Source organism: Bidens hawaiensis, unplaced genomic scaffold (genome assembly GCF_021521415.1).
Source record: "Bidens hawaiensis isolate Kalapana, Puna unplaced genomic scaffold, B.hawaiensis_p1.1 tig00013074_1, whole genome shotgun sequence".
In the NCBI taxonomy this organism is placed as follows: Eukaryota; Viridiplantae; Streptophyta; class Magnoliopsida; order Asterales; family Asteraceae; genus Bidens; species Bidens hawaiensis.
The window spans coordinates 66,480-138,568 of record NW_027492101.1 but is presented as its reverse complement, the minus strand read 5'-3'; the positions used below and the strand labels follow the sequence as shown (position 1 = coordinate 138,568).

The 72,089-nt window shown below is 36.0% G+C and overlaps 2 protein-coding genes and 2 pseudogenes across 3 annotated transcripts; 2 read left to right on the top strand and 2 right to left on the bottom strand.

Annotated features, from left to right (window-relative positions):
- Positions 1-30,969: 30,969 nt before the first annotated feature.
- On the top strand, positions 30,970-31,884 carry LOC143543152 (uncharacterized). Its single transcript, XM_077035540.1, has 2 exons — positions 30,970-31,320; positions 31,387-31,884. Exons 1-2 carry the CDS (start codon positions 30,970-30,972, stop codon positions 31,882-31,884), a joined length of 849 nt encoding a protein of 282 aa, XP_076891655.1.
- A 6,386-nt stretch (positions 31,885-38,270) lies between these two features.
- LOC143543157 (uncharacterized protein At4g18490-like) lies at positions 38,271-45,133 on the top strand. The gene is made up of 14 exons (XM_077035545.1): positions 38,271-38,371; positions 40,273-40,330; positions 40,501-40,627; positions 40,829-41,017; positions 41,110-41,860; positions 42,070-42,221; positions 42,294-42,434; positions 42,534-42,656; positions 43,074-43,250; positions 43,331-43,508; positions 44,288-44,340; positions 44,414-44,456; positions 44,543-44,677; positions 44,768-45,133. The coding sequence occupies exons 2-14, from the start codon at positions 40,273-40,275 to the stop codon at positions 44,906-44,908; spliced, it is 2,268 nt and encodes a 755-aa protein (XP_076891660.1). The 5' UTR covers positions 38,271-38,371; the 3' UTR covers positions 44,909-45,133.
- A 94-nt stretch (positions 45,134-45,227) lies between these two features.
- Positions 45,228-51,065, bottom strand: LOC143543160 (tetrahydroanabasine acetyltransferase-like; annotated as a pseudogene). Its single transcript, XR_013137028.1, has 3 exons — positions 50,667-51,065; positions 46,605-46,984; positions 45,228-45,883 (listed from the first exon to the last, which is right to left on the bottom strand). The product of XR_013137028.1 is annotated as a tetrahydroanabasine acetyltransferase-like (transcript).
- Positions 51,066-59,952: 8,887 nt separating this feature from the next.
- The window catches only part of LOC143543156 (secoisolariciresinol dehydrogenase-like), a 13,268-nt pseudogene continuing 1,131 nt past the window's right edge, over positions 59,953-72,089 (bottom strand).

The following is a 72,089-nucleotide window of genomic DNA, read 5'->3' as shown; positions in this document are numbered from 1 at the left end:
CTAAATTGGTTTGTTACTATTGATTTTTGATTTTTTTTTTTTGCTTAACTTGCAGTGATAGTTGCATGGCATATTCAATATGTATGGTAAAAAGTCTCCGATTTGTTTTATAAGCAATATTTTGTTGTATAAAATTTTTTCTGCATATCTTTTTGGATCAAGATTATATGCTAATGGGATTATTGAGTTGCCAATACTTACGAGCTAATGAGACGGAATGGGTTACGGGCTTTAAGCTTCATTGTTTCAATGTCACGTTATCTTTTAGTTACGGGACAAAACAGGTTGCAAATTGGGAAGATGGAGGGGTGGATCAGAATACGGGCTAAAGGTAGGGGCAGTTTTGGAATAACTGTTTTGGTTAATTTTGAATCAGAGTGCGGGTCAAGTTTGCTTTCTAACATCTTTCATTTCTTATGCGGTCATGCTAGATCTCAAGTGTAATGATTTAGTTAATTAAGTTGGGTTTTAACTATTTTAAGTGACAGTTCTTTGATTATACTTTTCGATAACCTTACAATTACTTTAATTCCTCAAATATTCCTTGAGATTACCAAAGTTGCAAAGAAGTTAAATCGTTTTATGCTTTTTGTATTTTGTGACAAAGATTTTGAGTAATTACCCATTTTTTTTTAAATATGAGAATTAACCAAGCATAAATTTCAAAGTCAACCAACCTGTTTGACTTGAATGAAGCTTTGTTTCAGATTCTTGCACAAATAAACGATTCGAGGATTGTTACATCGTGTCAGGGGACGATTGTGTAGCTGTGAAGAGTGGTTGGGACGAGTACGAAATCACGTACGGGGTGCCAACCCAACAACTTGTGATCCGAGGGTCACTTGCATTTCACCAACTAGCGTGATCATCGCTTTAGGAAATCAAATGTCGGGTGGTATTCAGTGGGTTTATAAAATACATATGGATGACTGACATGTCAAGTTTTTCTAATGTATATGATAATTGTTTTGATATCTATATTATATTTTAGTTTTTAAACATATTACGAGTGAAGAGTCATTTGTTTTACAAAATACCATTCAAAACTAAAATGCGGCTGATAAGCAATACATACAAATTACCTATTACCTTTATTAAGTTTTAATACATTACACAACTTTAGGGCCTATTGCCTTCATTTAAATCTTTTATTTTTCAAATAGTTTAGAAATAAATGAAATACTTTAATGAACGTTAATCTGAAACACAAGTTGACTGATGTCTAAAGTCGGTGCATAACAAATTATGTTGCATTTTTGTTTCAACACATAATATATAATTGTGACATGAAGTAACACGCTTCTATTCACTATTACCATTAACCCGTACTCCTAAAATGTTGCTAAATTAATACATTCATCACATTCCCGTTCAATATGTTGAATAAGTTGAACGGGCCAAACAGGTCAAAATGATTTAGATAATTATTGTAACCCTATTGGTTTAGTAATTACTAATAATTCATTAATTATTCATATACCAAAGGACAAAAAGTGGTTGTGAGCCCAACCTGTTGATCCTGACCCGTTACCCAAAGGAAGAATGGCTCTTTATCACATTTTATAGAGTACGTTGATTTTGGGCCAAAAAATATGTACGTGGGTTCACTCTGGTCATTTTAAATTAATCAACGGATCAATTTGGATTTACTCAAATTAGTCCAATGAATCAGTACAATTTTGAGCATATTTAACTGTGTGAGGTGGTAGTTTACGCCAAAAGAATCCTAAAATGATATTGTGTTTTTTCATATTATATAATTTGATATATACTTTTTCTTATGCATATATGTGATTGTAGAACATGAAATCACATGCAAGCATTTGGTGAAGGTGTATTGTGTCATGTAGCTTTCTTAGGCATTTGCAGCATTTGATTAGATACATGGTGTTATGCACATAATATTTTTAAATTTCCTCATTCCTAAGGAATTAAGGAATCATGTGGATAAAGGTGAAATATTAGCATGTGCATTGACATCATTATATTATATTATAGATGTCAAATTTAGAGAGTTGGGAAAATATGATTAAAAATATTTTATTAGTGCACCAGTAATAAATATTGTAGCAGGTTTGGTATATTTGAAGTTATATTAGTTGTACTTTGATTTCATATTTATTTTGATTTTTTTAAAATTTAAATAAAGAAAATGTATGGAGCCTGGATCGAAGGTGGGAATAATTACTTCTCAACATAATGTTTCAACTCATATCATATCTATGTTACAAAAAAAAATAAAACCAAATTAATGTAGTCATCACATTCGGAAGTTGATATTCCCGTCTCAACTACTAGTTATCCATAGAAGGAACACTGTATATAAACTATCATTTAATATCCATGTAAGGAACTAATTTCTTCCCTTGGCAATACATGCAATATCCGAAACTCGTTCACGTACCGACAAACTTTCTTTCATAACGTCCATATGTCATTCTTACATTACATACAATATTCATATATTTATTCATAACCTGACAGTACGTGCAATATCCGAAGATCGTTCACGTACCGACAGGCAATCAATCGTATATATCACGTATATCATACATGGCATACACTTACCATTTAAGGTAAGTGTATTAACTGTCACATCGAGTATGCACACAGCCCCGAAAACATAACAAGGAAATTGGGCTAGAAACTCACCTGGATCCTGTTTCTTTCTCCATTTATCGTAATTCCCCTCTTTAGTTGTGTCTGCTAACTGTATATAGGGTACACATATTAATATTCGTTCTATTTGTATTTCAATAGCTACATCAGGTGTAAACGGTTGGCCTTGTTTAGATGACATTTACTTATTATATTCTCTTACAAACCCTAATGTAAGGTTTTTAATTATTTTCTTATTATTTTCTCTTTTCTAAAATATTTTATTATTATCTTAAGACTTTGATTATTTAAATATTCTTTAATTTCTGTTTCAGTCTTTTCTTTATCGGGTTCACGTTCCTCCTTAAAGACTGTCATATGTTTATAAGTATGCTCCTATTTAGACGTATGTGTGTATGTATTGGACACACAGGTTATCCCATGCTTGTGGGCCTCCACGTGAAATCTTATGTGCATATTTAAGTGAGTATTTCTTTTCACGCACACATACCCTCGTGTTCTCTACGAGATTGATTACAAGGTAATCAAATCACTTCGTAAGGCTCGGGTTTGTATTTGGGCTTGGCTAGATCTTGGGCCGTATGTATAAATAAAAATTACAAGCCCAACCTCTCTATAATTAACCATCGGGTCTTTCCTTTTCCTCCTTCTTGTTTTCCCTTACAGCCGCTACAAGAAAACGAGGCTCCTTCCAATCGGATCTCCATTGTAATCGAGGATTCATTGTAATCGATGCTGTTCTAATCGGATTTCTATTGTAATCGAGGATAAGGTGTTCGAGTTCATTGTAATCGAACTCAGGTTGTAAGCGAGTTTATTTGTAATCGATATTTCAGTGTAAGCGATTTATAAAGTGATCGAGCTCCCATTGTAATCGAGTATCCCATGTAAGCGAGTTATTAATGTAAACGAATCTGGGTGTAATCGGGTTATTTGTATGCGATTGTTATTATTGTATGCGACTCCTACTGTATTCGATTAGAACTGGTACTTGTATGTAATTGATTACAGGGTTTGTAATTGAACAGAGGTTGTATGCGAGTTACAGGTATGTGTATTGTAAGCGAGGTTCAATGTATGTGATTATGTTTATACATATTGTAATCGGGTTTGTGAAAGGCTCTATTGTAATCGAATTGGGTGTAAGCGAAGTTTGTATACATATTTATTGCAAACTGTATTCGAATTTCATAGATTGTGTGCGAGTGTATATGTGTTTGTAAGCGAGCCGTGTATTCCTCTAAGTCCTTGTATGCGATTCTTTCTATTGTATGCGATTGTTATTAGGCTCGAGTCCGAATGTGATCGATGGTGGCATAACGATGACCTGACGGTTCCCTATTGAACTGGGTTTGGGACGGGTGGGTTTAATTGGGTTTGAACTACTGTTGGGTCTTACCCACTGCTCGTATATATATTATTATTATTATTATTATTTACATACAAACCTTTAACATGAAGCCACCTTTCCCTTTAAGCGCTCTCGTGATCATTTCCGGGTAAGACTTGACTCGGGTAATCATAAAGTTTGGATCTTTTAAGCTTAAAATGTTCAAGACTAGATCTAGGGTTCATTTTAAACGAGCCGTTCATAGTACGAGTTCGTTAAGTTCCATTTTAACATCAAGTTTTCAACTTTAATGTTCGTTTAGACACGATCTACTATTGTTTCTAAGTTTCAAAGCTAAACGTTAATGAAAACGTAATCTTTAAGGATCAAGAACATACCTTTTCGTGTTCATTTGTTGTCGTTTGGCTTAGTTATGGACCATAATCTTGGATCTATCTTGTATATGGACGATCTAATAATATTTAGCGTTCGATCTAGCTTCTTCTTTCTTTCTTTCTCTTGGCCGTTTATTGTGAGGTGTATGTGTGTGTTCTTAAGTGTGTGTAGAGATTATGGAAAATGGAAATGAGGATAAGGGTTTTAGGATGGTTTTAAGGAGATATTTATACTCCTCAAAGCCCATGGACCTAAGGCTCATTCCACCATATTGATCCATTCTAATTAATTAAGTGCATAATTCATTCCATATTTAATATTAATTAACTATTAACACTCGTTTATAATTTCATAGACTTTCTTTTATCAATTATTTTATTAATTTATTATTTCTCTATTTATCTGAGCAATTATTGTGCCATAAATAAATTATATATTTAAATATTATTCTTTGAGACTTCGGGATGTTACATTAACATAACTAAAACACGTATTATAAGAATAGTTATAAAAACGTAAATACATTAATTAATTAATAATAATAATTTGTTGGTTACCTTAATTAAAACGCGGTAATTAAAAAATTATAATAAAAAAATATTTGTTAACTTAAATGCGCGTTTGAACTAAAATCATATAAATGTATAACATATTTTTGTAAACTTCATATAAATGTTGAGAATTTGAATTTGAAAATCGTTTAGATACATATAAGTTTACATCAATATATAAATTGATGAGAACAATGAGAAAAAATGTATTGATAAAAATCATATAAATAGAAATGAGAATAAATTATTATTATTAAAATTATAATAATGTCCAAATTTACCAAAATTAGAGTCAAATCATATTAATAAAAATAATCAAATGGTTGACCTCTTAAAATTCGGTTTGTGAAAATATGGTCAAAGTTCAACTGTATAACATATTTTTGTAAACTTCATATAAGTGGTCAAGAATTCTAATTTCAAAATAGTTTAAATAAATATTTTTTATTATTCACTTAAGGGATTTAGTTGAAATTGACATTAAATTCATAATAACTTGAAATATTTAGAAGAAACTAATATTTTTTTTATTTAAGGCATGAATATTGAAAATTATGAAATGGGTTTATAATTATGGATGATATTCAAAAAACTAAAAAGGGTTGAAAAAAATTAGTCAAATTATGAATGAGAATTATGTTTAAATATGTAAATATTATTTAAACCTATTAAATATAAATGGTCAAATTGAGTCAAATCGTTAATTTATTCAAATTTGGTTTTTTATCAAATGGTGAAATTAAAACTCTATAACATATTTTTTTAAATTTCATATAAATTGTGATAATTGAATTTTGATATTCAGTTATATATATATATATATATATATATATATATATATATATATAGGGGATGATTCAAGAGATAAATGATATTATTGCAAGAAATGTGAGAAATGAATATGGACCACTAGTTTTGTTTTAAGTTTTAAATGCTTAAAGCAAAATAAAGAAAATATTAATTATTCTCTTTCTTTAATTAATATAACTAATAAACCATAATATTTATCTATTTAATTAATATATCTAATTAAATTATTATAATTAGAAAATATTAAGAACTCATTTATTTTTATAACTTACTTTTGTTTCTTGAATTTTATTATACACAAGTATAATTTATTCATACATTAAAATATCTTTCTATCAAAAACTAATTTCTTCCAACTCAATATATTAATATCCATCAACACATACTTACAATATGATGAATAATACCAAAAAACTATTTTACATGTGTTTGCATTAGATATCAACAAAAAACATACAACCTACACAAAAACGTATGATCTACACTTGTTCTAAGAATAAGACAGCATATAACCTACACACGAAAAACATTTAACCTATACACAAAATTCATCATCAATAAAATACACACGCATACGAAAACATATAACCTACACACAAAATACATATAACCTACATACGAAAATTTTATATTACACAAATACAATTTATTCATACATTAATTTCTTTTCAAAACCAATTTCTTCAAACTCAACATATCAATATTTATCAACACGTAGTTACATTGTGATGAATAATACAAAAAACTATCTCTACACATGTTTGCATTAAATGCCAATAAAAAATATACAACCTGCACAAAAATATATAACCTACACTTGTTCTAAGAATAAGAAAACATATAGCTTACATACGAATAACGTATGACCTACGCATATGTAAGTATGTGTATCTTTGTGTAGTTTATATACTTGTTGATATCGAATTACATATGTAAGTTATATGCTTTTTGTATGTTGTACGTTTTTATTGCTCAAAACAAGTGTAGGTTGTATATTTATTGTTTACATTTAATTGACACCTTTGTATGATATTTTTTTATTATTTATGACAATAATTTTTATACGCATACCAATTGAAAAAATATATATATTATGTTTTGATATTTAGTGTTAAAAAATACGTTGATATATGCTAATATATTGAGTGGAAATTATTTTTTAATATAATGAAATAGTATTATATGAATAAATTGTATTTATTTTGAATAAAATGAAAAATGTGTAAATAAAAAATAAAACTAAAGTAGTGTTTTTATCTTTTTAATTATTATAGTTAAATTAGTTAGATATATTAATTAGATAGAGTTTTATTATGGTTATATTAGTTGTATTAATTGGAGAGAGAGATACTGCATTTATTGTTGTATTTACATCTTTTTTATTTATTTTTAAACATTTAAAACTTAAAACAAAACTAGTGGTCCATATTCATTTATCACATTTCTTGCAATAATATCATTTCTCTCTTGAACTTAAACCTATATATATATACACATATATATGGGAAAGAAAACAAGATCTAAACATGAGACTTGAGGAGTGGCGAACAACCTTAGAGACAAAAGGTTTAAGAATTAGTCGCTCTAAGACGGAGTACCTACATTGTGATTTTGGGGAGGTAAATGACAATGACGACGCGCAGATCACCATTAAAGGGCATGTGGTTCCGCAAGTAACGAAGTTCAAGTATCTAGGATCATTTGTTCAGAGCGATGGGGAATTAGACAGTGATGTGACCCATCGAGTACAGGTAGGATGGTGTAGATGGAAAGCAGCCACAAGTATATTGTGCGACAAGAGTTTCCTAACTAAACTAAAGGAAAGATTTTATAGGGTTGCAGTTAGACCTGCAATGCTATATGAAACGGATTGTTGGGCCTTCAAGAAGGCCCACGTGCGGAAGATGGAGGTAGCAGAAACGAGAATGCTACGTTGGATGTGTGGGCACACAAGGTTAGACCGAATAAGAAACGATGTGTTTCAGGAGAGATTAGGGGTAGCGAACATAGCAGACAATATAAGAGAGTGGAGATTGAGATGGTTTGGACATGTGAAGAGAAGACAGACGACGAATCCTATTAGATCCGTAGAAAACATTACTATAGAGGGGAGGAGGGGTAGAGGACGACCTAAATTGACGTGGGATGAGAGGATTAAGCATGATTTGATAGACCTAAACTTCTCCGAGGACATGGTTGAGGATAGGAATTCGTGGAGAAATAGAATTAAAATTAAGGATTTTTAGGGGAGAAAAGAATACCTTAGGGCTTCTATTTACCTTATTTTAGTCACACACCATAATAGTATATTCTTTCCATATATTATTATTATTATTATTATTATTATTATTATTATTATTATTACTACCATTAATTTCTATATTAATTACTTTTAAATTTTGATTTCCTTTGTATTACTTCATACATATGTACTTTAGAGCTGAGGGTCTCTCTGAAAGCCACCTCTTTATCCCTTTGGATAGAGGTACGGTGTGCCTACATCCCACCCTCCCATACCCTACTTATAGTTTTTACTGTTGATGGGACCTCACTGGGTATGATTGATTGATATATATTTATATATATATGACATTTGAATGGGGAAAATCGATTTATAGCATGTCATATTAAATGTGTATAAATCTAATAAATGCAAAGTAAGATAATATTAGAAAGTATAATAATGTTTTAAATTGCGTTGAAATTGGTGATTTATTTAGACTTTGACCAACAACAATATAAAATTGATTATTTTACTATATATAATTTAATCTCTTATAGAATAATCAACTAAATTTCATTTTCAGATTATATAATAATAAATTGAATTACATAAATTATGAAAAAAAATAAATACATGAATACTAACAGAAATATACATCAATATTAAACAAAAATAAAAGGCATCTTATCAAACAATCCTCAATCCATTAAATTAGCTATATCAAGTTGGAGACAATAACCTGAAATGATAAAATTAAATATGATATTAATATCACATAATAAATAAATTATAAATTGTGGAAGATTTGAATTATGTGAAAAAATGTAAAATTGATGTTATAATTTACAACCGGAAAATTTTAATCGCGTTACCGAAAAAACGAAATAGCGAAGATCTCCATTTAATCTTAGATTTTGATATATAATCTAAAGATATTATAAGAAAAAAAAGTCATATAATTAAATATAAATACAAACAAAGACGGGAAACAAAAATAATTGTAATTGATATAAAACATTACCGGAATAATATGATAAGACTATCAAATAGAGTATAAAATATAATTACCTGAATAACATTAGGAATAATATTATATAGTATCAAATAAAACCTTACCGGAAAACCGTAATAACTTCAACATATAAATTAAATCTTGGATTTTGATATACAACATAAAGAGATTATAACAAAATCATATAACAATTAAAATAAATATAAAACACTACCGAAAATCCGTAATAACTGCACCATATTAATTCAATCTTGGATTTTGATATAGAATCTAAAGATATTATAACAAAGTAAAATAAAAACTAAAATAAATATAAAACATTACAGGAAAACCGTAATAACTTCAACATATCAATTTAATCTTGGATTTTGATTTACAACTGATGTGGTCTAAAATATATATATATATTATTATATACATATTCTCTACACTTTTGAGTTGGTTTTTATGGAATAATATTTCTTATTGGTTCATAATGAAAGTTTTAAAGATTCAAGAGACAACGAGCTAAAATGGAATATTTTTTAATAAATTAGAACCGATGATTTAATCTTAATATATTTCATATTACTATATTTATCAACATGTTCAAAGTTAATTTAGACCCACACGTATGTTGTCATTTAAATATAATAATTCAATTTAAATTTAGATAAAGACATGTGAATTTGAAGTTTGGATACTTCCTGGCTAAATGAGTTAATGATTAGAATCATTATAATTGGGCTGAATTAATATTTACACAGTGGGCTTGGATCAAAGAGGAATTAATAGAAAAATTGGAAAAAGCCTTTACGGTGGGAAGGCGGTGGACTAGAGGTTTTAAAAATGGTATTGAAAGACAATGAAAAGAGGGCTGCAAGTCAGAAGGGTTTTTGGAGATTTGGAGGTCACGCAAAAATAGAACTGGGCAGCCGAAAAGCAAAAAAAAAAAGAAAGAAATTTAAGCAGAGAACGTCCGGGTTCAACACCTACTCATTCAAACATCTTTATTATTCGGTTTGAATTTATTGTCTTTGCCATGAATTCATTATTTAAACTTATTTACTTTGGTTTGTTCTTGAGTATAGTAGTTGGCTAAACCCTTAGACCGCCTAGGCTTGTGATGAACTTTTGTTGATTTTGGATTTTGGTTTGGATTTTGTTTTCGTTTATGGATTTATGATTAAGTAAGAGGTTTATTGTTATTCATTCGATGCATATGTGTGCTTAGGATTGTTTGATAAATTTTATTGTTTCACAATTTCTTTGGTGATTGTCTGTCATATAATAGGATTCTGTTAAGTCATCTACTGTGTGTTTTTGACTAGTTTATGGTTGATTTGCAATAATACCATAGGAACAATATTAATAAATCAAGTAGACTTAAGTGTGCTGCTAATCTAAATAGCTGTAAGGTGATAGGTTATATGGTAAGTCTTGGTTGTTTAAATTGCTAGATTTATTTCTTCGTAAGGACTCCGTCTAGGTTTGATTTATCAGCTTTGTTTATCTAGTCGAGGGAATTCTTTAAACTACCTTTGATTTCCGCGCTATAAGGTAGGATTTCTTATTGAGGCACTTTTCATAAAATAAATTAGCGACCGTAAGGGAGTCTAATTAAAACTGGTAATTTTAACAGCTTATTAGGATTCCATAGATGTCTTCTTGAGAAGGGTCAAGGGTCCTGTTTAGTTTCCCATTAAGTGAATAGTTTAAGATCCTGATTCCATAACTTAGCATTTTCCAACCATTTGATAATTGATACATAAGGGATTCTAGCCTAGGTGGTTGTTCGTCATCATTTGAATTAAGTCTTGATTTAAGTCGCCATTAGTTTTATTAGTTAGTATTAATTTTAGTTTTTACAAAATCTCCCTTTAATAATAATAAATAAATAAATAGTCGTGTCAGTTAGTTAAGTCTAATTAGTTAATTTACCTAATTTAAAGAGTCTGTGGGTTCGATATCCGGACTTAATAAACTGTACTAGAGTCGCTCGGTACACTTGCAGGTTAGTAGTTTTAGTTAAGTTTAAGAGTCTAGAATTTATTACTTAGTGTCTAGATTAACGTGTTTTTACTTGACTACTTTTAGCACATCAACAACCTAAAGAGATTATAAAAAAATCATATAACAATTAAAATAAATATAAAACATTACTGGAAAACAATAGAACCTTACCGGAAAAGCATATAACAAAATCGGCCATTACCGAAATATAGGAGACGGTGGAGGAATAAGCCGAAATAGAGAGGAAACAAAGAGAGAGAGAGAGAGAGATTAAAATGATTAGAGTTTTTAATCTTGAGATTTATATAATATAAATGAGATGATTTAGTAAGTTATTGAATTCTTATAATAATTAAAATAATTAATATCATAATTACATTAATAGGTTATTATGATGTTTGACCAGATTTAAAAAAAAAACTAATAATTATTAATAATCATTGATTGTCTAGTATTTTAATTTATTTAGAATTTTTTTTATTCACATGAATTATTAATAATCATTGATTGTCTAGTTTTGTAATTTATTTTTAAAAAAAATTTATTCACATGAAAAATATAGAAGTGGTAGATATACATGGAAAGTTAAAAAACCACCAATAGGAAGAGATCAAGTTGAGTTAAAGTTTATTTATTTAATAGTGTAGTTAGATTGTGGATTCTTTTTGCTAAAAGATTTTGATTACACATTAAATATTGTATTTATATATTATAACTATTAGGGTATAGACCCGCGTGACACGCGTGTTGAATAACATGTCACTAAACATAATCAACTTAAACATCAATTTAAACAAACATAATATTTCTTTAACTATTAAAACTTGATAGATTTACATTGTCACTAAACACATCAGCATAACAACCAAAAAGTAACAGATATACATTGTCTTAATATTAAAACTTACAAATTACAAGAAGTTAATTTGAACATAACCATCAAAACACATTAACAAAATAACTAATAATGTTCTTTGCTATTAAACCATCATCAACATCTTGAAAACTTCAACCAAAAGAAAATCCATGTTCCTAACAAATCTGAAAATTGTTACAACACAATAGCAGATTATATAAAATATAAACCAAACAAAACAACATGTATAATAGTTAGTAACATATAAACATTAGTAAAGTTGTTACATTTAACCAATAAATCTTAACTTCCAAATTTTAGTTATTAAAAAGTGTAAAGAGGTGTTGACCATATACTACTTAAATCTAACAACAATATCTAAAGAATTTATATTTTACCTTAAAGTTCATCATCAGACTCCAAATTGTCTGGAAAATCTTCATAATCACTTTCATAGTTACAACATTCTTTCAACCATTTGAATTTCAAACTCACTTCCGCTTCCAACTCAAGATGTGCAACTTCTTTCCTTGCATTAGATAACTTCAACAGGTCAAGCTCTCGCAGCATGATTGTAAGGCCCCGTTCCCGGTAGCCCTACTTTAGCGTCGGATTTTCTCATAAACAAAGTTCTTACAAATCAGAGTTAATTAAAACTTTTGCGGAAACGTTAACTTAAAACATTCGTTACAAAACATTATATCTTTTCTTTGATACCATAACACAAAACATTATATTCAAAACATCATTTCTTCCATCTTCAGATGCCAGTTGTTCAATCCATGCCATGTGCCATCCACATGCTAGCTCTTCAGTCTGATTACCTGCATGCATACTAAAAGTCAGCTACGCTGAGTGAGTTCTAGTTAATCAGGCAACTTGTCATACAACCACTACACACAACATATGCGTATCCGAAGACACATAATACACTGTTTAACCTGCTACTGCTTAACCACTTAATTACCCCTACAGCTTAGCCTCTTAATTACCCCTACAACTTAGCCACTTATGCCACTTTATGCCATTTAATAACGAATAACGTTATGCCACTTTGCCACTTTAATAACCAAGTCACACATAGGCTTACCCTTCCACGTACTATCGTCATGCCACTAACACTCTTACTAGGTCATTGCCACTTCTATCACACCCTAATTCTACTTGTCTACAACACACTTTATATCATCACGTCATTCATATAATAATCAAGTTACATCACAACATTTATATACACACTAAAAACCACTTGGGAATCATTCCCGAATGACGGTACGCGCAACATCCGAAGATCGTTCGCACACCGACTAACCTTCCCGGTCTACGCGTGCAATATCCAAAGATCGTTCACGCACCAACAGACATCCATTCATAACTTACATAAATATATCGCATCAAACATCATAGCATGCACTTACCACTTAAGGTAAGTGTATTCACACTTCACATCGAGTATGCACAAACCCCGAAAACATAACAAGGAATGGGGCTAGAAACTCACCTGAATGCGGTTACGCTCACAGTTAATGGTTACTCCTTTCTTGAGATGTTCACAGCTAACTGTATAACAATTACACGTATTGATTAACTATCACTACCCATATCACGTTTTAAGTCTAATTATAACCCACAACGAACGGGGGTCCGGGGGCAGCGCCCCTGGCAGCGGGGTCTAGGGGCGGCAACCCCTAGCAAGGTCCAAGGGACAGAGCCCCTGGCTTAACACATTTTCCACTAGGATTTTAGATTATTATTTTATTCACCATCTCATTTTCTATAACGAATTAAGCCTAATTGTTATCAGATCACAATCTAATTCGTTATCTAGCACATGATCTGATTCGTTATCCTTCCTTAGCTGATTCGTTATACTAGTTCGTCACCTTTCATAACGAATTGGACCTTTATAACGAACTGGTCCTTCAACGAACTGAACCCTTAACGAACTGGGGTTCATTCGTTAGCTCTTTCTTAACGAACTTCTTTACAAATTGGAGCTTCTTCGTTACTTATCTTTAACGAATGACTTAACGAACTGCTTCTAGTCCGTTACTTCCTCTTAATGAAATTGATTAACGAATTGCCTTCTAGTTCGTTAAGTCACCGCTAACAAACTAGGGTTAGGTCAGAATGTTAGGGAACATTCTCTGACATCCTTACCTTGTACACCCAACTCCGGCGCCGCATTTCCAGCGCCGCCTTCGCCGGAAAACCGGGATATTGCCGGAAAAACGATATCTCAGCCGTTTCACCACCGTTTTTCACCGTTTTTTTGCCCCATTCGATCCAGATCTAAGCTAGGGTGATCCCTAAGCTCATATTAGGTTCGGTTTATACTCGATTCCACCCGGATCTCGTGACTTCAACGGTTTAACAGTGTCGGCTCGTCGTTTCGTGACTAAATCTAACGGGTTTGAGTATAAACAACATCATACTATCATTACCTTAGGTAGGAAATCAGTTCTTATTCTATTTTGGCTAGAGAGAGAAGGTGGTATGAGAGAGAGCTAAGTGTGTGTTTTGGTGGTGTATGGAATATGAGAAATTAAGGATTAAATGGTGATTAAGGTTTATATAATTATGGATCATAGACTTAGGCCCATGGTCCTTCCCTCTTTCCTTCATAACCCAAGTCCATAACCCATATCCATTACCCAACACTGGCCCGACCCATACCAACTCCTACTCTATTTAATTATTTCCCGTTAACCCGAGTAAACTTTCCCTCCAATACTAAATAATATAATTAATATTATTTTGGAAATTTTGGGATGTTACAATGATCAAATCATCACATGACAATAGTTGTTTAGGCTTAAAATTCTTATAATGTCCATTCTCAAACCAGATAACAACCTTGTTTTGATAAGGGTAAAAAAACCATCCACTTACATGTTCATAAGTTAAAACCTCTTGCTGAAGATCATGAAGGAAATCATGTAAAAAATTTATGAGATTTGTTTGTTGTTGGCATGGAGAATTCTTCCTAAGACCAATCTCATGAATTTGATGTTTATAGAGGTTATTGAACATCATGACGAATTCAATATTGTCACTAAATCGCTAAACACGAATTGATACTTACGTAACAGGTTACAAAACCTCCAATTGAGAATGGTAGACATTATCGGAATTTAGTTATTTTCACACGGATTGCAAAAGAAGAAGAAGAAGAAGATTTAAATTGAAAATTAAAAATAGATTAATGAAGTGACGGTTTTAATTTTCCAAGGCAATTAATGATTAAATCTATCTAGTAATTATAATGTATAGTTAGCCTATATTGGTAATATTTAATTAGACTGTATTATAAATATCTTATATAATTTAAGTTAAAAAGTAAATATAAAAATGGTATCTTATAAAACGAATTTTAAAGATATAGATGTATATCCGGAAATTTGTGGTTTATATTAACATTAAATAGGTCTTTATAATTAAAAACCAAATTTTAAGTTAGGAATGTGTTGTAATTTTATACACTTACAAAGAAGAAAACTAAAATCACTACAAAATCAATTCAATGTATTGTTAATAAGAGAAATAAAGGTACAAATACAATTCACAAACTTATAAACAAATCATATATCTTTATGTACATCCTTGGAATTAATGAATGAATTTTATGATAAGAATTATATAGAGATAGTCTCATATTATCATTTACTACTATTATGCTCATAACTATGCATAAAATAAGGATCCGATAGTTTTATTTTAAGCAACATTTTTGACATAATTAAAATGTTTTAATATAATATTGAATTATTCAAAAAACATTAACCTATAAAGTTTTTTGAGATTTAAAAACTTTTCATGTGAGTTTTATTTTAAACATCCATTTTGACATAATTAAAAGGTCTTCATCTTACAACTATTATACCCAAAATTATGCATAAACTAAGGAACAAATGGTTTTATTTTAAGCAATAGTTTTGACATAATTAACATATTATTATAATATAATATTAAATTCTTTATCAATTAGATTCGTGTAACCATTAATTGATATTTTAATGGAATTTAAAAAAAAAATCTTGATAGTATTTTGATATTGAAATATTCTTAATGACGACTTTTTAACTTCAAATAATATTATGTACCATTAGTTGTATTATAATGGATGTTTAACCTTAAATTGGAAAGTATTTTAGGTTAATGCATATATTTTAAATTTAGTAAAATGCAAATGTCATATTTTATAAAAAGAATAATTTTACATAAATTATGAGACATTAAATCGTTATGTAAATTTAAATACAAAACACACAAACATTAACAAAGATAATAAAAGTTAAAACATTTTTATAACTTATAACATGAGAAAAAATACACATATTAATTAAAAATTAAGCATCTAATTAAATCAACATCCAAAAATTGCAATCTATAAGGAATACTTCAACATACATGAAGTCTGAGACCTGAAAAATTACAAAACATATTAGTAAATATAGAGGAGGTAATAATAGTATTTTGGTGTTTTTATCATAAAATCGGTTGCTAAATAAGTATATGTGTGTGTGTGTTAAAAGGAAAATCAAACCCGAGCTGACCCATTAAAAAATATGTATTTAACTCTAAAAATTTTTGAAATATAATTTGTTATTATGGAAATGTCAAATCCGTTTTAAACTAATTTATTGACTGCTTAACAAAAATAGTTTGTAAAAACAATCAAAAATTTAATGATCTTATTTGAAATTCAAAATTTTGACCACAAATTAAAAGATAGTAAAATTGCTTAAAAAAATACAACAAAATAATATATATAAAATATAAATATAAATATAAATATAAACGTGAATGAATGACTTAAATGTGGAAACAAATTATTGTAATTATAAATGATTCAAACATTTAACAAAAATAAGTTTATAAACACAATCAAGACTTTAATTTGATCTAACTTGAAATTCCAAAGTTTGACCAAAATTATATATTTAATATTTAAGTAATAAAAGTAATATCAACATTCAGTAATATAATAGCCACAACAATTTGCAACAGAACCTTCATCATCAATGTCTTGTGAAAATTAATTTTATGTACATGTATCACCATCAAATATTGTTTTCTTTAAATTACCATAAGTTGGAACATTTAGAGTTCATGGTTATAATATTATTGTTATTACTTAAATATTAATATCTAAGAATGGTCAAACTTTCGAATATCATTGTTGATAAGTTGGAAATAAATTAATAAGTTGGGAAACAAAAATATATTTATATATATATATCATACAAAAGTTAAATTAGTTGTAGAGAAATTGTGAAGATATAGATGATTTGAACACTTTGAAGAATGCTTGGCTAAAATGCCGCTTATATAGTCATTAAATATTATAAGGTTATTTTTGTTAACTTTCGTTTAAATAACAAATAGGTATAAATGCTAATTAATTTTAAGATCAATTTTATTTTGAGCTTAAATTAAGAAAGAGTTAAATGCATTATAAGAGGGGAAGGGACACTTATGGGTAGTACCCTAACACTAGCCAATCTTATACAGTCAACTCATTTATACCCTCAAGTACCCATAAACTATAAAATTACTGGCAGCACCTACCCACCCATAAGTACCCTAAAATATTTTATATTTTTCAAATTTAAAATAAATTAAATAACTAAATGTTATTAAATTTAAAGTTTCATTAAAAGTAAAATTTAAAAATATTACATAATTTAAAATCATAAAAATAATTCGAAGCCTTCCTTTTGCACCCCGAGCATTCGTTTTTGGTTGTAAACCCATATCATAATTAAAAAGCCCAACTCATTGTAAGCCCATTATAAGCCTAACAAAAAATAATATTAGGTTATCATCTTCGTTGCTGGTGGTTGTTATGACCCTTGAACAGAGCTGCTGTGGAGACGGCCGGAAGAAACTCAACCATCTTGGTTTCACTCTTAAATGTAATTGGCTCAAAGTGGAATTAAACAGGTACCCACATATTGGTTTATGCGGCAAAGGCTTGCAGTGGAAAGAAGCCGCTCGCTCTACCCGTATGGGTGGCGGGTGGTGTTGTCGTTTGGTTCCAAGCCGTGAAGGCTACCCTGATGGGTGCCCCGGCCTCTCTAATGGAAAATATTTTGTGTTTAAATCTGTGTTTGAAATCGTATTTTGATATAAATTTGTAGGTAAATAATGTAAAATAATTGAAATCTTAAATTTAAATTATATCTTATTAAAACTTATTAAATAACCATAACATATTTAATGAAGAGAACATTGTATTTATAATTATAATTTTTTAAATTTTACCAACCAAATTATAAATAATAACTTTTACAAACATTAATAAAGTATAAACATATTAAATAAATAGAAACATACAAAGATTATATGAAATAAAAACACCAGCATGAAGATATTGATTTTGAGTTACAAATTTGTAAGTAAATTCTGAATATAATTGAAATCTTAAATGTTATAAAATTATTAAATATTGTCTAAGACTTTTTACACATATAATTATAATTAAAATTATGTAGTAACAAAAATTATATATTGTTGAATAAATTGTGTAAATTAATATTATTATTTACAAAAAAAAATGCATCATATCATAGATTTTAATTTGAATGGAATATTTTATTTCAATTTTAGCAAATACTTTGGGTTTGAAAACTTATTATAACTAAATTTTAGTGCAATAATGTATGGTATAATCAGAGAATTTAAAGATAAAAAGTCAAAACATATTACATGGTAAAATCTTTTGTGACATTTTTTTAGGATTCATTCCACATATATACTCTAAAGAATAAATATGGAAGTTGTAATAATGTTAAATAAAATTGTGTAATAAAAAATAATATATTAATGTGTTGATTTAGTTAAATCGTTAGAAATTATGATTATTAAAATGAAACTCTACAAGTTATGAATTCACATTATTTTTAGAATCATAATTTGATATTCAGTTATATATATATATATATATATATATATATATATATATATTATTTTTCACATCTAGGAATAAATATATTAATGAATTTAGTTGAAAGTGACATTAAAATCATAATAATTTGAAATATTTAGAAATGGTAATTAAAAATTATTTTTTTTATTAAGGCATGAATATTGAAAAATTATAAAATGGTCAATTATTCATTAAAATTCGGTTTTTTAAAAACTGGTGAAAGTCAAACTATATAACATATTTTTGCAAACTTTATATAAATGGTGAGAATCTGAATTTGAATGTTTAAAATCGGTTTCAGAAATGTCATATTAAATGTGTATTATTTTAAAATGTGAAGTACGATAATATTGGAAAGTATAATAATGTTTTAAATTACGTTGACATTGGTGATTTAATTGGCAAAAATGATATTAATTTCAAATGAATCAAAATTATTAAAATATAATAAATGGACTTTGACCAATAATAATACAAGATTGATTATATAAAAATCAAATAAATTACATGATTTGTGAAAAATACATGAATAATAACAATAATATATATTAATATTAAACAAAAAATAAGAAATCGCATCAACAAATCCTCAGTCCATGAAATTAACTATATCAGGTTGGAGACATAACCTGTAATGAGAAAATTTAATATTAATATTAATATCACATAATAAATAAATTACCAGTTATGGAAGATTTGAATTATGTAAACAAATGTTTTAATCGGAATATTTGAATCGCTTTACCGAAAAAACGAAATAGGGAAAATCTCCATTGTATCTTCGATTTTGATATAGAACCTAAAGAGATTATAATAAAATTATATAATAATTAATATAAATACAAACAAAAACGGAAAACAAAAATCTTACCGGAAACTTTACCGGAAAACCATAATAACTTCAAAATATCAATTCAATCTTGGATTTTGATATACAACCTAAAGAGATTATTACAAAATCATATAACAATTAAAATAAATATAAAACCATATCGGAAAATCATACCGGAAAAAGAAATAACCTTGCCGGAAAATCATATAACATTGTTGGCCATTAGAGTATAATATATAACCTTACCGGAAAACGATTAATCCCGATCTACATTACTGGAATATAGAAGATGGTGGATGGTGGAGTTAGTAAGCCGAGAGAGAGAGAGATTAAAATGATTAGGGTGGAAAATCTCAAGGTTTAAATCAATGTTTTCAAACCCGGACCGGACATCAACCCGGACGCCTTACCGGGTCACAGGTCGGACCGACCCGAGAGGTTGGACCGGACATTAACCCGGATGACGTCATAATATATATATATGTGTGTGTGTGTGTGTGTGTGTGTATAATAACTAATGTCGATCAACAGTTCAAATTTTAAATGATTATTGATCATGTATTGATTGTTATATTCTATTTTAGCCAAGAAGTTTTTTATAGACAATTTACTTATATCACTGAAAAATTCAGCCATTGCCATAATTACAAGATATGATTACGATTCGTTAGAAAAGGGATATAGTTCTCTCACGTCTATACAAATATAATTCATTTGATTTTTAATTATATAATAAATCGATATATTTAATTTGTAGGTAATCAAACACTTATATACCTTTTTCAAGTAATTACTTTATATTTTCCGGCATACAGAGTAATATATATTCCTTTTTGACAAAGATTGCCATGGAACCTTCGGTATCTAGAAGTCATATAGAATATAAAATTATATCAATTTGTCTGTATATATAGTTGAACGATCTAAAGAGATTTCATAACCATAAGTTTGAATGCATGGGTGACAATATATGGTTACAATGGTTCTTTAATATGTAGGATTTGTATTTCAACTAATTAAACAACAGTAGTCCTTGGTTGGTTGGCTATTGTTGCATTTGTTATGTTTTCATCTCGGGATTGTGCCAGGGTTCGATTCCCATTATTAACATTATTTTTGATTTAATAATATATAGGATTTGTATTTCAACTAATAATATACAATTGTATTGCTTTAATAGTATTTAAAGATAATGTAAGTTAAAATTTTAAATTGATATCTTTAAATATGGTCTAGATTTTAAATTTATATCTTTAAATATGGTTTAAATTTTAAGTTGATATGTTTAAATATCTTAATAATACACAAATTAGTTATTCATGGTGTATACTGTAAGTAATTGGTTGAATTCGAAAATGTGATATAGTTAATTATGTATTTATGTGGTTAATTAACCTATATCATAATTATTGTATTTTGATAGGTAAAATTAAACCTACATCAGTTTGTTTCATTACAATCAATATTGAAGTCTATCCTTGATACCAACTAAAAAGAAACTAAATGTGATATAACGTAATTATGTATGTTTTTTATTTATAATAGGTTTACTAAATTTTGAAATACTAAATGTGATAAGTTAAGTATGTATGTTTTTTTTTATTAATAATAGCTATACTAAGCTTCAAACATTTTAAATACATTAGTGGGAACAAGTTTGTATTAAGTGAATAAGTAAGGTTTATATGTCAATCAATAAACCATTGTTATGTGTAAAGGTAATAAAAGTATCTCTAATTGATAAATAAGTGATAAAACTAATAAGTCAAAAGAATAAAAAAAAATTATAATTCAACAACTAATATCATTTACATCACATGTTGCCATTACCAATGTACTCAAGTATATAAATTGAAATGATTAACATTCTCATACAAATCTTAAATGAACTATATAGTTGATATCTAAATCAATAACAAAAACTATAGTCAACTATGTACATGTGACATAAACATATGACATGCATGATAAACATTAAAAACCAAGCACATAAAATTATATTAAAATCTTAAACACAAAATAAAGAGTACCAAAACTAAAGTCACCAATCAAAACCAGTGACTAATAAAAACCACAATGTCAACACAAAATACCAATTACCAAAACTAAAGTCATTCAAATTGAAACATAAACAAATTAAAGAGAATTGAAAAACAGTCTTGAGAAATCCACGGATCACTAAATGTTGGGCATGACAAGGGTAACCACTTCATCATCATTGGTATCTTTTTTAGCTTCTTCACCACTCTTTGATTTGGTTGACGACATGCCCGTCTCGGCCTCAACATCATAAGCTTCATCCAACTTCTGCTTGAGCTTTAAATCAATGACAGGAGAACAATCAAATATCTATTCTCGCCAAGCCACACGTCATGCTTGGAAATGCATGACTTCCTTACATAGGCTTGCATTCTGTTGCCCTGCCACGTTATTATTAAGATTAGTACAAAGTTGTATGAATAATATAGTAAATTAATGAATGCGTTAACAATACCATTTCGTCTTGCACGATCATTTCGATCGACCAATCTTGCTCGGGTTTTGAATTGTCCTTCAGCTGCCAAAGTTTCAAAGTACGCACCTTTAGGATACACTCACTGTTAAGAACATCCAATTGGTTCAACATGGTGATGTTCGTTGGCTCCATCATCCTAGTGGTGAAAAATTAAAATAAACAAAAAAATTCATTAGGAACAATAACACTTTTAAGCCAAAAAATGAATACAAAATGGACGAAATAAACACAACACAAAATTAAAAACCTTACACACAAAGATAATGGTTTTTGCTCAAGATGGTTTGATGGTGTAAGAATTACCGTATCAAAGTTAAGTATTTATACGGATTGAATTATGGGAGACTGGATTATAGAAGGAAGGTATACAGGGAATTAATTAGAAACAAAAAATAGGGAATTTCAATAACCTCAAATTAAAATTGCGAAAAGTAGGGAACAATGATTAATGGATTTTCAAATTTTGAATTACCAAAATGTAATGTTCCAAAATTAGATTATTATAAATGTATTATTATTTAAATGTTCACTATATTTAAACATACAGAAATAAACTTATTAATGTAAAAATATAAGTTATAAAAATAACCATGAATCACATGATTTATAAAATAACCATGTATCTAATATATAAAATTATAATAAATTCTGATATAATGAACTACTGAATCATATGTTAATGTATAAATATAATTTATAAAATAACCATGTATCTAATATATAAAATTATAATAAATTCTGATATAATGAACTACTGAATCATATGATTGAAAGTTATAAAAATACTCAACATAATATAATTATTTATTACACATTTTTAATATAATTGAACACTAATTATCAAATCCAATAATCAATTATAATATTTAAAATCAGCACCATATATTTAAATTAATAATTGCAAAATTTAGAATCGGTCAACATTTGTATTTATAGTAAATCTTAAGGATGGTTAATCAAATCCTTAATCAATTAATCCATTAATGATTTAAATACTGTAACATATTCTAATTGATTAATTGATTCTAATCAACTGGTTCTAATTTTATATTTATGTAACATTTATGTAAAATAATCATTAATTAACCGATTGAGTCATACAAATTTTAACCATTGGATTTGTAACACAATGGATAAACAATAATAAGTCAATGGGTCAACATCCGTAATTATAGTAAAACGTAATGATGCTTAATCAAATAGTTAATCAAATAATATACAATGATTAATTTAAATTTAGAAATCCCGTAATTAAACAGTTTCCTTAATCAAATGGGCGATTCTTTCCTAAATTTTACGTGAATGGTACAAACCGGTCAATTTGATAAATTTTCATAAATATAACATTACAACAAATTATACTGAAGTTAAATCCGTAATCTCTATGTATTCAATTCTATTGATGAAATATCAGTTAATTATCTAAACTACATATTATCTATTATCTAAAATTAAAACATTAAACTTGTCTTTTGAAATATTCATAACTTGTCTTTTGAAAACATAAATAAAACATAGTATCCAAACATCATGACAAATCTTCAGATGCCAGCCACTTCAATCTAGCCATGTGTCCTGCTCAAATCAGCTGTCTCAATCTGTTAACCTGCGTGCATACTAAAAGTCAGCTACGCTGAGTGAGTTCTAGTTAATCAGACAACATACGATACATCCACATACGTACATATGCACCCGAAGTACATACCTTCATATTTACTTACATATATACGTACTTTCATTCTTTCTTTCATACTTACATACATACTTTCATTCATACACATACGTTTAAAGAAAATTTCTCCCTATAACCTTCGCCGATATTATTAGAGTCGGTTCCCTACATTCGCCGACATTATTAGGGTCGGTTCCCTACATTCGCCGACATTATTAGGGTCAGTCCCCTACATTTAGTACATTGTACCATGCATGTCTTACATGCTTTCCTTGGCAATATGTGCAGTCTCCGAAGAGCGTTCACGTACCTTCAACATATCATACATACCTTATTCATACATCATATATATTCATACATACATCATTCATACATCATACATATCAATCATATTTTTAACTACCACTTGACGGTACATGCAATATCCGAAGATCATTCACGCACCGTCAAGAAATCATTATACATAAATCATACAAGGCATACACTTACCACTTAAGATAAGTGTATTAACTATCACATCAAGTATGCACACAGCCCCGAAAACATAACAAGGAAGTGGGGCTAGAAACTCACCAGAAGTCGGTTACGTTCACCGTTAATAGTTATTCCTTCCTTCAGTTGGGCACGGCTAACTATATAATAATTACATGCATCAATTAACTATCACTACTCATCTCGCGTTTCTAGTATAATTATAACCCTCAACGAACGGGGGTCCGGGGGCAGCGCCCCTGGCAGCGGGGTCTAGGGGCGGCAGCCCCTAGCAGGGTCCAAGGGGCAGAGCCCCTAGTGTTTTTATTTCCATTAACAGTCTTAACACATTTCCATTAGAATTTTGAATCGTTATCTAATTTGCTAATTCAAAAGTCCAAGGGCTTCTTTGTAATTAAATCATTCTTTTATAAGTCCAGGGACTGTTCTGTCATTTCATAAAACTTCTAGTTCGTTACTTGGTTCTTTAACGAATTGGTTAGTTATAGCGAACTGGTCCCTATAACGAATTGAACCCTCTAACGAATTGGTCCTTCGACGAATCAGTCCATATAACGAACCAGTCCATTTAACGAATCAGTCCATGTAACGAATTAGACCTTCTAATTCGTTATCTCTGTTAAGGAATCACTATAATGAATCAAGGGTAATTCGTTATCTTTTTCCCTTAACGAATTGGATACGAACTAAAGCTAGTTCGTTAATCTTTCCTTAGCGAATCAGCTGACGAATTGCCTCTAGTTCGTTAATCCTCCGTTAACGAACTACGGTTAGGTCAGAGAATGTCAGAACATTCTCTGACATTCCCTTAACCTCGTATCTTTTTCGGCGCCGTCGCCGGAAAAACGCGGTTTCGCCGGAAAAACGAGTTTTGACTCGTTTTTCACCGTTTTTTGCCCCGTTCGATCCAGATCTTAGCTAGGGTGATCCCTAAGCTCATCTTAGGTTCGGTTTATACCCGATTCCATCAGGATCTCGTGACTTAAATGGTTTAACGGTGTCGGCTCGTCGTTTCGTGACCATATCTGACTGGTTTGGGTTTATACAATATCATACTATCATTAGCTCGGGTCGGTGCTCGGTTTCCTTCTTGGTTTCGGCTTAGGTAAGGAGAGGACTAGAGAGAAAGCTTAAGTGTATGTTTTGGGTGGTGTAAGGGATATGTGTAAATGAGGAATTAAATGCTAATTATGGTTTATATATTTAGGGATCATGGGCTTAGGCCCATGGTCCTTCCTTCTTTCTTTCATAACCCAAGTCCATAACCCATATCCATTTTACCCAACACTAGCCCAACTCATATTCTATTTATCTAAACCGATAACGACCCACTATAAAATTGACGAAATTTATTTTATTATTATAACCAAAAGTAGGATGTTACATGATATACATGGAAAGTTTAATCAACAACCAATAGAAAGAGGGGAAATGAACTTGTTAACGTGCGGTTCACTGAACGTTTGGTCGTTAATCCTATCAATTTTGACAACAATCTATTTCAGTGTTATAACTTACATAAAACAGTTCATATATTTAAACAAAACTTAAAAACAGGGGCTTCAATGTCTTCAACTTTAATATATTTAACATTTTGATCTTTCATCGGGCCAAAAAGTTGAGCCCTAAAAACATATGACCGGGCAGCAAGAACCAATTTATGGTCAGCAAATGTTTCTCCATTAACTTCAAAAGAAACATTAGTCCACTTTCCAGAAGCCGCACAAACTAAGCAATTTTGCAAAAAATTGTTTGCATGTTTACAATGAATCTATCCTTTAGAAAAAAAACATCCATCAATTTTGCAAACAAATCGACAAAAAGTACTATGAGTCTATCGCGCAAACTAAACAAATTGCAAGCCTAGTTGATAAAACAATAAAATCAAATCTTCCATCAAAACCCCATATCTTTACATAAAGATTTAACTTAATCAAGAATTAAATTTATGAAAAACCAATCTTTAATCAATTTATTCAAAACTGTGACAACCCCGGATGATTAAACAAGAAACTAAACCCAACCCTAGAGTCAAAATTGATTAAATTGAATCAATTGAATTAACACAATAGAAAATGGATTAAAAGGAAATCAAAAATCGATTATTGAATCAATTGAGGATGGAATAGAAATCAATTGAATCAGAAATAATAATTATTAACAATTGTACTTGGTTAGAAATGGATGAGATCGATGGAGCAGAAACAGATGTTTGTTCAGGGGTTTGGCGACGAGAGGCGGAATCCGACGTTGGTGGTGGTCGACGGTGTAGAGGTGAAGATCGGTGATCAAGAATGAGAGGGGATATGGTGTGGAGGTGAAGGGTATATTTGTCTCTGAATGGTTCAGCGAGTTTTGAAAGCTGAATGATTCAGAGACATAGGGAACCATTTAGAGGTTTAATTTTAATCATCCAAACACATACATATCTGAGCAAATCAGGTTATACCCTCTTAATGGTTTCATTCAGAAAACCAAACACACGCTGAAACTATTAACCACATTTACAAGTATGTAGCATTTCGTATGAAATCTTATTTATATATTTATTTACACTAACATAAGTGCCCGCGCGTTGATGCGGGTCCGCGCAAATTATCCTTTTGTATTGGTTTGTAGAGTTTGGTGTGGTGTGTAATGGGTTATCAGTACGAGTATGCTGCCGCATATGCATATGGTTTGCTGGATGTTTTTTGTGTGGGGATGCACACTATGCATCGTGTTTTGTAAAATATTTGTTAATAAAGTAGGTTTATGCGTTTTGTGATTTTTTATCAACATAAATGATTGAACGTGTATTAATTGATGAGTAGTTAGAGTTGATATTTAAGATGAAAGAAATGTTCAAATTAAAGCCACAAAGTTGTCGGCCAACGGACTGTAAAAAGGATTAAGTGGTGGGCATACGTGATTTGATTGTGCACATGCACTGGCGTATGCATATATTTTGGATAAATGGTGTATAAAGTGACTGGTACTTAAACTGCAGAAACAAAAAGTTTTTATTTAGGGCATTACAAAATGACAAGTAGCAATATGATGGAAATTAAGAAAATCGTAAGACATTAACAGACTTAAATAGCGGGATAGATAAGAGTCTTACTGAAAAGTACACCCTATAAAGTAATAATTGATTACAAGTTTTAGTAACGAAATTGTATATAATATATTTACAGAAGATCACATTTTCTAAACATGATTATATGATGTACAAATTTAAATTCTCATTACGACTAATTATGATCTAAATAATCTCCGACCAGCCAACTATTTTTTACACATATAAATAATAGAAAAAGACACACAAATCAACATATCTAATAATAAATCATAATTTTAGAACAAACTTAAAAGCACGTTCTAATGCCTAGACCACATCTGATCCTTATTAGTATTACAATCATGAATCCATCCGATTTAAGAGAGCTCTTTAACCTGCTCATGCTTAAAAGAAATCTCCTTGCTCCCAAGAAGAGCACCCATGTACTCCTTCTGATCTTTTTCTTTATCATTAAAAGCAAAGTCGAACTTAGCATGGTTTTTAGGATTTGAGCTCTTAAACCTTCGTTTTTCCATATCGCCAGCCACAAGTATACCATGCAAACTGTTATGTGCCTTGATTTATGTCCATGCATGTCATGTTTATTATATTTTATTTATTTGTGTTACTTAATGGAGTAGTGGTGATAGTTATTGAGTAGTGGGTCTAACTAATTAGTAGTTTTCTAAGAGGCACTTTTCCTTTCACTAAATTATCAATGCAAAAAATATGAATTAAGTCTATGTTCTTTCTATTATCCTAATATGGATTCCATTTTAATTTCTTTGGCCAACGATTAATTGTTGGAACCACAACAGTGGTATCAGAGCTGTCGTGATCCCCTAAAGTTATGGCTGCTCAAACACTATCCACACCCGAGTTCCGTCAATGGAGAGAATCCTTTGCGCGAATCGATTCCCGGTTTGAAACTGTCTTCGCCGAGCTCCGATCGACCCGACCCGCGTTCGAAGCCAGACACACCCATACACCGCCACCACCGGTTTCCGCTTCCGCACCCACAACGCCAACACCGGCCACTACCGCCTCATTGCCACAACCACCACCGGCCATGAAAGTTGTCACACCACCCGTACTCAAAACCATCCCGAAACAAGCACTTTCAACCTGTTTATTTGTGACCCAAACCATACCAAGCCAGCCTACAACCTCCCCACCACCAAAGCACGCACCATCATCTCTCGTTTTGGCAGAAAGTACTAGGCTTGGCAAGCCACCAACAAAGTTAGCGGATATCACCATCAACATCTCCCTATTGCACCAAGATGTGAATTCTGTGATCTCAAAGGAGACAACCGAAAGGCTAATCAGAAAAAGCGTGTTGCACCCCCCTGGCACTTTGTAAATAATTCACCAAATGTTGTTGGACGAACCAAGTGGCGTCCGCCGTGGCCTATCACCAATCATCTTTCGATTGCATCCTTGATGACAAGGATTATTCAAGCGGGGTGGATTGTTATGTGCCTTGATTTACGTCCATGCATGTCATGTTTATTATATTTTATGTATTTGTGTTACTTAGTGGAGTAATGGTGATAGTTATTGAGTAGTGGGTCTAACTGAGTAGTAGTTTTCATATAAGCCTATAAGAGGCATTTTTCCTTTCACTAAATTATCAATGCTAAAAGAGAAAATTTCAATTTGACTTCCTGAAATATATCGTCAGGATATGGAATAGCCCCTGAAAACTAATTTGCGCATGTTGTGCACCTGTATTTTTCCGACGGGTTCCTCTGACTCCTACCGTCAGTTGACTTACCGTTGACTGTTAATGGTGAAGGGTAAAGTCATCTTTGCACATTCGTTTCTCCCCTGCTCCATTATAACCCCCGAATTAGGGCAATTGTCATCAGAAAATTCAATTCTCGACCAACGTTCGATTATTGAACCCCCCAAATTTTCCGATCAGACTTCACATCTTCAGACATCGCAATGCTGAGATCGTATACTATTAGACCGGACAGTGAGTATTGTGACCCGGACGACCTATATGGTAAGGTTTTACTGTTTGCACAACATTTTCGTTTTTTGCTTGATTGTTGTTAGCGGGCTTAATGGTTGTTATAGGTGAAAACTATTCACATGCGTTCACCATAAAACTTTTCAATGGAGGGTATTTCACTACCGAGGGGTAGCGAAGATACGAAGGGGGGAGATAACTTACGTCGATGAAGTTCAAGTTTCTGAATTTTGTAAAAGTTTGTTGGTTGGAATACTCTGTAAGTTACAATATGGTTGTGATACAGCTTGTTGTTTTCATTACAAACATCCGTGTGTTAGTTTGGATTTGGGTTTAAAGCCATTGATTGAAGATTATCATTTTCTAGATGTTTGTGCTATGGTTAGAGGTAGTGATGGTGTAGGTAGTCACATTGTTGAGATTTTTGTAGAACATGGCAGGACTAGAGGTACTGAAATTGTGGTATATAATTCTGGATTTGTGCATGGTTTTGAAAGTGTTCATGAACTGAGTGGTGAAAGTGTCCATGAAGTGAGTGGTGAAGTGTTCATGAAGTGAGTGGTGAAAATAGTTCTAGTGAGGAAAATGATGATGAGTGTCCATTTTTTGTTGTTCAGTTAATACCATCAAAGGAAACAATGAATGAGATGGTTAAGAGTTAAGCTCTTCATGCCAGAAGAGATTTGTATATCAAGAAGAATGATGCTTTAAGGTTTAGGGTGATTTGTTTGGGGACCAATCCGAAGTTGGTTGCCGGTGAGGGGCCAAATGTGTCAAGTCAAGAAAAGGTGAAGGTAAAAAAAGGGATATGAAACCCACTTGCCCTTGGACGATGCACATCTCAAGACAATCTGTTGAGGATAATTGGCGTGTGAAGGCCATTCCAAAAAAACACGAGTGTCTCAGAAGTAGATCAATTGGTCTGTACACAATGTCTACTATTGCCAAAGAGGTTGAGGTTGAGCTACAAACCACCCCCAACATATCGGTCAAGGAATTTAAGGCCAAATTCTAGCACGAGCATCAAATACAACTTTCTGAATCCAAGATGCGAAGAGCTAAGACAATAGCTTAGCAAAGGAGGGATGGTGACCACACCAAACAATACACCCACCTCAGATCCTATATTGATGAGATTTGTAAAGCAAACCCAGGTAGTTTCATTAAATTAGATGTTGAACCATGTGCTAACCCTAACCTTAAAACAAGGCAATTTAGAAGAATATATGTGTGTTATGCTGCTTTGGTTAGAGGATTTAAATTGATTGGTAAAGAACTTCTTGGGTTTGATGGTTGTTTTATGAAAGGGAAATACCCCGGACAGATTTTGACTGCTGTCGGGACGGATGGTAACGATTGCTTGTATCCTGTTTCCTTTGCAATAGTGGAAGCCGAATGCACAGACTCATGGAAATGGTTCTTAAATCTCCTTGGAGATGATCTTGACTTGCCTCATGATGCCAATTTCACTTCATAAGTGACCGACAAAAGGTATGTACACTTAGCATATATTTGTAATAGGCAAACTCATGTACACTAATTATGCTCATTTTACTGTTATATGGACTTATTCAAGTAGTTGAGAGTGTTTTCCCTAGGGCTGAGCATCGGTTTTGTTGTAGACAAATCCATGAGAACTTGAGGCAAACCTGGAGGGAAGATTTGTATAAAGGCTTGTTTTATAGGGCAGCATCAGCCACTTCTATCCCATACTTCAACATGGCAATGGAGGAGATTAAGAAAACAAATCTTGATATGTTTCTCTTGCTTAGTGAGATCCCGGCAGCAAGATGGTCAAGATCACATTTTTCAGGCAGGGCAAAAAGTGATATGCTGTTGAACAACCTTTGTGAATCTTTCAACAAGCAACTTGTTGGAGCAAGAGACAAGCCAATCATTACATGTTTGGAGTATATTAGAGAGTATATGACCAAGAGGATTGTGAATGTGAAGAAGATGCAAGCCACTGCCAGGGTCCCATTAACACCACAAGCAACTAAAGCATGGGATGAAATCCAAACAGAAGCAAGCAAACTGTCGGTTATGGTGGTTGATGAAGTCACTTACCAGGTATCATTATTTGCCTTACCATGATATTACAACCAAACATTTGTTAATATGCAATTATGTTCATAGGTGAAAAGTCTGAGAAGCCAATGTGTGGTGAATGTGGAGGATAGGACATGCACATGTAGAAGATGGGACTTGATAGGTATGCCATGCAAACATGCGGCGGCAACCCTACATGACATGATAGAAAATAACATGTCTGTCGGTCCATTGGAGAAGTGGGTTGATGAATCTTACTGGTTAGACACTTGGAAGAAGGTGAACAACCACCAAATCAGGCCCATACCAGGCCCTGATATGTGGACTCCCTCAAAATGCCCAACAGTATTAACTCCACCTAAACATCGTACTCAGATTGGCAGAACGAAGAAGAGCAGGAAGAAGGCACTTGGTGAGAAGAAGAAATTGGCAGCAAGCAAGAAGAGGAAGATGAAGATTGAAGAGGTTCGGGAAGTGTTTTCTATAGGAGGCAGACTTACTAAGTTGGGGCAGTCCAAGAGTTATGGAAGATGTGGAGGTTTCGGACACAACATCAGAACTTGCAGGGCACCAAGTCAATCATAATGATGTCAACAAGGTGTGTTTGAGTAAGATTGATGGTGCGTGTTATCAACCACATGGTTGAAACAATTTAAGACTTGTGGCATGTATGTTTGATTTGGGATATGATGGTTTTTATGTTATTTTGACAGTTTGTGTTTAATGCTTTTGAGACAGTTTGTGTTTATTTTGACAGTTTTTTTTACTCAAACATTACAATACATTAAACCATGTCAATTTCAAGTAACACATTATAATACATTTCAAATGCAAACCAAGAACGATGTTATTTCCAATGACAATCGTCATTTGACCAGTCAGAGTCCCACACTGGATCGTCTTCATATGGATCATGATAGTAATCTTCCTCCCAATGTTTTGAAACCCGGCCCGGCCACCGGGACCCGGTGCTATTACCGGTCCGGGTTGTAGTATACAACCCGTTTTCTAACGGACCGGCCGGGTTTCACGAGCGTCGGTTGAACCGGACCCGGTGACCCGGCGGGTGGACCGGCAGTTTTGTGTTTTCCTATTTTTTAACAATCAGATCTCCATATACCAAACACACAAACCGCGTTCTTGTTGGCTGCTCACTTCGTCACTTCCAAAACCGCCCATAATCGTCCTTAAATCGGCAATTTTCCGGCGAATCGTACTATATCAAACTTACCAAAATAATTGTGGTGAAGATGATCTTTGATGAAGATTTGGAAAAGATGTGTGATGAAGATGATGTGTGATGAATGTTTGATAAAGATTTGACCAAGACTTAACGATGGATGTAAGGTGATTATTATGTCAAACCCTAAATAACCATTGAAGGTTTTTTTAGAGAACAGGGGAGGCAGCCGTGATATCTTCAAACAAGTTTACAAACTACACATATCAAACCCTAAAGAACCCATTTTTTTACTAAGTTACACTTTTCACCTTGGAGTTATGGTTTTATTAAAATTAGACCTAAACTTATACTAATGTGTAGTTGTTATATTTTCTTGTCTTTTAAGTTTTATTTTTAATTAAAAAACTTGATTAAACATGTCTACTACAAAAAGATTTTTACATATCAGTGGTTTGAAACTAAGAAAGTGATGTGTGTTTTGGATTTTAGATTATAAAGTTTCATGAAATTTGGTAAATTTTATATATTTTTTATATATAATTTGTATGTATATATATATATATTATATTTATGACATCATCCAGGTCAACACCGGTCCGCCCTCCCGGGTCGGTCAGACCATTGACCTGGTAAAGCATCCGGGTCGACGTCCGGGCCGGGTCTGAAAACATTGCTTCCTCCGGCTCACTGGGGTAGTCGAAAGCTGCTTTCAAAACCTCAGGGTCATAATCATCACCTGGATCCATTTCATGTTCTTCACTTGGTCTAAATAATTCATCTTCGTGCACCAAATAAGCCATCAACTCATCTTCTCCCAATTGACATTCTTTGTCTTCCATTTGAGTTGCTTCATTGTCAAACTGCACTACATCCTTCCCAAACTCAACATTCTCATTGTCATCCTTCTCAGTTTCATCATGGCTGCAACATGACTAATAATGTGGAACAAAGATTCAAAGTAAATATATGAAACAAGAAACTCAAAACATTTAACATAAACTACAATAACAACAACAAAGATTACATTATCCAATACTAAAAATACAATGTTAACAACTAATCAATAAACCCAAACATAAACAAAGAACAAAAACCAACTAATTCCTAGCAGCATCTTCAAGCTTGTTACTTCCTTGGTTTTCATTCTTGCAACTCATCTTTCTTGTTCATCATCTTCACCATTGCTTGAATTACCTTTTCACAACTAGGGCGTGTGGGATCATCAGCCAATTTTAGCCATCCACAACTCCCCTTCTGTAACGGACTAAATATATCAACAAACACACAACCCTAATTCGATTCACAGACTAGAACAATTACCCTTAAAATTGACCTAATCCACACGACAGCCGGAATCATCATCGATAAACAGACTAGAACCCTAATTCGTGAGTGATTAAACACTTACACAACACAAGAATCGACGACCCGGGTTTGCATCGGTCCTGGATATTTGGTAACATGTACCGGCACCACATGGGCATCTCACACAACAGTCGTCTACACGGGAAGGCTTGGAAGGTGACCCCGAGGAGTATTGACTTGACATCCGATGTTAATCTATGTTTATTAGATGAACGAATATTATACGGATGAAGATGAAGAAGACGATCGGATCGCCAGAGATAATACGGGGAAAGAGGGGGAAACAGGGAAGGTTATGTTATAATAAGGATAGAATGGTAACATAGTAAATTCGCCAATTTTTAACGAGTCAACGGTAAGTCAACTGACGGTAGGAGTCAAAGGAACCCGTCGGAGAAATACAGGTGCACAACATTCGCAAATTAGTTTTCAAGGGCTATTCCATATCCCGACGATATATTTCAGGGAGTCAAATTAGAATTTTCTCATGCAAAAAATATGAATTAAGTCTATGTTCTTTGTAGTATTCTAATCTGGATTCCATCTTAATTTCTTTGGCCAACGATTAATTGTTAGAATCACAACATAAACACAATTTAATATTCTAAACAAGCCTGATTAATATGATCTGTAACATTACATTTAATATTTTAAAGCTATATAAACAAGTGTGCTTAACATAATAAGTAACATAACTTTACATCAAATATTCTCAAGATATATACACAAACACAATTTGATCTATACAAAGTCTCCTTAATATAGTATGTAGCATTATATCTATAACTTAAGCATGTCTCAAACCTTTTTTCCTGGATTTAGGCTTTATTGAGTCTGTTAGTTCGGTTTTCAAGTGTTCTTTAATCGAGTTTCGGGTTGCTTCAGGTCAAGTTATAAGTTGGTATTGTGTAATAGGTTCCGGGCTAAGGTTTATGTTCAAGAAAGTCAAGCATCATTTTCTCAGGTTTCGAGTGGGTTTTGTATCGGGTATGATTTTGGTAATCGATTTCAGCTAATAACAGAAAAACAAACTCGTTTTTATTCTCGAGAATTTTGTTTCCTATGGTCAGTTGTTTGGGTTTCGTTTCTAAAATCTGGCTTCGGGTGACGTTCGGTAGATTTTTATGTTTAATCGATTCAGGAGTTTAGGCTGTAGGGGTGTTTAAGGTCCGTTTTGGCCGGTTTTTAGATCAAATCACGGTTTTTCATATTGAAAACCGAAACCAAATTGTTTAAATTCAAAAGCGAAGCAAACCGAACCGTTACTAACAGTTTGGTTCCGGTTTGGTCTCACGGTTTCGGATCATTGCACTTTAGTACAAGTTATCCATAGTAAGAAGTAGAATCTAGAAACAAATGATAAAAATAAGACAGAATTACAGAAATTGTCCTTTATGTTTGTACCAAATTTCACTCATTGTACTTTATCTTTAAAATTAACGTTTTTTGCAATATATGTTTCAAAATGTTACACCGTTTGTCCTTTGACCCTAACACGGTTAAATTTTCCCGTTAAGTCGAGTCACATGCTTTGCACATGAGGGCAAATTAGTCATTTTATCCATTTATTTTAAAATCATTTAAAAATTAATTAAAAGATTATACTCTCTCTCTCTCTCTCTCTCTTCTTTTCTCTTTCTTTCTTTCTTTCTTTCTTTCTTTCTTTCTTTCTTCTTCAATCCACCACCAAATTCTTACCAACTTTCATGGTAGAAACCTTGTTACAATACCATCATCAAATCCAATCTCCTTAATGACCTCCATACAACCTGCTTCAAATAACATCAAATCTAACCCTCAACCCTCACAAATCTCCCAGACACCATAACTCCACCAAGAAGCACCACTCTGTCATATGCAAAATGCGAACTAAAAGAAGATCTGGAAAGATTAGAAAGGTTGCGGTGGCAACAATCGGTCTGGATTCTGCCACACTCAGCCATCGTTTGGATCTGTGTCGTAATGTCTTCTGCCACCACCGTTGACTAGCCGTCCATGACTACCACACGACGACCCCTTCGCCGGCTAGATCTAGGTCGTAATATGTGGTGGTTGGTGAGCCAATATTTCTTCTCTCTGTAAGTGACGGTGGTTTAGTGGTCGTGGGTGTGGTGTGTATGAAAGAGGCAAAATAGAGAGAGAAAGGGTCAACTTAATTGCGTTTTTTTGTTGGCTGGATTTGGTAGTGATAGACGTAACGGCGTTGATAGCCGGTGATGGTGGTGGTCACACGGTGGGTTGTCGGATTTTGGATGGTTGCCGGGGTGGTGCGGGGGTGACCGGTGATGATAGGTTTGATGGTGGTGGTAAGATTCTGGGGAGATTGAAGAAGAAAGAAAGAAAGAGATGAAGAAAGAGAGATAGAGAGAGAGTAATCTTTTAATTAATTATTAAATGATTTAAAATAAATGGATAAAATGACTAATTTGCCCTCATGTGCAAAGCATGTGACTCGACTTAACGGGGAAAATTAACCGGGTTATGGTCAAAGGACAAACGGTTTAACATTTTGAATCATAAAGTACTAAAAACGTTAATTTTAAAGATAAAGGACATTGAGTGAAATTTGATATAAACATAAAGGACAATTTCTGTAATTCTGTCTAAAAATAATTGTTGTCTAAAATTTCATTATGAAAACAAATCACACAAAGAACTGGATTCACTCATTCAGCCTTAAACTGTTACACATGAAATGTGTTGCGAACCGTCTCATCTATTTAGATTGAGACTATTATAAAAGAAATGCATGCTAAAAATTAGTTATAACAGAATATCATGGCTTAGTTATGTACCATGCTTGCTATGCTAAGCAACTGTTTATTTATTAAAAGTTTTAAAAAATGAAAAAAATAAAAATTTTCGAGTAAACACAACCCGAACCGGATTTAAAGTGACTCGGTAAATGTGACTCAAACCAATCAAAAATTACTTGTTAGATGTTATTTATTAACCTCTGCAACTTTTATTTTTATTTTACATTTTTATTATTTTGACATGTCAGAAAAAATTAACTCAAAGCAGCCTGTTTATAAGTAAATGCGTCGGGAATACCTTGAAAGTAGAATATTTGCAAAACATCACCGTTGACAGCGCTATCTCTGCCACTAACATATACTTATTAGGCAAAGAAACAAGCTGCTACACTATTGGAGTAACTCAGTTTAAAAAAGAGTACCTGGGTCGTGAGGCACATTAAGGCGCAAGGCCCGCCACCTTTGAGCACCTAAGGCCCACGAGGCGCACTGAAAACATCCCGATACGGTCACACGTCTTTTATACCCCAAGTGTTGTCAACATTATAATGTTGCTCAACTGGTTTTTGGGTTGTATTTATATAATAAAATTCACATCAAAACGTTAATATAAATAAGCATGTAACTGAACATAAAAAATGCTCACAACGTATTTAAAACACAAAATCCTTGTACCATTAACTAATATAATTCAAAACTGAAATCATAATCAAGTAAAGATAATATCTTTCCACCACTAACGTGGAAGATATAATAATCCCCTAAGTTTCTGCATACTCCACGCAAAATAATCAAATGAGGCATAATCAATGGTAGCACTAAAAAGTCAATAAAATAATATACAAGATCAGTAAGACAACAATGAACAAAGAATTTCACAAAACCTGCGTTTGGCATTCGCTTGAAAGATCAATAGAAAGACATTTTTAGTATTTATAATCTAAGAAATTGTATTGATTTAAAATACAACAAAGTAATAGAGAAGTAACCAAATTACATACCATAAACAATCTTTTAGCCCTTGTATGCTGCACTTGGTCCGCCTCTAAATTCGACATAAGCTACTTGAAACTTCTGCCAATGGCGCCACCCTATTAAGATAGGAACCGCCTATAAAGGATACATGTTTGCGACTCCAAGCTCACGAAAGATAATGAAATTAAAACTAATTAAACCCTTGAATTTATATATTGTGTAAAAAGAACGCTACCGCCGTAAATAATTTGGGGTGGATTCAATGAACAATGGAAATTCAGAATTCTACATGAAAGAATACCTAGCTTGAAATAAACATGAATATATCCTTGTATTGGACGATGAAGGGAGAGAGAGAGCGCGCATTTCAATTGAGCAGGCAGCATGTGGTTTTGATTTGATTTACAATTTCCCTTTGAAGAATCCGATGCGTAAAGTATATGAAGAGCCTCCGAAAGGAGTAATTAATGTAATTGATGACGAGTCATCTTAATTGAATAGATCGTCGGTGGTAATCTGTAACAGAAGGCCAGAGTAGTTGAATAGGATGCCGGCGATGAACTCTCATAAATATAACGGCTCTCCTTATAAAGACGTCTTAAAAAGTGAAATTACCATCATATCCATCCAATATGTTTTATAGATTATATAGATATAGATAAACACTCTCTTTTAATAAAGATTTCCTTCACATTTAATAATAACCTTCTCTGACAACAGTATATAAGCCTACTGGTTCAAGTATTGTACCGCCAAATTAAACAACCGCACAGTACGGACACGAATACTCCAGGTTTCTTCTCTCGATTCATCTTTCTGTATAACAATCACTACTCTAATTCGATTATTATATGTTCAGTAATATTACACTCTATCGCTACTCGTATCTGTTTAATTACGTTCTGCGCTTCTGTTACTATCGTTGAATCATCAAATGCACAAACTGTAGACTAGATCTCGTAATCATTGACGCAAATCCGCTATAATCGAACGCTAATAGGTAGATGTTAGACAATTATACGTGTCTAGACCTAATTACGCTTCACGATTAACATCAATTGCTAAATTTGAAGGCTATACGTAACCCTAGGTGTTTGACAACTTGATTCCGAGAGTTAACGGTTTTAATTAGCCTGTTATACTGTTTACGGTGTCACGGTGATCATGATTTGTTACTTTCGAATTGTTTTGAGGCTGATTTTCATGTGAGGTTAGTTAGGTCGTTGATTGTTGCAAGTAAGTCCTGATTGCCTTGTATTTTAAGAAATTGATATATGTAGAACTATTTTCGATGTAATATTGACAAACTATAGACTAAATCTCGTTATCGTTCAGGCAGATTGGCTACTTGAACACTAATAGGTATATATTTGACAGTTATACGTGTCTAGATCTTATTATACTTCACGATTGACATCGATTGCTGAATTTGAAGATTATACGAAACCCTAGGTGTTTGATGTGTTTGTCCAGCTTGATTCCGAGAGTTTTCGGTTTCAGTTAATATGTTGTATTGTTTACTGTTTGTGACTGATTTTCATGTAAGTTAGTTAGGTAATTGATTGTTGCAGTTAAGGCCTGACTGATTTGATATTTGAGAAATAGAGATATGTAGAACTATTTTCGATGTAATATTGTTCATCAAAGTCGCAAACTATAGACTAGATCTCGTTATCATTTAGGCAAATCGGCTATAATTGAATGCAAATAGGTAGATGTTAGACAATTATACGTGTCTAGATGTTATTATGCTTTACGATTGACATCAATTGCTGAATTTGAAGATTAAATGAAACCCTAGGTATTTGATGTGTTTATCCAGCTTGATTTTGATAGTTACTGGTAATTGATTTGCAATTAAGGCCTGACACTTTTGGTTTCTTAGCTCCGGATGCCGTGGACCTTTTGAATAGGGTTCAGAAAGTTGTGCATAGTAACGTATCGGCCCATAAGAATCGAAACTTTGTTTTTAGTAGGATTGGGTTTGCTATCCAAAAGGGGGTTGCGGCGCAGCTTGTTGCCCGCTTACCTGCCACTTCATTGTAAATCGTTTGGATGTTTCTATGATAAACCATTTAAATAAAAAGGCCTGATTGCTTTGCATTTTGAGAGATAGAGATATGCAGAACTATTTTCAATGTTAATATTGTTCATCAAAGTCACAAACTATAGACTAGATCTCTTGTTCAGGCAGATTGCCTGTACTTGAATGCAAATAGGTAGGGGTTCGACAATTATACGTGTCTAGATATTTTTATGCTTCATGATTAACATTAATTGCTAAATTTGAAGATTATACGAAACCCTAGGTGTTTTACGCGTTTATCCAGCCTGATTTTGAGAGTTTCTGGTTTCGGTTAATTTGTTATGTTGTTTACCTGATCATGATATGTTACTTTTGGATTGTTTGTGACTGATTTTCATGTAAAGTTAGTTAGGTCATTGATTGTTGCAATTAAGGCCTGATTGCTTTGGATCTAAGGAAATAGAGATATGCAGAACCTTATTTCGATGTAATATTGTTTCCCGCTTACCTGTCTCTCTATTGTAATTGGATCCTTTTTTTTCATCTAATAGTTATTACATTGATTGTACGAAGAAATATATATATATATATATATATTCTCATTCTTCTGTTTAGTTTTATGTTGAAGTGTTGAACTAAAGTAGCATATCATTAATCTGGATATGCAGATGGCTGAATCACAAAAAACAGATCCTCCTGCCAAATCAAAGGAGAAAAGTTCACTAGGTAATATTTAAGTCCTTGACGTTTTCTTATTCAATTAGGTAGATGTTTTAGGAGAATATTTTGATTGTAGCCAACATATGAGTTATGTGAAATAATTCACACTTTGATTTCTTGATAAGACTGTTATTGTTGGCGTAAATGAGGAGTTAATACTATTCTTTGTTCAATAGCAGACATAGACTTTGACAAAGACTTATTTGGATCATGGAAGTCGATGTCCATGGGAGATGATGGAATGGATTTCGACTTCGGACCACCCACCAAAGGCGAGCAAAAGGCTTTTAAGTTTGACAAAATGTAAGCGCTACAAAGACTCATAGTTGCACATTTACATATATAATAGCTTTGTGTTTATTACTTTGTATCTGGATGGAGGACAAATGTATTGCTTTTTCAAGAGAGAAAAGATCAGATTCTTAATATTATTATTATGCAGTTTAGTCAATCCAGAATTATATATAGTTATTCTAAACATTCATCGGTTCACTTCTCTTCCAGGGATATGGATTTTTCTCTTGATGCTGACTTTGGCAAGATATCATCTTTCAATCTGGATATGCCTGGTTTTGATGTATCATCCCCTGCAAAGAAAACTGGAAAATCTAAGGAGGGATCAAAAGAAGAAGCTTCTGGTGGGACCAATCGGTCAAAAAGAGATAGCTTTGGATTCTCATTTGATTCTGATGGGTAAGTTTATATAGTCATATCCAAGTTTTTCTGTATCATAGAATAATATCTAAACAATCTAACTGTAAAGTCACTTATTATAATTTTTGTAGGTTTGGAGGTTTGGGTTTTGAGTCAAAAAAGACAAAGACTGATGAAAACTCAAACAAATCTAAAGATAAGGAAGGACGCTCAAATGCTAGTATTAGTGGAGATTCTGATGAATTTTTGGCTAAAGATGTTGATGCATTCAAGGATGATGATACCTCATTTAAGAATCCAGCATCACGGGGTGTTGCCAATTCAGAAGTTGATATTATTAAGGATCCTGATACCAGAACTGAGGATGCCAACTTGAAATCTGTCATAGATGAGAGCTCTCTTCTAAAACCTGCACATTCTGAAGAACAAGAGAAACAGAGAACGGTAGAACCTATACAAGAATCTCCTTCATCAGAGAAGAGATATTCTCCAGAACCTCGTGCTCAGAAAATTGGGCAAGATGCATATGTTCATTTTGAAGATACCAATACTGGTACTGAAGATACATTTTCAGATGTGCAAGAAGAAGAATCTAGAAACTTGGTTAAAATGGTGAACCCGGGTACAGGGGACGACCAAAATGATGTGAGGTCCGTAGCTGAGTTGGTTCCTACTGGAAATTTCTCAGAACATTTGGAAGCACAAAGTGAAAAAGGTGAAACGTGTGAGAGGAGAGATGCTAATGTAATTACTGACCATATTGGTGATGGTGATGTAAATAAGGCTGATTCACATCTTGAAATTCATTTGACACCTGGGATAGAGAATTCGGCTCATGAAGAATTGGCTGATAAAAGGAACTTGCTGGGCAGGTTAGAGTATGTATTCTATATATGTTGGACATCTTTGTTAATTTGTGACTAAATGTTTAAGTTGAAACTGGAATATGCGCAGATTATAGTTACACATGACCTTTATGTGTTCTTTATATTATAGGCAAGGCCTTTAACCTCGTGATAGACAGAAGTGTAACTATCTTTCTCATCCTATGCAGTGGAACCGCAATTGATGAGTCGGCGTCAGATAAAGAGAGAGGGAAAGTCCCAATCCGGTCAAAATATTTTAAAAAGCAAAATGGAAGTGAATCTGAGTTGCAGCATGCATCTGCCTCTTCAACAAAACTCATCTCCATTGTCAACAAAAGAACAAACACCTTACCAAGTAACCCTGCATTAGAAAAAAGGTGAAACAGTATTTAATGCAAGTAACTTTATCATATGTTATGAACATGAATGCCTAATCAAGACATTTACAGGGAGTTTGGCTCTAGAGGTGTAGATACTGGTAGCAAATTTACTGGTTTATCAAGGTCGTTGCCCACAGTGGTGCGTGAAGACATACCAGTTCAAACTGAAAACACAGAGGCAAGTCATGGAAAGAGCCTTAAAAAAACAAGGTGAGTCTTTGGTATTATTTTGAACAGATGATGTTATAAATCTCATAGCTCTTAAGTAAAACAAATGTACTAATTCCATTAAGATATGGTTAATTACAGGGAGGGTTTGAATACCGATGACATAAGACCCAGAAGTGAATCAATGCTAACCTCAGTAGCACATGATATTTCACTAATGAAGGAACCTGTCTCAAAGGGAAGTGACCAAAACAATGCACTCAGGTTTGGTATTTGTATTTAGATTATCAGTATATTTTAATGTGGTGACGATTTGGGTGGGTTGGGTAGTGGGTTCGGATTGAAATTGGTCCCTTTTAAAAAAAGGGTTGGAGGAGGGAACCCTTACCCCGGTACCCATTTGGATACCCATCACCCCACCCCGCAAGACGTATGACGCCAGTAAAACACCTCCATTCAGTGGGTTTGGATTGAAATTGGTCTCTTTTAGTACTACTCAAATCAGGTTGAGTAATGGGAAGCGACCCCCAAACACTTTATTATTTTTCAGAGGTTTCATAAACAATTACTGCGGTAATTATGATTGAAAATATATATTATTATGATAATAATATACTTTGCCCAACTGTCCCATTTGACTTACAAAACAACCGAATAACTTTTTGGGGATCTTTTCATCAGGTCTGATGTTCATCCATCTAGTTCGACTGAACAACCGAGAAAAAATATCCCACTGAATATCATAAATCCGGGGACATCTACTCATAACATGAGGAAACCTGCTGTGAAAGAAAATAAGATATCTCTTACTAAAGCTGATACTAAGGCATCTGAAGTTTCTACTTTAAGAGTTTCTAGGTAGTTATTTGAATATTCTGGTTTGTCTATTAAACATCTTAAAATAAATTGTACCAATTACCATTCATCATTAAATGCAGACCTACCGAACTGAAGCTAAAACCACTCAGTTCCTTGTTACCAAAGGGTTTGACATCCATGAAAAACAAGAATCAAATTCCAGAGTTGCAAAAAAACACGGTGTTCAAGAGAAACCTTTCTGTTGACACTATGAAACAAACACCACCTACCCCAACGCTGAAACGTAAAGCTTCTGAGGTTTGCTTTTCTCCCTTTTTGACTTGCGAAAGTTCAATTTGGAGCTTGGCTCATTTTGAGCTCTTTTTATAAAACTTGAGCTCCGCTTGTGGGTCGTTTTCTCAAGCTCAGCCTTGAGCTCGGCTTGTTTATTATTTATTTATTAATTTATACACATTTTAATTATTTTTATATATATTTTAATTATACTTTTTATATTATAATAATATATATTATTTAGTTATTTTTATCATAATTTGTATATGGTAAATGTTATTATATAAGATATATATTCAATGCATTAAATAAAAAGTTATGTAAATAATAGGCTCCTATAGGTTCATGAGCTAACTTGAACTCAGGCTCATTTATCGAGCAAGCTTATTTTAAGACTCGATATTGGGTCAAGCTTGTTTAAGCTCAGTCCGATTTGAGCTTTTAACAAGCTGATCACGAGTAGCTCACGAGCCGGCTTGGCTCGTTTACACCTCTAGGTCAAAATGGGTTGGTCGAACATTATGGATACTAGGGTGCCACAAATTGTTTCAGTAATGTATGGTTTTTTTACTTTAAATATAAAGGTTTATATATTCAAAATTCACTTTTGAGTTTCTTTTAATCAATATTTTCACATTTTTATCGCCCCGTTAGACAAATATATATAACTCGAATCAAGCCCATTTATAAAACTCTTTAAATAATAAATGCTTGGATTAAGGGTTATGAAACATCAATTAATATCGTTCAAAAGAAAAGAAACATCAATTAGTACATAATAAAGTTTGTGATTAATTATGCAGGAATCAACACCACGTTTAACTCCATTAAAACGTCTCTCTGCATCACCCTGCAGGTCCTACAACTTTATGTGTACTTGTCTTATTATATTTAATTTTGTCTAAAACATATATTTTATCAATAATCAGCGGCAAAATCACTGCATTATCGAAAAAAGCTGTTGAGGAACAGGTACTTCTTCTAGAAACATCCGTGGATCATTCTCAAGATGACATGAATAACTATAACTAACACGTATTTCGGTTTCCTCATCACAGGGTGGCAATCATGCGAGTCTGGTACATGATAAGTCCCCTAGGCTTAATGTTTCTCTAACAGAAATGGACATATCTTCAATAGAAAATGATGATATTTTTGAAAAGGCTGAAGCATATTCAAAGGAACTTGAAGATGTGAGTATATAAGCATATGTAATGTGAAACACTATTTGAACCATATGAGCCGAAAGTAATAACTAATAATGGACATGTTTTTCAATGCAGATATGCAACATGCTGAAAAAGAAACACGAGGAGGCAAACAACATACTTGTTCGTGCTATTGTCAACAACAACCAACTCCTGATGCTCAACCATCCCATCCATCAAGACAAGATATCCTTTTATAAAATTAATTATAAATAGTTTTATATATCTGGGTTTGGTGTTTGGGATTACGATTGTTTTAATCCTTGATATATTAGTTACATCCGCATGGTTCAGGAATTTGCTGTGTTGCTGATTGACAAGTAGCTCGAGATCTAAATGTGTTTAGCAAGTTCCAAAACAGAATTTTAGGTACTTTTAATCATGTTCATATATCATAACAAGCATAGTTTTATGTTGAGAGAATCATATAATTAGAATATGGTGGAATACTTATTGTTGATAAGACTTTTAGATGAAATGAATAAAGTTTTTTTAGATAATAATAGCCTACTGATTCATTATTAGAATTTAATATAGTGGCACAAGAGATAGTTAATACGAATTTTATTCATATGAAAACTCATTTTCTGTCGATATATTGTTTTCCAACAGTTTATTATTCAAATATTTCAGTCAAACCATACATTGACTCGAACGATACCCTACACATACTCCATTTTACCAAACTTCTCCATCTCCTCTCGAAAACTAGCAACCGCCTTCGCACGTAAATACAACACCACCTTGAACCCGTCTTTCTTCCCCTGGCTAGCCTCTGAATACGGCAAGAAGAAACACGGCTCAACGCTCCCTAACAGGTTCCTTGAGAGGGGTAGAACAGTGACCGGACCACCCCAACCAAAGTCAACTGTTGAGTGGCCCAAGTGCCTCCAGTCAGTAAACGCGCTAACCCTTGGGCCAGCATTAATCCCTTTCTTGTAGTTTAGCTCTTGGTAATCGATAAATGAGTGAACATACTCGTCGCTCACGTTTCTCTTGCTCTTCTTAATCAGTTCAGCAGTTTCCCAAATGGGTTTTTCTATTAGATCTCCTGCTGTGGTCTTTACGTACATTGGAACACAGCCGTTGCCCCAGTAGCCTGCTGGTAGAGGTGGCTTTACTACCCTCCTTATGTTGACCGCATATGCAAATTTCACCTCCTCGTCTTTTGGAATTTTCGAGGCCTTCACCCTGCCAAAATAAAAGTAAAATATATTTCAATGTATTAAATGTGACCATAAAGTATAAACATTATTAGATAAATATATTTTTTTTTAGCACATTCATAGGATGTTACATGATTTATAAATGCATGTTAGGACTTAGGACTTTGTGAGTCAATTTTACCAGTAGTTTCACTAGTTTCATATTGTTTTCACAACTAGAGCAGCCGGCTGAACTGAGAACAGGCCATACCAATAAACAACTGGCATGGTCAGATTCGTTTAAATTGTCTTCGTTTGGACCGGCCGGTTATCTGTTGAACCGACAAAATGGACCGGTGGTTCAATAGCTTTTCAAAAATTTTTATTTCAAAATTAATTTTACAGACATGTTATCATATATTATCTATTTTGGACCTCATATTTTGTTACCATTTGAAATCTACATAAGAATAAATGTATAACGTTACTCTGTTTTTGGAATCAGGTCAACTAGTCAAAATTCCATTCAACCAGTGAACCGATTTAACAAAATTGACATTTTTTATTTTAAATTCGTTAACACTATGAAGTCACATGAAAAGAATATATAGTTGTATATTGATATTTTTAAAATATCAATAATGTTACTTTGTTTTTGGATTCGGTTCGAATAGTTAAGGACCGATTCAACTAGTGAACCAATAAATAGACTCATTCAACAATCCATATAACTGACTATATAAGTAGAGTAGGTCTAACTTGGTTACCTTGCTTGCCATAGAAAAGCACCCAAAGCTTCAAAAGTGGTGAAACTCAAATCGGACTTCTCTTGTAAAAAAGTCTTAAACCGGTCCAACCACTCATCTTTCACATGAAAGCACTCTCTAACCACTTTTTCATTCAATTCTGCATACGGTACAAAGTCCTTATCCAAGGACAAAAACTCCTCAATCGGAAACTCTGTCCTGGCTGGTTCTCTAGGGCCCAACAATTTAGACCGCTCCCAAACCGGTTCAACCTTAACCTCAACCGCCCCTCGAGCAAGCTCGGCCATAGCATTAAAAAACAATGTCGCCCCAAGCCCATCACACAGCGCATGGTGCACCGATGCACCAAGTGTATCCCCCCCACAACTAAACCGTGTCACCTAGCAAAAATATACAAATTGTAAATTTCTTTTTACCTTTTTATTATAATTTAAAATTATTTTAATTGATGTGGTTGGTGAAATTATTACAACGTGGTTAGTGAAGCCAGTCAATGCGGCCAGTCTTGCATTGACGTAGTATTACATTTTCACTTTTTAGTTAAACCGAGTCACTAGTGAAAATAGACAAAATTGTGATACTTTTTTCAACTTGATTGTAAACTATTTTAATTTCGCTCTTATAATGGTAAATTTCTTATATATATATATATATATATATATATATATATATATGTATATATAGTATTAAATTTCATCCGGTCATATATAGAGATGTTCAAAACGGTTTGGGACTAGGAACCGGAACCGGTTCCTAACCGGTTCCTATATTCAAAACCCTATTTTAAACCGGTTCCAAGCTCGAACCGGTTAGGGAACCGAACCGGTTCTCCCACCCTCGGACCCCTAACCTATCTAACCGGTTCTTACCGGTTCCTAAACCGGTTCCTGTACTGTAACCGGTTCCAACCGGTTACAGTGTAAAAAAATTTTTTTTTTTTTCGTTTTTCGTTTGCGATTTGGATTCTAAACTACGATTCGAATTTGTATAACATGAAAAATAAAAAAAACAATTAACATAAAATTCATTTTATTTACTTTAAGAAGTTCAAAAAAAAAGGTTACATGTTTTAAAATCTTCAAAAACAAACTAACAAAACATTAAACTTATAAATATAAAGTTGTGACATATTATTTCTAGAAAAGCCTTCTTGTTCGTCGTAATTATTGAGCGGCGACTTCTTCCTCGGAATTACTTGTAGAAATGCCTTCTTGTTCGTCGTGCACTCGAACATCAAGTGGTGTTTCATCTTCGAGAGTGGTTACGTGTTGAATACGATCGATTGAGTCCAAGTGATCCTTTAAGCAAATGCACATCTCCACCGACTCCGAATTTAGTCTTGTTCTTCTCACCGATATTACCCTGCCACTAAGAGAAAAAGCGGATTCCGAAGCTACCGTAGAAGCTTGGACGGTTAGTAAATCACGGGCCATGGTGGCAAGAATCGGAAACTCGGTTTCCTTTACCTTCCACCAAGCCAAAACATCAAAAGTGCCATATTCCTCTTCGGATAAACCGGTAGAGTAATCATTTGCACTATACCTTCCTAGTTCGCTTGAATGGGTGTTACCCCTTTGTTTTTTAGCCGTTACGTTGCGAACGGTGTTCATAAGGTTAATCATGGGATCTCGTACTCTAGTAGCACTTGAACTTGATGAAGACCCCCCCCCCCCCGGCATAGGCATGTGTATGTTTGACCCATATTTATTTAAATAAAAGTCATACATAAATTTAAAATTCAAGTTAAAATAATTTTTTGCCTCTGTTGAAAAGTTTGGGTCAACTTCATGCATATCTAAGGCTGAAAAAATTTCGTCTATCACACATTCAACCCCCGTAACATTTAACATTGGGTTTAAAGCGGCGGCGCAAGTAAAAAACGGTGGCAATTCAAGAAAGTATTTTTTTAATTTAAACTTCATTGGTAATATGATGTTTGAAAACATTGGACTTTTATATTCAAATTCTTTAAGATTGTTAACCATTAAAAATAACTCCGAAAGAACCAAGGGACTTGTCGGATAATACGTTCCCGATAGTTTCGTAGTTGATGTTTTAAAAACTTCAAGAAAAGTCGATAAGTCATTGATAATTTCTCATTTCTCATTTGAAAAGGGGATTGCCAAATCATTCTCGGCAAGACTAGAATGAAACATTTGTAAAGTTTCTCTTTGTTCCAAAGCACTTTGAAACATTATGCAAGTGGAATTCCATCGATGAGGTACATCCCAATTAGCTCTCAAAGCTTTTCTTCCCGTATCTTTACAAAATTTTCTATAATCCATTTGTCTTTTTTTACTTTTCTTAAAAACTTCATGTACATTAGTCTAAAATCGTCTATAACCGATGTAACCTCATCCGAAGCAAGTCCGTCTTGCACGATTAAATTAATGATATGTGCAACACACCTTGAGTGAAAAAATACACCATTGCAAATCGGCGTATATTTTAATTTTAATTTATCAACCGCCGATGTATTATTCGACGCGTTATCAAATGCCATTGAAAATATTTTATTTTCTAGTTTATAAGTTTTTATAACATAATCTAAAATTTCAAACAAATTATCTCCCGTATGTGGATACTCAAAGAGTTCGAAAGCAATGGTGCGTTTCATCATTTCCCACGATGACGGGTCTACCCAATGAGCGGTGACACGAAGATAAGATTCGGGTAGACCATGTGGAGCCGACCAAACATCACTAGTTAAGTTTATTCCCGTATTTATATTTTCAAAATATGCAATTAGTACCTCTTTGGCCTTCTTCCACAATTTTAAACAATAACGTTTAAGAGTATGACGACTTACGTGAGTGTATTGTGGTTGAAGCGTATCTCGAATCATTGCGGTTAAGCGAGGGTTGTCGAAGTGGCTAAACGGCAAAGCTTCTTGAATCACAAACTTCGCCATACTATCTTGAACTCGATCAATTTGGTATGTAAATATTCCGCCTTCACTATCCATTTGCGTTTGTTGCGAATCGACGTTCTTTTTCAACGCCTTGCAATACGGTTTTTCGATGTGTTTCTTCAAATTTGAATTCGAAAGTGGGTTTAAATAAACCCCACAAAACTTGCACCGAGCCTTCAATGAATGGTCACTCAATTCAACCAAATCCCAATTGCACCAAATCTCTTGATTACGATTATGAGGTATAATACGAACGAAACTTGGTTCGGCGTTGGAACCTTGACCAACCGATGATTGTGAGGCAGCCATAACAACAAATATGAATATAGAAGAAGAGAAAACAAGAGATTAGAGAACTCAAAACGTTGTAATAGCGTTTTTTTGTATTTTTTTGCGTTCGGGTTTGCGTTTTGAGTGTTGTGATGAACCCATGACACCAAATACCTATTTATACTAGTAGTGGGGTGCTTGGGGGAGCCAAAAAAACGGCTATTTTGACCCCAACGGTCAAAAAACGGCCAAAAAAAACGATTTCCAACGGCTATACTCGATCCAACGGCTAGAACCGGTTAGGAACCGGTTCCGGATATAACCGGTTAGGAACCGGTTCCGGTTCGGTTCCGGTTCCTACCCGCCCCCACTCAGAAACGCAAGAACCTGTCACGGATCATCGGGTTGAATCAGATAGGGTCCGGTTCCTAAAAAAACGGGTAGGAACCGGTTCGGTTCCGGTTCGGGTCTACCGGTTCGGTTCCATGAACCGGTTTGAATGATCATCTCTAGTCATATATGTATTTTTCTCTTTAATTTATGGTCTTATAATTGTAAATTTCTTTTTTTATATATATATATAAAAAAGAATATTAACTTTCATTCATTAAATGATAGTGTTTACGTCAAAATAGGAGATAAACAGACAACAAATTAAACGGATGCTAGCCCTTTTTGAATAGCAAAACAAAGATGTTTATAAATAATATTAATTTATTTAATTCAAATGTTTAATGTGGTTGGTGAAATTATTACACAATGTGGTTAGCAAAACCACTCTAGTCTGAACAACAAAGATTACATTTTTCGCGATTTAGTTAAACCGATACAGTATAACCTAAAATACCTAAAATTCAGCCGTTAAATAAAAAAAGGGTCACCTGTAAGATCAACAGATTGGTCAAAATCATCTCCGGGTCCGGATTCGGAACCAAGGATTCAACAAATTCATCATCCACATCATCAAGGTAAGTAACCGAGCTCAACGAAAAATCAACATCAGCTGGAATAACTTGAACTCCATCACCCGCCATGCAGTGGAGTTCAAACCGTCCATCACTGTCCCGTCTATGAAGCGATCCAGTGAACGGGTAGTATTTGACAAGAGCAGTGGATAAGGCGTTGGTGGTTGGTGGCAGCATAGACTCGGACGTATCGAAATGGGACGTTCATGTTGCGGTCGGTGTCGAGGTGGGATAGAGGGAGGATGTGGTCGTCGGAGAAGGGTGGTGGAGATGGGTGGACGGTGGTTGGTGGTGAGAGTTTAACGGCCATGATGGTGGTTGCGATGAAAGTGACTGAAGTTAAGAGACTTTATTATGAGGGGGCATGGAATTGTATTTATACATCATTCGGACAAAAATTCATTTTTGGTTTTTACGAGTAAAGTATGTTTTTTTATGTAAGTAAACAAATACACAAATATCTCTCGTTTGTTTTTCTTTCCGACACTTTATTTATTTTCCATAAATACAATTTTACTGATTTATAACTACAATCAGTTATGTATTGTAGAGTGTAGACGCTTCTTCCTCACTTGTGACATTTTGGATAGATATTGGCAATGAATTATTTGAGTCATGTCTTGCGAGGTTGTCAATTCGAATCCCTAGTTTATCCGGGTTTTAGTCTCACAGTGTGTTACATCAGAGTCTCATAAAGTTATACTTTTGTGGTAAGTGGAAACCGGCGGTATGGTTTCCCGGGAAAATGGCAAAGCCAAAACTCTGAAAGCCAGCTTGAGCCCAATTAAAACAACATAGTCTGGCTATAGTAGGACAAACGGGCTCTTCAAATTGAAAAGTGCGGTGACCTGACACAAAAAAATGGTTGTCGTTCTAAAAAAACTTATTTTCAGACTAAAATAATTATAAATGTTTTTTATTTGGATTTTAAAATTATTAATACTAATAATGGATTGAAATGTAAACATTACAAATTCTGTAATTGATCTTTTAGCATTATATAACTTCGACTAAATTTTCGTTTAAATAATTCTTTTTGATGAAAAAGTTTATGAACCTTATAAATTTTCTAACTTTTAATTAAATGTTATAAATTAAAGTAAAACAGATGAAAAGATATTGTACAACACTCTAAGCATTCCAAGCAAGAGGTACAATATTTTAAACACAATATGCAACAAACGGTGACAATGCGAGTGTCAAAAACTTTGTAATTTAAAATATATAATAATAATAATAATAATAATAATTATTTTCGATGATGAGGGGTGGATCATGTTGAGGGGAATATGATGGATAGGTAGAGGATGAATCATGCTTCTTTTGACACGTCACATGTATACGAAGTTATTACCTGACTTTTATACATGATTAAAAAATTTATTTAGCTAATGTCGAAAAAAGTTATATGGTTTTCTTGGATAAGGTTAAGATGAATGAATGGTTTACTTGTTAGGTGACGGAGTAGGCTCATGCGTATATTGGCGGACCCAAACGTAGAAGACTGGGTTGGCCGTCCCGTACAAAAGTTTTTTGTAAGTACTATACGTATGTTTTCTAACCTATCTCTACTAAATTTTGACACCGACTCTCATGAAAAAAAATTTCTAGGGCCGTCACTGTTTACGCAACAGAATGGGTAGTTCATGTCCGATTGGTATTCAGGTGAGATCCAATGTAGATCCAACTTTCGATTCACTCGTGGGATCTGAGCGGTCCGGGAAGGGACCACCATGGCTTCTCTCTTCTCGAGAATCCACACATCCCTTATTAGTGTATGGACAGCTATCACTCGAGCACAGGTTTAAGTTCGGTCTCAATGAGAAGAAAATGGAGCACCTAACAACACATCTTCACATACCAAGAACTACGAGATCGCCCCTAATTTCATTCTGGGGTGACGGAGGGATCATACCATTCGAGCCTTTTTTTTATGAGGTGGAATAGAGGGAGAAAGTGGTTGTGATCTGTTTATATTTTAGGTTTTCATTCGTCTAAAAGTTCATTTAGTATACATTTTAATTCTTAAGCATTTATAATAAAATTATACAAATAATGTTTTAAAAAAAGTAAGTTATATTTTTCAAGGATAGGGATGGATCATGCCTATGGGAATTATGTTTGGTAGAGGATGAATCACGCGTCTTTCTCTCTTAAATGAACTGATTTTTATATATAATGAAAACATTTATTAATATAGGGTAGAAAAAAGTTAGATGGTCTTTTAAGAATAAAAGGACAATGCAGAGCCGATCATAATGGGAGGCAGGGTAGTTGACGGTTATAGGTTCGATACCCCGTTAGGTCCGAAACTTTTTTAAAAAATTATATATATTTTTATGAAAAAAATATGTATAATCAATGTTTCAACACAATTACATAACCATTAGCTTGGTCTAGTGTAAATAGGTATGACATCTAACCAAGAGGTTGTGGGTTCTATTTTTATTTAAGACATTTTTAAGTTTATTTTTATATAAAAGTTTTTTAAACAACTCAAATCATAACCAAGTAAGCCATTTAAAATTAAATTGTTTAGACCCAATAAATTGTTCCTTTCACCCAAGGCCCAAAAAAATTTTCGTCTTTGACCCAAAAAAATTTCGCCTTCTCGGAGCCGGCCCTGGGACAATGATGTGATAAGACCATTTGTAGTCATAAAGTCGCACCCTCATGCGTTATGCGTCACGTGGCGTCCAGTTAGAGTTATGGTTTTATACAAAAACAGAGTGTGGTCATAAAGCCCCACCCCAAGCGTTATGCGCCACGTGGCGCCCAATCACCATTACACTTTTTTTTTTGTTTTTTATTTTTTTATCAATTCAATATAAAGCAAGAAAGAAAAAGGAAAAAAAATAATGACTAAACAAGTTGGCATTTAACTAAACACTTGGTGGTAGAGGTGCACAAATCGGTTTTTTTGAAAAAACCGGTTCGGTTATTAACCGGACCGGTTTTTTTTATCCAGAAAAAAACCGGTTCGGTTAATAACCGGACCGGTTATTAACCGGTTTTTATTGCTGAAAACTCAAACCGGCCAAACCGGTTTGGACCGGTTTAAAAACCGGTTAGAACCGGTTATTAAACCGGTTTTTTATAACCGGTTTTTAATAACCGGTCTAACCGGTTAACCGGTTTTTTTTTTTTTTTTTTTTTTTTTTTTTTTTTTTTTTCTTTAGGGTTTAGGGTTTAGGGTTTCGTTGTTAGCATTCTTTGCTTGGAAGATTAAAAACACATAACTTTCATTTATAGCTTTTACATTAAAAATACAAACATTAAATCGTTATCGCATATTCGTAACTCAAAAATACAAACATTAAAGAATGCTTAGACACGATTACATTAACAAGTTGATGTTTGTTACTCATTTTCTTCGCTACCCGATCCCGAGCTATTCCTTAGGTAATCGTCGTACGCGGCTTCTTCATCGGTCATTGGTTGAATGTGTCCTTGATTGACCTCGTCTTCATACAAGGCCGCCTCATAGTCCATTTCCCCCTCGAGTGAGCGTTGATGTTGTGCCCTGTCTAAAGAGTCCAAGTAATCCTTGTAGCAAATCGACATCTCTACAGCTGCTGGAGTGAGTCGAGTCCTCCTAATCGATATAACCCTGCCAGAAACAGAAAAAGCAGACTCCGAAGCTACCGTGGAAGCTTGGACCGTTAGTAAATCTTTGGCCATGGCGGCGAGGATCGGAAACTCATCCTCCTTACCTCTCCACCAAGCCAGCAAATCAAGACTTCTAAATTCATCCGGAGTCATGTGTTTCACAAAGTTGGTACCACCATACCTTCCAAGTTCACTGCTTGGGGTGTTTACCCTTTGACGTTTACCGGCGTCTTCCCAAATCATGTAGTACATCCCCATTTCAAGGTCGGTTTGGGATTGGGATTGGGCAACAGCTCTTAACGAGTCATGAATTTGGGAAGACGACCCGTGTTTTGTAAGGTAAACATCATACATGTTTGCCAATGTGGTGTTGAAATCATTCTTTAAAGTTTGGCTATAATAGGGGTTTTGATCGTCGTTTAACCCTAGCTCATCACAATTTTTTTCTATTAAAGCTTCAACACCACCAACATTGATGCAAGGGTTTAACGCAGCCGCACAGGTCAAAACAGCGGGTAGTTGTTGAAAATATTTTATAAATTTTTCTTTCATTTTTGCACCCATATCAAAATAAGGTGCACCCCTACAATGAATTTCAGTCAACTTTGTGCACATGACAGCAATTTTTGGTAAAGCAATGGGGCTTGTTGGATAGTAAACCCCGGATAAACTAGTTGTGCAAGATTTAAAAATTTGAAGAACCTCCGTAACGATCTCAATCAATAACCAGTTTCTAGGATCGTACGGTGCACATTTACCCCTACTTGACATTATTTGATGAAACGCAACTAGTGATTCTTTTTGTTGGATGGCTTTCTCAAACATATCACAAGTCGAGTTCCATCTTGTTGGACAATCCCAATTGGGCCCCAACCATTGACAATTAGCTTCATCACAAAATTTTTTGTATCTTGAAAATGTTTTATTGTTGCTAAAAACATCTCGTAACATTCTTTTAAAATTGTTTCTTTGCGTTTCGATCACGTTTAACCCATCTTGCACGGCCAAGTTGATAATATGTGCAATGCATCGGCTATGAAAAAACGCTCCATCACAAATAGGTTTATACTTTAATTTTAAATGGCCAACCGCGGCCGTATTGTTGGACGCGTTATCAAACGATATTGAAAAGATTTTATCTTCAATCTTGTATTGTCGAATGACTTTATCCAAGAGTTTAAAAATATTTCTACCCGTGTGCGGGTAATCAAACAATTGAAACGCAACGGTTCGTTTCATCATTTGCCACGACCGGGGGTCAACCCAATGAGCCGTCACACAAATGTATGAGTCGGGCGAACCATTAGGTACCGACCACACATCCGTTGTTAAGTTCACACCAGTTTGTAAGTTTGAAAAGTATGAAATTAGTTCGGATTTAGCGTTTTTCCATGCTTTAAGCATATCTCTTCTAAGGGTCGAACGACTTACGTGTTGGTAGCGTGGTTGAACATACTTTTGCATCATCTCCGTGAATTGAGGGTTGTCGAAGTGGTTGAAAGGAAGTGATTGTTGAATCACAAAGTTGCCAAACTGTTGACGTACCGCTTCAAGGTCGTACGTAAACACCGTTCCTTGATTCGTCATCTCCGGCTGCGAACTACTTCCGGATTCGTCCTTCAAGACCTTGCAAGAGGGCCTTTCTACATGAGCTCTTAAACTGGAGTTTGCTTCTTTGTTATAAAACTTCAAACAATGTTTGCATCTAGCTTTTTGGGTTCCGTTAGACATTTCGCATAGGTCGAAATGTTGCCAAATATCTTGGTTTCGTTTCGTGGGGATGACCCGAACGACGGTTTCTCCCGTGTTCGAGGCACCCATGTTGACCGATGAAGCAGCACTTTGGGAGGCCATGATAATCGACTACGAATTAAGAGTGGTATACTCGAGTATGAAATAAACGACTACGAAAGAAGAGCGTTTGGAGTTATAATCGCGTATGAAATAAACGTTTAGAGCTTTTGGAGTTGTATAATCAAGTGTGATCTAACCAATACCCAACCTAAACTATATATAGATGTTTGTGGGGGTAAAAAAACCAAAAAAACGGCTAAAAAAACGGGCAAAAAAAAAAAAACGGCTATAAAGCCGTTTGGTAACGTTCGAAAACCGGTTTAACCGGTTAACCGGTTATTAAAAAACCGGTTAACCGGTTTTTTTATAACGGCTATAAACCGGTTATTTTAAAAACCGGTTAACCGGTTTTTTAATAACCGGTTATTAAAAAAAACCGGTTTTTTTTATAACCGGTTATAAAACCGGTTTTGGCTCCAAAAAGTATAACCGATACGTAAACCGGTTACGTAAACCGGTCAAACCGGTTTTTAAAAAAACCGGTTTTTAAAAAACCGGTTTTCCGGTTAACCGCCCAAACCGGTTCCGTAACCGGTTTTTTTGAACACCTCTACTTGGTGGGCATAAACTCACATCCTTTAAGCATGAGCAACCCCCCGAACCCACATCCTCGTTATCCTCCTCCGGCGCCGGAGAAGACACGTCTGACGGCGACGACGACGGATCTGGATCTTGTGCGACGGATCCGGCATATAATCGATTGTGCGACGGCGACGGATCTGGATCTTGTGCGACGGAACCGGTATATAATCGACTGTGCGACGGCGACGTATCTGGATCTTGTGCGACGGATCCGACATGTAATCGACTGTGCGACGGGCGGATCTGGATCTTGTTCAATACCCATCGGTTGTTCTGCAAAATTAACTGTCAAATATGTTTGAAATTCGTGCCATTCAAGCGTTTTGTAGAAAACGCCGGAAAAAAAACCAAAAACGCCGAGGGGTGGGGGGAGGGTGCCCCCGGCGTTTTGGCCCAAAACGCCGCGCAAAAAACTCCATTACGGGTAGTCTAAGGTTAAAAACTTAAAAATGTATAAATCTATTTATATTACTTTGCTTATCAGGAAATGATGTGATTTTGATCAATATATTTTGTTTCTCCAATAAAATTTTGCCTGTTAGTATATTTGATTGACTTCACTTTTTATAAATTTATATCAAAACTAACCGGCATCATTATCGTACTCAGTATATTCCATTGATAGCAAAGTTATGTTAGGGGTCTGAGGAGGGTAAAAAGAAATAAAGCATTACTATCATATTTATATTTATTTTTCATAGAACACATTGTATTGAAAGTAATAGGAGAAAAACTATAATATACATGTATCAACTAAAATCTTGTATTGAAAGTAATAGGAGAAAAACTATAATATACATGTATCAACTAAAATCGCATCCTTTGATGTAAATAAGTAAAAAGCTTGTGAAATGGTGGTTCCCTATGAAATGAGGTACGCAGAGGAGCCACTAGGAAGAAGTTTTGGGAGTTACGAAGGAAGCTTCGAGCTCATATTGATCATGGATTGAGAAAGGGATAGAACTTTATGAGATCGAATCTGTTATTGTTCGTCAAAAAAAAATTGGTCTTGACCCAACTAAAAACTCATATAACATCTGGTTAGAAATTTGGTCACTAAAAAAGATAAATGAATAGGAAACAATGTATGTGTCCGTCACTGTACATGAAACCCGACGATTGATGGTTAATGAGTAACCGGATACTTCGCAAGCATGAGAGCATGTAAGAGGCACCAATTTACAATAGTGCATGACACTAAACTTAAAAATAAAAGTCACATAGTCGACTCGTTACCATCCGTAGATTCAAGTTCTCTATTTCAGAGGTGTGAATTTCCGACACGACATGAAAACACGATATAAACCCAACACAAAATATTCAGGTTTGAGTTTGGCATAAACTGTTTTACGTTAGCTTTGGCATAAACCGGTGGGGGTTCTTTCATCAATTCAACGGGCTTGTTCACTTGTTCAGCTTCTTGGATTGGGCCTGCCCATTAATTCATAAGATAGAGCCTGCTCAACAGTTGTTTACAAAGCCTTCAGTGAGCCCACATCGCATCCTTGTGTTCGATATAACAAAAGAAATGCGTTGGTTTTTTGCTTTATTTTTCAACAATACCACTAAGTTATACAACACAAACATGATTTAAATAAGCGTCTATAATCTATATAAACGAAAACATAAAAATTCTACGTGTCACGATGTGGCCGCTTTCTCTTTTTTTAGAGTCACCAGATTTGCTTGATTTTTAAATTGAGACTTCTCATGTATTTGACCCGAATTCATGGGTATGGGTCTTATCGAACCCAGAAATTTCTTAAACGGGTTATAACATCTCATTTAATTACAAACTAATCTTATCAAATATTTGATATAAAAATCCTATAAAGTAGGGATATACTAAAAATTAATATATGATTTATTTAAAAAATATATATATATTATCTATAATTAAAAAGCAAATTTAATAGTAAAAAAATAAGCGGGTCTTGGGTCTCATCAAACCCATATAGCTTTTAAACCGGGTTATAACATATCATTTGTTTGTGAAACAATTTATCATCAAACCATAAGTATATTATTAACTTTCATACAATAAAAAAAATAAAAATTCAAAAAATAAATAAATATTAGAAACAAATAATATAAAACAACTCTCGTAATACGGGGGATAAAAACTAGTATCTTATATTTCTTTAAAATAATATTTTTTAACATTACATTGAAAATTTGAGGTATTATATCTAGAGGTGCACAAAAAACCCGTACCCGGAACCGGACCCGAAAAAAATACCCGGAACCGGTTTTTTTATATCCGGGTATTCTATACCCGGGTATTCTATACCCAAAACCGGAACTGACCCTACCTGTAGGGTATGGATAGGGTATGCATTTTAAGGTCAATACCCATACCCGGAATCGTACCCGATTTATACCCGTAAATACCCGGACCCGGTCATACCCTATACCCGATACCCGGTTATACCCAATACCTGATACCAATTTTCTAATACCCGAAATAATACATAAGCTTTTATAGTATATTTTTTATGTTTACTTCACAACTTTTATGTTTAAGTTTTTATAAAATGCATATTACTAAGTAAATAATTTATAACTAAGTGGATTTATGGTGTTTGTAATATAATTTAATTATTTTTATAAATTACAAAGCAAATTTAAATTTTAAACAAACTAAAAAATGTATAAAAGAATTACAAATTCAAAACCGGGTATTAATACCCGGTCGTACCCGGTTCCAATACCCGAACCCGATCATACCCTACCCGGGTACATAGGGTTGAGTTTTTCTCCTCAATACCCTACTCGAACCTTACCCGATTTCTCTCAATACTCGATTTTTCAATACCCGATCATACCCGAAACCGGTTCCTTACCTAAACCCGAGTATTAGAAAATACCCGATTTATGCACCTCTAATTATATCTATTCACTACCATCCTATTTAGAGCCTTGATATAAAAAATAATAATTATGGCCCATGACACTATAATTTGGGCCGACACGTGATCACATTAAAAACCAACTTGTAACAAATATTGAAAATGAAACTTGCAAATTAAAATTTGACATGTAAACCATGTCAAATATATCATATAAGAGAGATTGATTTCATTTATGACAAATGACTTTTATTATAAGCTTTAAAGTTAAACAGAAAATATTGCAACTAAAACAAGCAACTCAAGAGCTATTCCACAGGGGAAGCTCGAGCAAATAGACCAAAAGCCGGATTAATCGCCGTAAACCCTCCATCAAGTACCAGATTATGCCCGCTCATGTATCTCGCCTCATCACTCGCTAGTAATAAAGTAGCTTCCGCAACATCATCTTCACTAAGAGCTACCCCTTTAAGATTTGAATAAACTTAGTATTTTTCTGGATAATCATTTCTCATCTTAATGAATGATTGCAAACAAATGAAATAAGGCGATAAGCAATTAACCCGAATCCCATATTGACCAAGCTCAGCTGCGGTGTTCTTAGTGAGCCCCACAATCGCATGTTTTGAACTCGAATAAGCATGATAAATAATCCCTCCAATGCTCCCCGACACACTTCCCATCATAATAATTGTGCCACTACGAGCTGGGATCATGGATCGAGCTGCATGCTTTGTTCCCAAGAACACACCGGTTAAATTTACGCTTATTACTCGCTCAAAATCTGACTGATCGTTGTCTAGAATACTGGGCTTTAGTTCACCAATTATGGCTGCATTATTGATCATTACGTCCAACTTACCATATTTTGCAAGTGTTAAGTTTATGGCGTTTTCAACTTCTGATTCAATAGTCACGTCACAATGGACAAATGTAGCGTTGTCCAGACCGATATCTTCACATACAAATTGACCTAAGTCATCTTGGATATCGGCAATGACTACTTTGGCTCAATGTTTAACGAATAGGCTTGCGGTTTTCTCTCCGATCCCTTGTGCCCCGCCTGTAATAAATGCTACCTTGTGAAGAAACACTAAATGACCCTGGCAGATTACGGATAATCTTAAGGTTAAGTAGATGTTTCCCACGAGGGTTAGGTCCGGCAAAGATGGTTATTCTTCTTGACCTGCAAAACAGACACCGTGAGCTCGTCACTGAGAAGGGGGGGGTTCCTCCTTGTGACCAACCTCTGGCGTGAGAATCAGACAAGATTGCTCCGAATATAAGTGTATATTAAGAGAAATAACTAGAGAAGATAAGATAATGATACTGTTCCAAGGTGTTGGAATATTTATAGCCGAAGGTAGGTTTCCAAGCAGGTACGGCCAGCTGTATAATATTCCTTTTCCACCAACTACGGGCTATGAACATGCCACGATGGGAATTGGTGGGTAGGCAGCGGCTGATAGTGACATGGCCAGCTGTATACTATTCTTTTTCCACCAACTACAGGCTATGTACGTGCCACGATGGGAGTTGGTGGGTAGGCAGCGGCTGATAGTGACATTTTGTACTAGAGCGTGCTCCTCCTCGTACTATTGTCGGTGAGCTGTCACCCTGTGATTGGTTTATGGACTGCTTTGGTCAGATCTTGTCTATTTTGTCCATACCTTGGCAGGTATAGTACAAAAGATCTTCCAGAAGCGTACGGACTGGCTCTTTTGGGCGGGAATATTCCCGCCTTGCTCATTCCTTCTTCAGGTGACATTGCTGAAGTAACATAATAAGATGATAAAAGATCTAAATTACATTCTTTTAGTGCCTTATGCGTGTAGCCTTACCGTTAGTGCGGGTAGCCTTCTTTCTTGGCTTGTACCCATAGCTGCGGGAACAGGCAGGGTACTGTACCAAAGGAGGCTTTCCTGCGGGAACAGCTGGCTTACTGCGTGTAAGGTCTTCATCTCTGAGCATGGTGGGTCCTGCGGGACCAGTTAGTCTTTGCGCAGACGTACCTCTTCAAGGTGTGTCTTGCGGGTCCAACTGGGCTTTGCGGGGACCTACCTCTTCAAGTCCCCCCAGTCCATTGTTCTTCTCATGAATTGTTAATGAGGTGAACTTTTAGACTTTAAGCAAAGGGTTTTAAAGAGGTTTTTGTTTTTTAAGGTTTTCCGTGGGGATTCTTCCCGCGGTTTTCCTAATGTCACTTGCAGAAATTCCCGACTTTTCTGCCTGATCTTTGGTTATGATGCGGGTAGGTGTTTAACCTCTTCGCAAGTCGGGAGCGTTGAATTTCACTTGTATAGATTCTTCACGAGGTTTTGGTAGTTTTGGACATAGTGATCAGTTATGTTAAACTACCAATTCCACCTTGAAGTTTCAAACAATCTAGTTCTCAACGTTCCCGCCATGCGGAGTTGTTATTTCCCTTTCCGCAAGCATGGCCCATAAGATCCTTCTTGGCTTCAATTCCCTGCAAGTGCTAAGTATGTGAAGGGTTTCGCCTTGACACTGTACCCGCACTTGTCTTATGGTTTTTTGCTTCCCAAGGTGAGGGGGTATATTCCCTCTTATTTTTGAATCTTTTTGAAAATCGAAGAGTTGGTGAAAGGATAAGAACAGTCCAAACTGTTGAAGGGACGTTAGCGTCTTCTGACGGTTTCAGGACGTGCAGGAAGTTATGGCGACGTGACAGTATATGGTCATTCCGGACGTTTTTTCAGGTGCGTGGGCGCGAGTTTTCGGGCGCGTGGGCGCGAATTTTTCGGCACGCGTCCTTTTGACAGCTGTTGCCCGCTTGCTTTTTCCACGTGTCGTCGTTTCATTGCACCTGCGCTTCTCTCTCTCCTCCGCATTAAATTCATCGCATTCATTGTGATGAGTATATAAATGGGGAAGAGGGTGCATCTCAACTCACACCTTCACCTCCTTCTTCTTCTTCTAAGCGATTTCCGGCGAATACTCTAACTTTTCTGTCGAGCATTCTCCTGAAATCGTTCTCCTTCAAACCCAAAACATGTCTTCCATTCATGATCCTGAGGTTACTGCCGAAGAGTCCGACGTATACCCTGAGAACCCGATGTCCACGTCTGACAAGGACGACAAGAGTACTGCTGGCGAGTGCCAGTGTGCTCTTTCTGTCGATTTGTATCACTACATCGTCAAGAAGTTCATGCTCGAGCCCTACGAGCCTGAGTTTCCAGAGCCTCACCAGACGATGTATGATCCCCCCAAGGGCAAGATAGGGGTTTATGCCTCATTCTTCATGTATGGGAATCTCATATTCCCGTTAACGAAGTTTGTATACCGTGTTTTGGAGAAACACGGTGTACACTTGACGGAGGTACATCCAATGGCGATCGCTAAGGTCCGCCATTTTGAATGGGTGTGCCACATTCTGGGCATCGAGCCCCGTGTCGACCGCCTGATGACTTTCTACTCCTGGAGGTGCATCCAGGGCTGGTATACCCTGGTCACTCGGATCAAGGGTTTGAAGATCTGCGCTACCGAGCGCAGTCTTCGGTCTTGGAAACGGGAGTTCTTCTACATCTCTGCCCGCGTCGTCCCCATTGCGATGACGTTCAAGAGCGGGAGAGCACTCCCCAACCTTCACACCTCCAACTACCAGGAGACGGAATGGTTTACGAAGATCTCCCAGATCCAGACTCCGGTTTACCGTTTCGCGGAGTCGGGGATGGTGATGCTTGGGATGAGCCGGGTATGGAAGGATGCCGGTTCTGGGACGCCGCAAGTACCTATCATCCTCGAATACGGTTTGAATTCTACTCCCTACGGTATGCTCCGTCTTTTTTGCTGATTTAGGGTTTTTCTTCTAACTGTCTCTTTCTTTTTATTTTCAGAGGGGAACAACTTGCAATCGCTTCTGCAACCGCGGGAAACTGGTGGTCCCGCTCGACTGGGTACTCGTGATCTCGACGAGAACGAGTTGCCCATTTTGGAGCAAACGGCGGATAGGTTCGTGGAGGTCTACCCGCCGGGCCACGAGATTTTGAGCGCCACACGGCCAGGTAAGGTATTCTTTAACCCTCGCCCTCTTTATGCTCAAACCTCTGCTGGAGTTTCCCTAATTTTGTCATCTTCTGATGAGGGATCCGCAGATGGGCCTTTCTTCGTGAGGAAGAAGAAAGCTGCCGGCGTGAAGGTCAAGGCGAAGGTTTCCTCCACCGCCGATCAGGGAAATCGGTCTGACTCGGAGACCGAAAGCGAGGAGGCGGCGGGGAACCCTGGTGAGACCATTGTCTCGGAGGTTGGGACAGCTGTCACCTCCGAGCAGCCAAGCGTTACGACGGTGACTGGCATGAAGAGGCCAGTTCCATCGGGTTCGTCCCCGCCCGTCAGAACCTTCAAGATTAATAAAACCCGTAAGTATACTTTTTATTTATCTTTCCCGCATTTCTTTCCGCCATTGTTTTTAATATTTTGTTATCTTCATGCAGGCGTGGATGCAACCGCATTCCAAAGTGGTGCAGGAAGGAGCAGTTCTGGACCCACGACGGTAGGTTTGGTCAACCTACCCGAGGCGATGACCCAGGAGGCTGCGCCTGTTTGCAGTGTTGGTTCAGTTGCTCATCCCGTTGAGGCAACTGTTCCAATTGTGACGTCATCTCCGCCGGCTGTCAGTGCCATCTTCACCGCATCTTTCACTGAGCCGGCGGTGATTTTTTCTGCGGGCTCTTCCGCAGCGGCGGCCACGGTTGTGAGTTCGCCTCCAGTGAGTTCACCTCCGATGGTCTCTACCGCGGCGGCTTCAACCATGCCTCCTCCAGCACCAGCGACTACCTCGTCCATGGCCGGTTCATCAGGTATGTTCTGGGTTGGGGCTTCTAGCCAATCTTTGCCTCCTTCCCATCTCCCTGACCTCTTGGATGGATATCCCTTAGGTTCGGGTGATGGGTTTGGTGGCTATCGGCCTGTTGTCGACCCTACAGGTGCGTGGGGTTATTTTGGCCTATTATCTTTTTTTTTTAACTGTTTTTTGTTTTTGCAGTTTCAGATTCCAATGAGGTGTATGTTCCACGGTGGAACATCCGCCGGGGAACAACCCTTCGAACGTCTGTGGACTGCGTCGAATGGGCGCGCCACGCCGCCCCAAGCGGTGCGTTGGGGGAGGCAATGGCTAGCTATCAGGAGGGTAGGCTAACCAATGAGCTTCGAATTCTCCTTGCTAGAATGCAGCCGCGCATCGAGTTGCTTTGTCGTGAAAACGACAAGTTAAAGACGGCGCGTAGCCTGGAAGTGGCTCAGGCGCGTGCATTGCGGGAGGAGAACAAAAGGCTTGCCACGATTGCTGTGGAGAAGGAGAAGGCCTTCAAGGACCTTGAGGTCGAGGTCCAGGCCAGGCATGAGGCCCGTTCCAAGGCTACCCAAGCTGTTAACGAAAAGCTTAGGTTGGCCAAGGAAACTGCGCGGAACGCGACTGAGAGGGCCACCAAAGCTGAAGCCATTGTTGAGCCTCTGCGCGCCGAGAATGAGGAGCTTAAAGCCAAACTAGAGAGGCTTCAGCAGGCTCATGATGCTTTGGCCTTAGAAGATGCCAAGAAACTCCAATAGCTCCTGGACCAGAAGGGTATGCTTGACCGCACTGAGCGTAAGCTGAAGGGCGTTGAAGAGGCTGCTGCTAAGGAAGTGCTGCTTGCCAACCTTAACAAAAATGAAGCCGAACGCGCCCGTGATCAAGCTCAAGCTACCCTCCAGGAAGCTCTGATCACCAAGGAATGGCTTCTACGAGAAGCGTTGTCGCAGGTATGCGTAGCTTCATAACTTCTTTACGCTTTTCTTTATACTTAGAAAAGTTTTTGATATATATATTTTTTGTAGGTTGTGCATCGGATCTTCACGAACACATCTTATGACGATGCCATGAGCGCAGCCCTCAACGCTTCTCATGAGGATGGGGAAAAGGCTGGTTTCCTGCTTGGTCTGGGGTTTGTTGAGAAGGGCATCCCGCCTTCCAACTTCCCTCTTTATGACGTGGACACTGAAGTTGCTTACGACCAAGCAGTGAACCAGTATGCTGCCTTCCCGCATCCGGTGGTGGAGAAGGTGAACGAGATTGCTGCTGCTGATGATGGGCTAACTATTCTCAAGGCTTTCCTTGAACCGCCACAGCCAACTGATGGTGCGGGGTTCAAGTGGGTTTGGAGGGAGTGGTCCTGAAGTTTGAACCTTGAGTTCCCTTCCCACCATTAGGATAGATTTATATATTTGTAGGCGGGTAGATACCCAGCCTTTCTTGTAATGTTTGAATTTTTATGGAATATAAATGTTTTGTTAATGCCTTGCCTTGTAAACCTTATATGTTGTGCTCATGCATATTTTAGTTTAACTTAGCAATTTTCTAAGTGTTTAGGATAAGTTAACCTGTCAACGTGGTAGATAAGTTCAAGTTTTGCTTCCTCTATCATGATTGTGCGGGTAAGACCGTCACTTTCACTTAGTAGGATGGCCAAACTTTACCTATATCTGACCTGCGTGAAGGTTTTCCTCATCTTTTCCTAAGAAATTTTTACCGTTTTTATGATTATGCGGGTTTTGCCGCCTTCCACACGCAACGACTTACTTCTTTCCACACTTATTTATGCGGTGAATACCAGCATATCAGTCTGGAAAGTTCATAAGTATAAAGGTAAGGCTATCAACACAATGTGATAATGGAGAATCATTTCCATTAGAAGTGGTTCTAGGCCTTTTCTTTACAAGTTTGGAATTGATCTACATGTAACATTTGCGTAATTGAGCTCCATTTCATGTTCTTGGGATGGGGGTGCCATCGAGCCTTTCGAGCCGGTATGTGCCTTTTCCCAAAACTTCTTTGATAATGTATGGCCCTTCCCAGACCGGGGCCAGCTTTCCTGGGAGCTCTTGGTTCGAAGCCTCGTTGTTACGCAGTATGTAGTCTCCGATATTGAAGTTGCAGAGTTTTACCCGCGTGTTGTAGTACTTTTGCATTTGTCGCTTGTAATTCTCTTCACGCGCTGCGACTAAGTCTCTGCGTTCTTCGGTTAGCACAAGGTCTAACCGTCTTTCCGCATCATTGTCTTCTGGTTGAGTCAAGACCCTTGGTGATGGTAGACCAATTTCGACCGGGACCATGGCTTCAGTGCCATAGGTTAGGCTGAACGGGGTTTCTCCCGTACTTGCCTTTTTCAGCGTTCTGTTTGCCCAAAGGACGTGTGGAGCTTCGTCCACCCAGCCGGATCTATGTTCCAAGAGTCTTTTCTTTATGCCGTCGACGATGCTCTTATTTGCTCTTTCCACCTCACCATTACCCTGCGGGTGCGCCACTGAGGTAAAGGTGTAGGTGATTTGAAGTTCTTCCAGCCACTTTTGTAGCTTCTTGTCAGCAAAGTTGGTGCCGTTATCGCTCACCAAATTCTGTGGAAGTCCAAAACGACAAATAATAAATTCCCAAATAAATTTTTTGATATGTTTTGCGGTTGCTTGGGCTAAGGGTTTTGCTTCTATCCACTTGGTGAAGTAATCGATAGCTACCACTAGGAACTGAACGTTCCCTGCTGCTGTGGGAAATGGGCCCGTCACATCGATGGCCCACTTCTGAAATGGCCATGAAGAAGTAACTGGAACAAGTTCATTTTTCGGGCGATGCGTGTTGGGTGCGTAGAGTTGGCAGGACCTGCATTTTCTGATGTATGCCAGCGCATCCGTATGCATCCCCGGCCAAAAGTATCACGCGTTGTTTAGCTTAGCTACAACTGCGCGTGGGCCTGCGTGTACTCCGCAGATGCTTTCTTGTACTTCCCTTAAGAGGTAATCAGCATCTTGGTCGTCCACGCATCTTAGGAGTGGGCCAAGAAAATTACGCCTGTAAAGTATGTCAACGAGTTGATAGTTCAGTGCTTTACAGCGTATCTTTCTTGCCTGTGTTTTTGACTCTGGTAGTATACCCGCCGCAAGGTAATTTAGGATTGGTGTCATCCACGTTTCCGTGCCGGTTTGGATGACACAAATTTCCTTGTGCGGGACTGATGGTGTTCCAAGGAGTTCAATGCGGATGTCCTTTCCTAAGTGGGTGAAGGCTAACGATGCAAGCTTGCTTAACGCATCCGTAGATTTGTTTTCGCTTCGCTTGACGTGTATGACTTTACAATCGTTGAAATCACGCATAAGGGTTTTTGCTTGTGCGAGGTACAGGGCCATTGTGTCGTTCACAGCCGTGTACGTCCCGTTTATTTGGTTGGCTACTAACATGGAATCCACGTGGGCTTCCAAGTTTTTCACTCCCATTTTACGTGCAATTCTCAATCCGGCCAAGAATGCTTCGTACTCCGCTTCGTTATTCGTACTTGGAAATCCAGTCGAATAGCGTAAGTGTACTCTTGGCCCGCTGGGTTAGTTAGTTTCAACCCTGCACCTGAACCCTCGTTGTTGGCTGCTCCATCAGTATAGAGTCGCCAGACATAATCAATGTCTTGTGCTGGAGAGGGTTGAGCCTCTTCCTGGCACTCTTTCTCCCGCAAAGCGGAGACTTCTGCAATAAAGTCGGCCAAGACCTGGCCTTTTATGGCTGGTCTTGGCTTGTACTTTATTGCGTATTCTCCCAATTCTGTTGCCCATTTGGCTAAGCGTCCTGACAACTCGGGTTTTCCTAGAACGTTTGCAAGTTTGAAATTGGTGAGAATGGTGATTGGGTAACCTTGGAAATATCGTCTTAGCCTGCGTGAAGCCTGTACAAATGCTAAGACTAATTTTTCCAGAGTAGAGTACCGGGTTTCTACGTCTGTTAAGACGCGGCTAACATAGTAGATTGGCATCTGGATGCCTTTCCGTTCTACTAGTAGGACTGCCCCGGTTGCTCTGTCTGTGGCGGAGAGGTATAGGATTAACTCCTCCCCCGCTCCTGGTGCTGTGAGCGTTGGGAGTTCGATCAGGCGTGACCGAATCTCTTGAAAAGCCGCTTCCGCTTCTGGTGTCCAGCGGAAGTGCGTTTTCTTTAAACAATTTCTCAATGTTTAACACGAATGGGAACGACCAATCCGCATGATTCGCCAAAAAGCGGTTAAGTGCGACTAGTCATCCATTCAGTGTCTGAGCTTGTTTGATGATAGTAGGTGATTTCATTTTGATAATGGCTTCGACCTTTTCAGGGTTTGCTCTGAAGCCATCTTTGGTAACGATGACTCCTAAGAACTTCACTTCTTCCATTCAAAATAACACTTGCTCGGGTTGAGCTTCATGTTTATCTTTCTGAGCATGTTGAAAGTTTCCTCGATGTCTTTCAACATCGCTTCTGGCTCAGGGCTTTTGATGACCAAGTCATCCATGTAAATTTCCAAGTTCCTCCCAATTTGGACATGAAACTCTTTGTCCATCAGGCGTTGGTATGTGGACCCAGCATTCTTAAGTCCGAATGGCATCATTTGATAACAAAACGTGCCATCGGGCGTCCGAAATGTGGTTTTGTCCTGATCGTCAACGGCCATGTGGATTTGATGGTATCCCTTATACGCATCAAGGAAGCATTTAAGGCGAAACGGTGCTAACGAATCTACCTTAAGGTCAATTCGGGTAACGGGTAACAATCTTTGGTGCATGCTTTATTTAGGTCTTTGAAATCTATGCACATGCGCCATTGTTTGTTAAATTTCGGTACCATGACGGGATTTGCAACCCATGTTTGATATCTACTAACGCGTACGATGCCCGCGTCTAGGAGTTCCTTGACTTGGGTTCTACACGCGTTAGCCTGTTCCGCCCCCATTACTCGACGCTTTTGTATGACCGGCGTAAAAGCCGGGTCACACTTGAGCTTATGCTCTACCTTACTTCGAGGTACACCAGTCATGTCAGCTGGTGTCCACGCGAAGATGTCAGCGTTTTTCTGCAGTAAGCGTTTGAGTAAGGTGCGCGTGGGGTCGGTGATTGTTGGGCCAATGGTAACAGCCTGGTCAGGGTATTTGCCATTGAAGGCCCATTCTTCTGTTGCGGTAATGGTTGGTTTAGCCATCTTTGGTTTGGGTTTAGATGAGACAGATGCGATGCATACCTGGGGAATACCGGTGATCATCGCTACACCCTCAGCTGTTGGCCACCCCATCATGCCGTGGACTGAAGACACCCCGGCATTGAATCTTGCCATCCCGTCTCTCCCGAAGAGAATGTCGTATGTGTGGTGTGGCTTCCTCATTACGACGAAGTCCACGTCTTCTGTGCGGGAGTGTTTCCCGTCCGTGAGAGTGACGGGGAAAGATAGGATACCCAGGGGGGTGTTTGTGCTGCCATCGAACCCTTCCATCGAGGCGCAGACCGTTTCCAGGCGTTCTTTGTCTTCGTCGTCTAGCTTGTCGAAGAACTGCCTGTACATGACCGTTGACGAAGCGCCGTTATCAGCAAGAGTGCGGGAAGTGATGTAGTGCCCCGGCTGGCTTTTGATGACTATAGGGTCTTCTTTGTTGGGCCCTCCTGGCACTCGCAGGAAGCGCACCTCAGCTTCCTTCCACGCACATGGTTCTGTCGTTCGTCGTTTTCTTCCTTTGACGTTACCATGAACCATGTGGATGCTGATGTCGACGGGCTTTCGTCCGTTGCCCCTGTACCGATTATCATTTCTCCCTCCATTCTTGATTGGTGCCACAAGGTGTGTAAGTTTTCCATCTTTGACGAATGTTTCGACAATATCCTTCAAAGATGTACACTCCTCAGTGGTGTGGCCCTTTGTCCCGTGGAAGTCACAGGATTTGCTCTGATCAGCGTTATGGCGCTGTCGGATCATTGGAGCTTTTGGCTATGGGAGTTTCTCGGTGGCAAATATCTCTGTGACGCTTTTGGTGAGTAGCGTCCATCTAGGGTTCCGGTTTGATGAGTGCGTGTTATCCCTTCAGCCTAATAGATGGCGAGAGCTGGATGAGGTGTCAAAGTTTACCCTTGACTGCCAAATACCAAGCTTCCTCTTTTTATTTTGCCGGGCGGTATGGACGTTGTTTTCTCTGGTCCTCTGCGTGTAGAGGTTTGTACTCTGGGGAAGATTCCTACCCAGTTGCTTCTCCGTTTCAGCAAAGCGCTTGGCTGTCGTCATGATGGCATCCCATGTGGATGGCATGCCGTCTTTACCCGTCAGCGTGCGGATAAGCTCTGGGTATTCGGCGCCCTGGACGAAAGCGGCGCGAACAAGATCTTCACTTATGGTGCCCAGACTCAGCTTCTTTGAGTTGAAGCGAGTGATGAAGTCTAGCAAAGATTCATCCTCCTCTCTAACGCAGTTGAGGATCGTCTACTGCTCTTCAGTATATTTTCTCTGTTGACTGAAGTGTTGGCTGAACTTGTGCTGGAAGTCCGCCCAATCGTAGATGTGGTGGACCGGTAGACGATCAAACCACGCCCTGGCCGTTCCAACCAGCGTCATCTGGAACATATAACACCACGTGGGTTCCGTCCAGTTGCTGACGGTTGCCCCCGCTATGAATCTGTTCAAGTGATCGTCTAGGTCGGATATGCCATCATAAGTGCCGATGTTGGACATCTGTTTGGCACTCTTCGGGGCGATTGCTTCCGCAATGTCCCTTGCAAACTTGGACGTTCCCGCATTTGTAACAATTGGCCTGAAAGTTTTGGAGAAGTCACGTGGGTTCCCCCCCCCCCCCCCCCCCCGCGTTCCTTGGTTTAAAGGTTTCTCCAAAATTTCTTCTCGGCTGGAAGACCGTTCCTTTACGCTTCCCTTTCGCCCTATGACGAGGGTTTGCGTCGCTGTCGGACTCCTCCCAATCATCGTCTAAGTACTCGCAATCATTGCTCATGTTGAGCTGTTGTCGAGTGCTTTCGAATTCGTCATTAGCCTGTTGGAGTGAACGTAAACGTTCATCCAACTCAGCTTGGAATTCTTTCTGACGTGCTTCTGCCCACGCTTTAACTTGATCAAGTGTTTGGCGGGGGAGCCTCGTCTGTTGTTTCTCCAACTGGGTATCAATGAATCCCAGGGGAGGATTGTTTACTGCACTTGCCCCCGCTTGGGTAACCGGGGTAGTGTTCTTAAAAATTGTGTACTCGCCGGTATTCCCCCCAGTAGCTGGGGTTGTGGTTACCGGAGTTTCTTGGTCACTCGTTGGCCTTGGCATCGGAGTAACCTTAACCATCTTTCCAGAGGTTTTGAAAAAACTGAGAAAAAGAATTAGTTCTAGCTTTTATGCACGGATGGCGCCAATGAAGAAACACTAAATGACCCTGGCAGATTACGGATAATCTTAGGGTTAAGTAGATGTTTCCCACGAGGGTTAGGTCCGGCAAAGATGGTTATTCTTCTTGACCTGCAAAACAGACACCGTGAGCTCGTCACTGAGAGGGGGGGTTCCTCCTTGTGACCACCCTCCGGCGTGAGAATCAGACTAGATTGCTCCGAATATAAGTGTATATTAAGAGAAATTGCTAGAGAAGATAAGATAATGATACCGTTCCAAGGTGTTGGAGTATGTATAGC

What these genes read in the sequence shown, in the direction of transcription:
- LOC143543152 (XM_077035540.1), top strand. Translation starts at nt 30,970, where the DNA reads ATGGCAATGGAGGAGATTAAGAAAACAAATCTTGATATGTTTCTCTTG. An exon ending in TTGATGAAGTCACTTACCAG is followed by an intron (nt 31,321 to 31,386) that starts GTATCATTATTT and finishes TTATGTTCATAG; the next exon opens with GTGAAAAGTCTGAGAAGCCA.
- LOC143543157 (XM_077035545.1), top strand. Translation starts at nt 40,273, where the DNA reads ATGGCTGAATCACAAAAAACAGATCCTCCTGCCAAATCAAAGGAGAAA. An exon ending in AACCCTGCATTAGAAAAAAG is followed by an intron (nt 42,222 to 42,293) that starts GTGAAACAGTAT and finishes AGACATTTACAG; the next exon opens with GGAGTTTGGCTCTAGAGGTG. An exon ending in TCTACTTTAAGAGTTTCTAG is followed by an intron (nt 43,251 to 43,330) that starts GTAGTTATTTGA and finishes CATTAAATGCAG; the next exon opens with ACCTACCGAACTGAAGCTAA.